A 65,671-nucleotide genomic window follows, 5' to 3' on the forward strand; every position below is an offset into this window, starting at 1 on the left:
AACTTCCTGAAAATCACAGCTTTCAGATCAGCTATCTCCAATAAATTACCACTTGCTACAGACTCACAGCTGCTACTAGACAGACAGTGGCACTATTGCAAGGCCCTGCTAATTATCCTGGCAACCCCAGGAAAGATTTTTGTCTGGTTAGTAATCATCCTGTTATTTCTACTGGCAGTAAATTAACTACCAAAGATGCTGGTAACGAGTACTAGCTTCATACTTCTTGCTTTTGGAAAGCAAGCTGAGAATCTGTTTTTGCCTCTTATTTGTGCTTCCAAGACCACACAATGTGAAAAAGAGAAGAAAGGAGATTTCCACGGCAATTAGGATGGAAAGAGGCTTGTACCACACACAGGAAGTGTAGGCTCTTTAATTAGCAGACAGACACATCTGTTTCTTTGACAGTCAGTTCTGACAAGCACTGCTTGCACAAAACAACCAAATACATCTCAACCTTTCTTGCTGGTGGCAAGGATTAGGGCATCAGGCTGTGGAAACTGCAAGGGTATAGCTGCTTTCCAAGCAGAACAAATTCTGGCAGACATCCATATCCAACCACATCCATGTGCACGTCGCAATTACTCATCTGTGTTTCAGCTGCATCCCGCTATGTTCTCTAGGCCTTGGCTGACTAGTTGAGGTTGAGCTCAGGCGCCAGGTCCTGCTGCAGTGAGCAGGTGTGGGAGAGCAGTGTGAGAGAGAGGACATGTGCCTGTGAACAAGCCCCAGGAGCCATGGCAGTGAAGGTCTGCTGCCCTGTCAAGAAAGGGATATGCAGCTATTCATCAGGAAAACTCGGACTGAGGAGACAAGGAAACAGAAGTGAGAGTGAATTTACTTCCGTGAATTTACTGTAGATTCACGGTGATCATCCAGATCATCAATGACAATGTTCAACAGGTCTAGATCCTGTACTGACCCCTGTGGTACTCTGCTCATTACTGGTATCCAACTAGACTTTGTGCCTCTGACCACTGCCCTTCAGGCCCAGCCATTCAGCCAGTTTTCAAATCCATTCCACTGTCTGCTCATCAATCCCAAACTTCAACAGGTTTTCTATGAGGATGCTATGGGGGCAGTGTCAATCACACCTCACAGAGATCACTGAAGTTCTCCAAAGCTGTTGAATGAGCCCCTTCTTGGGAACAAACAGTCTGTTTTGCATAGCAGACTCAGTTTTGAAGGGAAAAAGCAGAAATGCACTATCTATCTGTCCAGGGCAGTTCATTGTCTCGGGACTTCTCTAAAAGAATTCATGACCTTTGCAAATAACTTTGCGAATTCCTGACCGCATGCCAGTTTCACAGATGCAGGATGATGATTAGGCTTGCAAAGACTGCAGCCTCTGCAGTCTCCAAGTGTATGTCTCTATATTTGACTCTCTGGCATCCAGCTGCCAACATGCATCCCAGCAGGAGAATGAGGCACTCCAACTTGAAACTGCTTCTCAGTCAGGACAGTGAGGCCTGGCAAGTGTCCCTTCCCTTCCTGCAGATTGAGGCAGCCTGCTTCAGCGGCACAGTGATACCTATTTGGTGGTAGTACTTTACCTGATCCAATGCAATGGCAGATGTCAGCCTTCGTCAGATCTAAGACTTTACATAGAGAATTGTCAGGCATTGCACAGGTGGGAGTGAGTCAGGATCATGCTAAGAGCCAATGCTGTGAGAGCACAGTGGATCTTCCAAGAGCTCTTACCAGGATGCATTACATGCACCAGTCAGTATGGAAACTGCAGGTGGCTCTGCTCTAGACTGTGTGGGCCTAACATCACCTGTACCTCTTGGCCTGGGGACAAAATTGGACCTATTATGTATTCTCATGTTTCCTGTTCCCACAGACAGCATTTAAATAAGGAAGTGTATACAGATTAAGCTGATGAGTAGCACCTTAAAATAAATTAAAAACAAAAATGCAATTAGACTAAACAGAAGCTACATGATTAAAGTAACAGAGATGCAAGACAGGTATGAGTCAGGTCTTTTCATTGGTTACAAAAACATGGACTTTAAGTAGCACTAATAACAGCCGACTAATTCATGCCTAGATAAAACAACCCTACTAGATATGTTAATATAGATGAAAATTATACAGATTAAGATATTTTACATTATTAACATAATTAATGCATTCTGTCCTGTATCCAAATTGCTTTCCTCTGACCTTTAGCTCACTGTAAATAGTGAAATCTGCAGCTACCTGGAACCCTCTCAAATTTAGGTAAGATTTTCTGCCCCAAATGTTTAATTCCCTATTGGTTATCTTGGAAAGAGTCCTTTTAGCATTCAAGAACTTATGTTTTCTTGTTTTAATTTTATTTTTATTCCATAGTCACCTGATCACTGCCAGCATACTCCTAATTTCAGTGCAATACATGAATTTGTCACATCACTTCTGTATTGCATTCATCTTTACTTACTCACTGTGAGACAATCAAATGTACAAGCATCTGGATTTATGTGGATGTAACCAGAAATGATGACAGGGTAGAATTTTTTCATAGTCTCTCAGCACTTTTTAAATCTCAGTCAGAGACATTCTTTGTTTTCTTTGGAATCTGGGCCAGCAGTGGGAATGGTGTATATAGTATTCAATACAGTATAGTACTCTGAGATCAGTGTGAGGTGTACTGCCATGTACCAGAACTTGGTTACTTTTTAGTTCTGCACTGACATCTTCCCCTGAACAAAAAGGAAAAGGACTGACAGCTCTAGAAAAGCAACAGTGTTAGAAGAGCCAGAACAGCACAAACCTTCCTTAAACTACACAATTATTTCATGCGTTAATTACAGTAGTTAATGTGACTGATGACATACCTGGAAAAGTGGCATTATAATAGTATTTAGCACTTATATGAGAATTATATATCCTTAAGCATTTAACAGCTCTAGGTCAGCAATTCAACTGCTGCAGCTATGGAAGCAGTGAGATGCTATGACAGACATATGGACAGACTGGCATAGGTGGCGTTTTCAGTTGTGTTAAACTGGAAAACCTTAGAGTGTCATTATTTTTCCAGCTGTATCATAAAATGCATTACCTCTTTATGCCAACCCTGCTTATAAAATTAAAGGTTTGTTTAGGCAGGATTTCTTAAGCCTTGTTGAACATCTCTGTGCAGCTCTCTGAGGGGAGCATATTGCAGTAATTTGCACTGGGAACCTGGTTGACATGGCTCATGGCTTGCTCAGCCACCTGCAAGTGAATTACCAGTGCTGGAAGGTACCTTCATTGGTAGGTGTCTAAGAAGCAGACAAACTCTAGATCTCGTGAGCATCACCAAATACAGTAATTCTAATTGGAGGGGTATTAACCCCAGTATTAAGGCTGAATTCTGAAGACAACACATAATGATGGCACACAGCACAAGGAACACTGTCTTCATTGACACTCCTCTTTCCTAAGAGGCTGAGGAGAATTAAAGAAGATCGTGGTTGAAAACTTCACACTGTTGCGCTGGGCCAGGTATAGAGCAGGACTGAGACCTGGCCAATGCTGGGCCAAAAACAAAGCCTATGTACAACAGAGATCATACAACAGGGCAGTACAAGCAGCCGACCTGTGGTATAAAAGTTTAGTACGTGTTTCGCAGGCAATGCAAGAGGAACAAACCCCACTTATGCACTGAAGAATGATGGGATGCGTGCTTTAATTTCTCTAACACAGGGGCAGCGCCTCAGCACAGTCGCAGGATTTCTCCCTCGGCTCCGGCCCGGTGCCGGGCAGCGGCAGCTCCGAGGCTGAAGGAGGGAGAGAGCTGCAAGGCGGAGTGGGGAGGGCGGGATGGGCCCCAGCAGGGCGGCAGGAGAGGGGTAGGGTAGCCCCGAAGAACGGCTCTCGGTCGCGATAGCCGACAGGAAAGCCCCCGAGAGCCCCTCTCGGTGAGACTGGGGGGCGGGGATCACGCCAGATGTCAGCCCGGAGCTCCCTCCGCAGCCCGATTCAGCCCGTCCCCCCTCGGGCGCTCCTTCCCCCCTTACCTCATTGCTACATTCCCCAGCGAGTGAGCTCAGCTGTTCGCACAGCCTCTCTCCTTTTATGGTCAAACAACTTTGCCTGGGCGAGGCTTTTCCGAGAGTTGGTCGGAAGCGTCGGGACTCAGCAGCTCCCCCCTTCATTTCTATTGCCTCTCCCGGCGGGCACGCCGAGGCAGCCCCAGGCCCCGGCCCAGCAGCCCCGCCGGCTTTCGGCGGTGGTTCCCCCTTCTCTCTCCCCCCCGAGGTGAGTCTGTCGGCGCGGTGAGGGGCTTCGGTCGGGGGAACGCGGTCCTCTTGGCGCTGTCGGGTTGCTATTGCACTGTGGAAACGCCTCCCGGACTGGGGGGCTCCTTTAGGTGGCGGTTTGTCTGTTTGCCCGTTTGGGTAGGGATGCCCTCCGTTCTGAGGGTGCGAATGGAGTTGGTTTTCCCCGCTGTTGGTGCAATGGAGTCGGCTGGAGCTCCTGAACGGGAGAGGGAGGAGGGGGTGTTGCCGGCCCTCGGTCGGGACAAGCTCTCTTTTGTGTACTCGTGGATGAGAGAGACACCTAGGGAGGCTTGTTCCAGATGTGCTCAAGAGAAGAATCTGAGACTCTTTGTGCGTGCGATTTGTTTAATAGATGAGCTTCTGTCTCTCTGGGAGCGCCTTGAGAAAGTGACGGCGCAACTGCTTGCAAATTCGTGGAGTTTCTGAACGTTTTAAATATGTTTGCATAGCTTTTTGGAGTTCTTTTCCCTCTGCACAGGGAGGAGGAGGCGAGGCCAGCTTATGTGGAACGAGCTCCGAGCTCCCCTTCCCCCATCCTGCTTTTCTGCAGGGCTTTGCAGAGCTGGTAGGACTTTGCTCTGTGAAAATGTGTAGTTTGGGGGCAGGTGGGGAGAACATTCTGGAATCAGCCTGTATGAGAGGGTGAAAAGAAGCGTGACTCCCTCATCTTGTTTTGCTTTATGGTCTGTGTTGGGTTTCTTTTTTGCTCTGGTTCTCGCTCTGCTCCCTCCCCCCTTCAGCTGGAAGGAAGTTGGCAAATAGGGGAAATACAGATGCAGTGTCTTGGCTCCTGCAAGTTGTGTTGAGGCCAAAGAACTGAGAGCCATCTGCATGCCTAACAGGTGGCAGACCTGTCACAGAACCTCTGGGACGTTACCTTTGCAGATGAGGGAGGTGCTGCTTGGTCCTACAGTTCCTTACTCCCCACAAGTGTGTGAGGCAACTGAGTGCTCTCACTGCATCCTTTGGGGGATGCCTTTCTTCACAGGTCCACCTGAGTCATCTAACTGCTGTTATCAGCAGGCAGAAAACCTCTCACCTCAGGGACACATCAGGAGTTGAGATTAGATCTGCTGACCTGACACTCCCTCTTCCAATTGTGTTTACAAACAGTGCCACAGGGACTCGTGTTCCTGATAGGGTTCAGATGGTACTGACAGCAGTGAGGACACGGCAAGGCCAGCCTTCCTCAGCCCGTCTGGTCTGTATGGGGGTGGACAGATAAACAGAAGTGCGGATGAGCAGGGGCAGCTGCTGGATGTAGACAGCGCTAAGCAGAAAGGGCCTTAAATGTGACGTTACATACTGGGAAATGGGCTGCTTTGGGTTCAGGGAGATAGCAGCTGCTGGTAGTGATGCCAGCACATTTGATGAAGCGGAGGATGTCTCAGTGCTGGCTGACCTCAGTATGAACGGTGATCAGAAATTACTCTTCAACTGTGGTGCTTGTAAAAGCCTATTCTGGTAGGGCTGTAGCAGGAGATTCATTGCACTGTAACAGTGAAGCACAAGACAGTCTCAGTGCCTCCATCAGCAAAAGTCTGTAACAAAAATGCCTGGAGGTCTCTGTAGAAGCTGTAGAGTTGATCAGTCCCTTCTGACATGCTGGCTCCCAGCAGTGTGAGGGACCAGCGACAGACCTTGCTGACTGTTTCTGCCTTGGCCTTTTCCCATGCAGGACCATATGGGGCATGCTCTGCTCAGCTCTTTGTCTGCTGCTCACTGTTTTTGGAGGAACCCAGAGCTGTTTGTCAAAGCGCACGCAACGTGTCAGCCCTGCGCAAAGGGAAATAAAGACTTACTGTTTGTCTATGTTATCGTGTGTTTGTAAGCTGTTACCAGGTCCATCTTACCAGGTGGGTCTGAAACACGTCAGCATGTAGAAGTGAGCACAGGGCTCTCAGCAGCAGCCATGGGTGAATTAGTGGTGGATGAAGGTTGGTGACACCAAGGCTGTCCTAGCAGCTATCACAGCCAGCTGTCTGCATGCAGAGTGGAGGGGCACTGCTCTGAAATGCTAGCAATAGAGCCCTGGGCTATTGGTGCTAGCTGTTGGGATGGGGTGTTAGGACTGCAGGCATGCCGGGGTTACAACAAAGCATCTGGCTTTGAGATTTCTAGCACAGATGAAATTTCTGACCTGAATTCCAGGGCTGAAGGAATGCTGGATATGTGGCCCTCGGGCTCCTGAAACAGCTGGCTTGGCGAGGCTAGTCTATGCTTATTCAGATTTGGCGACAGAAAGGAGGGAGGGCGGAGAGGCTCTCAGGGCTGCACGTAGCAGTGCTCACCCTGCTCTCAGAACAAAGCTGAGTTATTTGGCCATCCCGCAGGCAGGATGGCCAAATAAGCTGAGCTCTGGTCTCAAGCCTGAGGGATCTACCTTGAAGATGCTGAGTCGCACGGCCGCAGAAATGCTGCCCGGAGCCCTTGGAACTGCTTCCTGGTGGAGGCGGAGCAGGCGGCTGGCTCAGCCAGTGAGGGTCAGGGGATGCTCCTTCATCGGCAGCTACAGGAAGAGGGAGAAAGCAGAGGGCCCTGCCAGGGAATGTGACACCAAGAACCCCTCACCTGACCTGGTGTTTCTGCCTCTGCCTGCACACGAGGGTCTGGAGGTAAAGTGGGTGGGATGAGAGATGCAGGGGTGTGCTGGGGAATAAGGGGGTGTTACTGGGGGTGTCACAGGCTGAGGACAAGAAGAAGCAGATGACGTTAGCGGGTAAGTGGGGCAGAGTGAATGCAGATTGCAGTCGTGGAAGAGGGAGTGTGAGGGTTTGCTATGCTGGGTGAAGATGCTTGCACTGGTCATCAGCTCCTTCCTGCATAGTGTGTGGAGGGGTTTTGAGCAGCAGGGAGCTTAGTTTTCTCTGTGGCAGCGCATGGATGATAAGAAACCCCTTTGTGGTTATCACTGTGCTGAGCTAAGGAAGTGTGCTGGCTTATTCAAGCTGCCTTTAGTAGCTGTTCCTCCTTCTTCCTGTGCTGATTCTTGAAGTGTTCTGTGCTCTGCTTTGGCCCCTCGGCCTCTGCCCAGACACAAGCTCCTGTATCTCCCCATTGTATGTTCCTTTCTATTAATTCCCACTCGGACCTAAGTCTGACATCATATCACTTTCCTCTCTCTTCTCTCCTGCCAGCAGCCAAAAAGATGGCTTCTCCAGGTACCCCAGGGACCCGTATGACAACCACAGTCAATATCAACATTTCCACGCCGTCCTTTTACAACCCACAGAAGAAGTTTGCACCTGTAGTTGCCCCTAAACCCAAGGTGAATCCTTTCAAGACTGGGGGTGCATCGGAGTCATCGCTGCCACAACCTCCTGGAGCTGGAGCCCAGCGTGCCCAGATAGGGAGAGTGGGAGAGATCCCCGTAGCTTTGACAGTAGAAGGTAGGTGAAGAGGGGTGTGACAGATGTGGTTATTGCTTCTCAATTCTCAGGGTGCGAGGTCTGTAACAGGGTTAAATATGAGAATCACTGCAAATAAAGCATACTGTTGCTGTAGATGCTTGCAAGTTTCTGAGTAAGATGAAAGGATTGTGAAGTGATCTCAAAATACGTGGCAGCTCAGTTGGGAAAGGAGTTAGGAAAGCAATCCTGCGTTGCACTTCGATTTTAGTAAAGCTGGAGGAACGCAGTGTTTTTTTCATGATATTCCCAGTGTGTATAATTGTGTAACTGCAGTAGTATTCTGGCCAGCACGCCTAAGAGCAAGTATGTTGCAGAAACATTCACTCTGGTGGTGATGCATCGTGCTATTCTCTTTCTAACCAATTCATCTTAACTCCAGTTGGCTGTCTTCAATTATAGAGACCCTTCTTGTGGACTGATCTTTTGCAACAAAGACTGCAATTTCGAAGGAAGTAGAAATAATTGCATGGAAAGAACAAAATAAAAGGAAGCTAACGAAAACAGGAAACGAGACTTGTATAACTGAGTTTTCTACTTTCTGCTGTTGGTTTGGGTTGAGTGTGTTTTCCTGTGTACACTGACTTCTTGTTTTAGTGTGTGGCTTTCTTTTTTTGTTCTTTCTTTCTCTGTTCTTGTTGGTTTTGGTGGTTGGTTGTTTTTCTTCTAAGGAGCAGAAGGTTCCTGTGTGAGGCTGGTGTGTCCTGTACTAACTCAGTGGGCAGCTGCTAATGGTAGGAAGGCTGATCTGCACTCAGAGGCAAATGACTAAACTATTCTTTCCATTTCATGAGTCACAATGGCCCCAGGGTGTCGGTGCCTCTGCCTTGTAGAATTGCACCACCTAACTGGTGACCTTTTGCTTACACGCTGTTGGCTGGAATCTTGAGTCTGTCATCCAAGGTCTTATCATAATTTATATGCTTTTCTGCTGAAGTTGTGCGGATTTGGAGCGTGTTTGTAGGTTGCATCAAACTGACAGAAAGATATTAACTTGACTACAAAAGCAAACAAATGGGTATTCAAAATTGCTTTTCAGAATGTAGTAAGTAGGGAATTGGGTGTTTATTGTTCCACTTGTCCACTTCTTTCCCTGTAAAGCTTCTTTTGAAGGAACAAGCTTGGTGGAGATTAGCAGAACTGTTTGGCTTAAGCTGCTACGTTACCAGCGGGTAAGGGCTGCTAGCAAAAGTTTATTAACAAGGCAGATGAATGACTGAAACACAGTTTTGACTCAGTCAAGAGAGGTGTGCATCTGATTTGATTCTTCCCTGATACATCTCTTTGATCATTCTCTTCCTTTCCTTTACTCTCCCCAGAGGAATGATAGTATGACATAGACCCATAGCAATTGATCTCTGTTTTAAGTGACAGGATGGCTAAATTGCTATCGCTGTTGTAACTTTACATTTAATATTGGTCATTCAGTAAAGCTCATGCAAACTTGATCCCAAAACATCATTTCAAAGAAAAAATACTGGCTTTATATTACCTTTTTTTTCCCTTTACTCCCAAAAAGCAGAACAAGAAGACTTGGAAGAGGCACTGCATACCAGTGCAGTTTATGCATTCCTTTGGCTAATAAGATTTCTGCTTTCATTTAGTTTTTTAAACATTTGCTATCGTCTCTTTTAGGGTTATAGATGAGAAATCCTAATAAAGCCTGTGGAAAACAGCTTAGACAACAGATTAGACAAGTTGATAATTGCTGTGGAAGTAATATGTGGAGCAGCAGGAGCAAGAAACTTGATCTTTAACCCTGCTGCTGGTTGGGTCTAACTGGAAAGAGAGAGGGGATGTTGAGTATATCTGGAAGAAAGGATGTAGGATTTATACCTGCTTGTCTTTATTGTTGTTTTGTGCTTGGATGATGGCATAAAGGGTGAAGGGAAAGAGTATCTTCTTTGACATGTGTTGTAAGAGATATCTTTTGTCTTTTCTGCATGCTAGGGTGTAGAGAAAGAGGAGGAGTAAGAAAAAGCATTAGGACATGTTTCTCAATTACTGGTGAATTCCTAGTGACTAATGCAGTAGCTTACATGATGGCAAATAGGATTGCCTTCACCTTGTCCAAACTATGGGGTTCACTTGTCCTTGATGGATACTGGGTACCACTTGCACTAATACCTTCAGGGTGCCTTGTGGTGTTTTTAACCACCAGGAGTATAAAATGATCGAGGCCTGCTTTTGTTTTCATTGTTCTCCATAGAATTGCCACTGCCACCTCCTCCCCCACCTGGAGAGGATCTAAGTTTTTCCTCAAACTGTGCTTTTCCTCCACCCCCGCCACCCTTTGAAGAGCCTTTTCCACCAGCCCCAGATGAAGCTTTTCCTTCTCCTCCTCCACCTCCTCCACCAATGTTTGATGAAGGACCTGCCCCACAGGTGAGTGATGTCAAGGGAAGTATAATATCTTGTGTTACTCTGAGCTGGGACAACTTATCTGTGCATTCTGGATTCAACAGCAGGAAGCTCAGATATCTGGGAAAGCAGTACCAGTTTGCACTGTCCTTTCCTATAAGATGCTGTAGAAGTTCAGTAAATATAAATGCAAAGTCCTGCATTAGAGTTGGGACCACCCCATGCACCAGCATAAGTTCTGATCAACTGGCTAGGAAGCAGCTCTGCAAATGAAGGACCTTGGGATTCTGGTGGACAGTGAGTTGAATGTGAGCCAGCAATGCACCCTTGTGGCAGTAAAGGTTAGCCACATACTGAGCTGTCTTAGTCTTTAGGACAGGGGAAACGACTATTCCTCTGACTTCAGTATTATCAAGGCTGCATCTTGGAGCAACCAACTGGCTTTTGCAGTTTGGTCATATGCTGTAGTAAACCTGGATGAATACTGAACAGTCCAGCAAAGCATTGCAGCAGCCACTGGGGGATGGAGCATGTGGTACAAGGGCTGTATTTGTGCAGCTGGCAGAAGAGGAGCAAGGTCAAGGGTGGGCATCTAAATGATGTTTGCAATACAGAAAGGAGGAGAGAAGACAGATGCATCTTACAGGGTACAGCAAGAGAACAAGAGACAGTGAACACAAGTTGCAGCAAGGTAAATTCCTGTTGGACAGAAGAAAAACCTGTTCATCTCCAAGAATGTCTCAGCATTGTAACAGATGCCCACAGAAGCTGGGGAATCTGCATGTTTGAGGATGTTCGTTAATCACCTGATCAAGGCCCTGAATGACCTGGTCTAGCTTGGGAGTTAGCCCTGCAGTGAGTAGGGTATTGGACTGCAGGACTCCAGCTGTCTTCTCTTACCTGAATCTTTCTGTTAGTCTTACTGGGCTGTTTGTTTTATCACTTCTGGTAGATTTTGGAGACTGTGTCCTGTTCATCTTCACCAGTTTTCTCCCTGCTCAGAACCAAGAGCAGATCCCAGGTGTAAAAATCTGCTGTTGTAGGGGGTGCGCCCACTTGTCTGGCTGCTCCTATAATATGCTCTGATCCCTCTTTCCTCATGGATGGTGGTGTAGGTGCGTGGCAAGATGAACAGCATTGATCTTGAGATTGACTCATTGTCCTTAATGTTGGAAGACATGGAGAAGAATGACCCCTTCAAATCCCGGGTGAGCTGTCTAGAATACCACAGATGGAAGGAGAGATGACTGGTTTGCTGAACTGAGGTAGAGAGAAGGATGCTACTGAAGATTAAAATGTCTGGATAAATCATAGCAAGAAACCTACCTGAAGAACCAGAAAGCATGGATTATGTATCTTTTCAAGTTTGTTAAATATGTAGTAATGGAGGGATTCTTATCATTGTGGGAATACTGATCTATTCTTGTAAACAGTATGTTTTTCTCTTGTACTTTGTTGATAACTGCCTGGTTCTCTGTTTCTTCCCTTTACAGATAACTCCAGGATCCACAGGTTCTCTGGAGAGACCACTGGCACCCAAAACTCATGTGGAAATCTCATCTGCACCCAGAGATCCTGTTCCTCCTTTTCCTTCCAAGTTCACTCCCAAGCCAAGTGGTAGCTTATCTTCCAAGGCCCCTGGATCGGATTCAACTCCTGCCCCAGCTCCATGGGCAGCTCCACAGCAGCGCAAGGAGCCCCTAGCATCAGTCCCTCCACCCCCCTCTCTCCCTTCTCAGCCTACTGCTAAATTCATACAACCCTCTGCTGCCAGCTCTCCCGGATCTAAACCAGGTGCCACTGTTCCCGTGGCTCCTTCAAACTCTACAAGATATCCTACCTCCCTTCAGACTCAGTTCACCGCCCCTTCACCCTCGGGTCCCTTGTCTCGACCTCAGCCCCCCAATTTCACCTATGCTCAGCAAAGGGAAAGACCTCAGGTGCAGGAGAAACCTGTTCCAACTGAACAACCTGCTGCTGTAAAAGACATGGTAAGGGTCAGAGTTGTGTCTCTGGGCAGGTATGGCATCAGTGGGGGGGTTGAGATGGAGGATGAGGAGGGAGGGTCTGTCTCTGGCTCAGGGAAGTAGTGGAAGTAGTTGCTCATTTGGCACCTTATGTTATTGAGAGGCAGAGCTTGGGACAGTGCTGGAGAGGGGCAGGACTTCATGTAGAGGTGGAAAAAAGCAAGCTCAGTGGATGGTACGTTGTTCCCTTGGGAGGGATAGAGAAGAGATGTAAAGTTGAGAGAAGGGAATTTATCAGGAACTGAGTGGGAATGAATTTATGTATGCATTCTTTGGGACTGACTGTTTTCTCCTCTGCAGCATAGACCCAGTGCAAATCCACCTAAGGGGAACTCTCCGCTAACCATGAAGGAGGTAGAAGAGCTGGAGATGTTGACCCAGAAACTAATGAAGGATATGGACCATCCACCTTCAGTAGAAGCTGCTACTTCTGGTATGTTCTCTTAGTGAACAGCAGCAGGACTGAGACTGTGGTGGGTTTTTAAACCTCCTAATCCCTTTCTACTGCTGTTGGTAGAGCTCTGTGGCTTCTGTCGGAAGCCCCTGTCACGGACCCAGCCAGCTGTGAGAGCTCTGGACTGCCTTTTCCATGTGGAGTGCTTCACCTGCTTCAAGTGTGAGAAGCAGCTGCAGGGGCAGCAGTTCTACAACGTGGATGAAAAGCCCTTCTGTGAGGACTGCTATGCCGTGAGTAACTGAGACAAAAAGCTGCAGCGGGCTGAGCTTGCTGTGTCTGTTCTCTTCTGCTTTTCATTTCACCTATCGAGTGTAGTCTCCTGGGGATGGAGGTTTGGATTAATATTGTCTTACCGGTTCCTTTTGTGTTTAGGGAACCCTGGAAAAGTGCAGTGTCTGCAAACAGACCATCACAGACCGGATGCTGAAGGCCACCGGTAACTCATACCATCCTCAGTGCTTCACCTGTGTGATGTGCCATACTCCTCTGGAGGGGGCCTCTTTCATAGTGGACCAGGCCAACCAGCCTCACTGTGTGGATGACTACCACAGGTATGGAGGGAGCATGTGCTCGTGGTATCCTAAAGCAGGCAGATTCCCTCACATCTGTTTAGTTTCGCTGCAAAATAGACATGGCTTTGCCACAGCAAAGTATAAAAACGAGTCGGCAATGCACTCTGTTAAAACAAAGGTCTTTTCCCCTCTATTATGTGACTTGTGCCTCTGCTTCCCGTACTTCTGTATGATGGTGAGAAACCTGCAGCGGTCACGATCGCTGCTGTATTTGTGTGTTGCAGGAAGTATGCTCCACGCTGCTCAGTGTGTAGTGAACCTATCATGCCAGAGCCTGGGAAAGATGAGACAGTGCGTGTGGTGGCACTGGAGAAGAACTTCCACATGAAATGTTACAAGTGTGAGGTAACCCTGGTGGCCCCGCTCTTCTCATTTACATCATCACTGAGCGTCTTTGAACTTCCCTTTGCTGACCAAACACACTAATGTTGTTTTCAATTACTTGTAAACATGTTGAGCAAGGTTTGGAATCATAGAATATCCCAAGTTGGAAGGGACCCACAAGGATTGCCAAACCCAACTCCTGGTTCCACCCAGGACCACCCAAATTTCAAACCTTATGACTGAGGGCATTGTTCAAATGCTTCCTGAATTGCAGCAGCTTGGTGCTATGACCTCTGCCCTGGGGAGTCTGTTTCAGTCCCTGACCACCTTCTTTGTGAAGAACAAGAAAAAGGTTTGATGTTCACAGATCACAGGTTGATGAGCAAGGACTTTGCGTACATGTAGCCACTATTAAAGCCCTAGTATGGCAGCTGTTTCTGCCAGGGGAACTTGCAGGGATAACAGAGGGGACTGTGCTCACCTGCTCAGAATGGTTTCCCCAATTACCACAGTCATAGAAAGAGCAGTGGACTGTGAGCCATTGTTCTGATCTGGTAGGACATTGCCTACATTGTTGTCTGTGTCATCCTGGCCATTGGCTGTCACTGAGCTATCCCTCTTCTTCTTATTCCATTTAGGACTGTGGGAGGCCCTTATCTATTGAGGCTGATGAAAATGGCTGCTTTCCACTGGATGGGCACGTACTATGTATGAAATGTCACACTGCTCGTGCTAAAACAGCGTGCTGAGGGGCTTGGAGCCAGCATACCCTCGAGACCCCCTGCGCTCAGTACTCTTTCCTTCCCCACCATTGGCCTACCCCTCTGCCTGACAAGGCAGACTGCTACCAGTGAAGATTCTGCCAGCACAGTTGGTTACCCACGTAGGATTCACCACTTGTAGACTTCACTATGCACACCCAATAAGAAAGGACCTCTTCTCCCACTGCCACTTCCTGGCCGTACTGTATATTCCAGGCTGAGGACTGTGACTGAGGTGAGTGCAAAATCTCAAGACAAGAAGAAGGACCAAATCTCCACCATCGCCTGGTGGAAGGAGCAAGAATGACCTGGTGGCAGCTGCTGGGAAAAGGCTGAGCGTTCTTCTGCTCCATGAAGCCAAGAAATGATTTCACATCATAAGGTGGAAGCCGCCTCCATCTCAGCACTGCTTCTGTCATAGGTTTTTCCCGTGCCACCTCATTATCAGGATGTCTTCCCCCAATGCCTTCATCACTTCTGGGTAAGAGTGTGGAAGCAGAATGTACTGGGAGCTTCTGTTCTAGTTGCTGGGAAGAGCTACCCTACCATAGCCTTTCTGCTTCTAATGGATTCTATTGGCTAACTGCCCTGTCAATTTATTTTTCTTCTTCCCTAGCCAGATTAAACTGGCAGTGTTTGGAATCCTGCTCAGCTCCTGAGTTTGGACAGTTTAACTTTTTTCTCTTCCTAAAATGAGTTGTTTCCCGGTGTGGTTTCTGGACAGTCAGGGTGGGCAAGAATAAGAAAACAGTCCAAAGAACGGCTGTTACAAGCATATCGTGAGGAGGTGCCTCAGTGAGAGGATATGAGAACTCAGCGCACTGAGGAGCTCTCAGTGTTCCAGCAAGAATTGTTTCACAGCTGTCAGTAGGAGCTACGATGTCACTGCAGTGTGCTGTCTGACTCTGTGTTATTGCACTGAGCCTCGCTCCCTAGACTAGAAACTCTTAAGACAGAGCAAACCTTTTGAATAACTACGCTGTCCGACCACTGTTTGCATCCAATAAAATGGTGAGGTTTTTTTTTCCATTAATACGTCTCTCCTGTGTTTCTTTAACAACCCATAAGAAGTGATGTCTTAGGCTGTAGGGAATATATCGTTGCTATTCCACTCAGCCTCCCAGAGATGTTCAGAGGCTAAAAATGGCCTTTCTTTCTTCACATACTGGTTTCCTTTTCAAGCTGTTTAGTTTCCTGCTTCCCCTCATTGAAAGCAATAGAATGCCACATTTCAGTACAGCAAGAGCTGCCTTACCTCTCAGACATACTGTATCTTAAATGCTGTAACCTAGACGTGGCCACGGCCTGTCCTGCGACCTCCCCACCCCATCATGGTGGTGGTGTAATCCCTACAAAATCTTGCTGGCCTTCATCTGGTATTGCTCCAGTAAATCCGTGTCCTTGTACCAAGTTGGACAAAACACTCTAGGTGTTTCATCGGAGAGGAGGAGGGAAAGGAAGATCAAGTGCACCCTCAGCAACTTTGCAGTTGACACACCCAAAGGGCAGGCTGCCATTCTGAGAGTCATAGACATGCTTGAGCATGGGGAAACTCCTTTCAATATGTGAAGGGGGTCTATAAGATGGAAGGGTACAGGCTCTTTAGCAGGATTTCTTGTGACGGGACAAGAGGAAATGGTTCCAAACTAAGAGATCTAGATTGAACGTAAGAAAGAAGTCTTGCCATAAGGTGAAGCACTGAAACCAGTTGTCCAGAGATGTGTTGGATGCCCTGCCCTTGGAGACATTCAAGGTCAGGCTGAACAGGACTCTGATCTAGCTATAAATGCCCCTGTTCATTGCAGGGGAGCTGGACTAAATGGCCTGTAGTGATTCCTTCCAACACAAAGGATTCTGATAAGAATAGGCCCCTTCCAGTTACTCATGATACATTTTCTAATGCAGTCTAGGTAGTGTTGGCCTCCTTTGCTGCCAGGGTGCATTACTGACTAACATGCAATTTGCTGATGGTGGGACATGCAAGTACTTTCACACTTTCTAGCCAGTCAGCCTCCAGCATGTAGTGGTGCAAGAGGCTACACTTCCCTTGTTACAGAGCTCTTCACTTCCCTCATTTCCCTTGATTGAAATTCATGAGACTCCTCCCTTCCCATTTTCCCATGTGCCAAGGTCCCTCCAAATGGCAGTACAACTACCTGCTGTAGCAACCACTCCTCCCGAGTTTCTATCTTCTGTAAGGTTACACTAAAGTTTATGTTTGCACGATGCATGCTTTTATCTTGTGTCAGCCTCATCAAAGCTTACCGTCTAGCTTGGGCATTGTCCGTGCAGCAACTTTATTATCTATGCTTCATGTTAAAAACACCTATTACTAAGACTGAACTTCCTGATATACTGAGACTCATAATACAAGTTTTTCTTGTTGGCTGTGACTTACTATAGTTGCAATAACTCAAGTGGCTGAGATACACGTATGTCATGGTTCCTTGTTTATGCTCTCCTGCTTCTCATCTTGAACAGAATGCCAGTCCTTAAGCTTGGCCGAAACAACACCAATTGGATGTAATCACCCTGCTGGGAATAATAACACATATTCTAGAGAAGAGGTCCCAACATTATTTGAGATAAGCCAAAGCACTCCAACACACAACCTGCTCTGCCTCAAGTTTATTTACAAAATACTATTTACAGTCTGTAGCACCTCTGTCTTGAGTTCTGATAAATAATAATACTTCCTTCACAGAGAAGGAATGACAGCCCACCTCTACATTTTTCTGTTACAAATACCTTATTTGATCCCTCTTTCAAAAAAGGGGCAGAGAAAAATTGGTACCTACAGGGTTTTGTGTGTATGGAACAAGTGAAGGTATTAAGCAGGTTGAAGAGAGGTAAATCACTCTGCTGAAGTACACGTGCAAGTAAGCAACATGCCAAGGTTACACGATCACACAAGTTACAGCAGGGTGCGCTGCTATTCCCAGCTTCAAAGGACCAAGTACACCATGACTTGGTGTTCAAAGCAAGAATAGCTTAACTTAAAAGTATAACCCTTGGCAGCAGCCTTGTGAAAGATTGAATAGTTTGTTCCTATTGTGAAGCAAGGAAGACAGAAGGCTGCTGAAATGAGAAGGGATGTACATCAGGGAGTGAATGTGCCCAACCTCTACATTTGCATCCTCATGAATGTTTTCTGAAGGTCCCACAGCATCTGAATCCTCATTTTCAATCCTAAAACATCATCCCAATCCCCACCCTGCAGTTGTATGTATCCTTATATTTCTGTGTGATTACCTGAGGGCTTGAAAGTCCATTATGTGGACTACAGGGATTATTCCATGCTGCACAGAACTAACAGTAGAAGACAGGATTGAAAATGGATTCTAAGACCAGTGTTCTGAAAAGTACTGCTGGCTGAAGCAAGGAGAAACAGAAATGAGAGCAGGTGGTGTTGCCTCGTAAGTCTTTTCAGTCCTGGTTTTTTGCTTTGCTTGTCCCAGTCACTCATTTGGAAGCAATTGCCATAGGAATGATTCCAAGTGATATCTGGTAAGACAGCATCTTGCAAGCTTGAGAGATCAACAACTGGTCACTCCTTAAAGCCTTGGATGCTACACAGAATCCTCTTCTGGTGGCCTGGAAGTGACACTCCCATCTGTTTCAAGTCCCTGAAGGAAATGGGAAGAGAAAGGAAAAAATCAATTGCTATTCTTCTGCCTTGCAGACTAGGATGTGTTTAATGGGCAGAAACAGTTATTAAGCATTAGTTCAGAAAGTTTCCTTTCCCCCAGTACCTCCTACTACCCCTTTTTCTCTAGAGGGAAGAAACATCCAGGCGTTACTTCCCTTTCCTGCCTATCCCTTCCCACCCAGTCAACTGGATTCTTCCACCTTGTGACAAGGCTTACGCTCCCATAAAAACAGGACTGCATCTATGTCCTCTTCTGATATGAGCCACATCTCAACCCTTTAGTAGATTCTGTCCCTGCACTGTACCTGTCCATTTGTTTTATGTAACTGCTCCAGTTATATTTGGTCATATGTTCCCATCTGGCCTTAGATCTTCTAAAGGGCCCAGAAGGACTTTGTTCTAGGATGGAACTGTGTCAAACTGACACAGGGAGAAAGTCACTAGCCTGTCTGGAGTTCAAGCAAGAAAATTCTCTACTTGAGTCCTATGAGGCTAGAGAAATGGTCAGGTTAGGGAATTATTTTACATCTCTTCTTGCTCTCGTGTCTGATAGGAATTCAGAGCAGCTCAAGCCCCCAGTAGGACTCAAGCACAGATAATTAGGGAAACAGCCTCACACTACCCTTACAGGGCAACAGGCTTGTCCACTTCCATCTAACCACACAGAGAAGGATGAAGAAGCCTTACAAGTAAATGTGATTTCCTGTTCAGATAGCAGAACAGATACAGCTATTTTCAAACTAGCCCGGTGTGTCCTGTGGAAACAGCCTGCACTTACTCAGCAGTGAGGTCCAGAATTGACTCCATGGTGTCAAGGCCAGCAGTGCGAAAGTTGGAGATATAACGCTTCATACGAATGGATTCCAGCCACTCGGGAATAGATCGATAAGGGATACCATCAGATCCACTGCAGCTGGGGAGCCGGAGCGTTACCCTAAAAGCAGATGAAACCCTCATTTAGCCAGGCAAATACCTTTAGTGGTCAGTACTATGAGACCTTTAGTGGTCAGTACCATGAGACAGTAGCTTGAGAGAGAAAACTACCAGGGCTAGGCCCATTGATCTGCTCTCCGCAGAGAGATCAGACTGCCCAGAGCCATGGCTAGGCCTTATGTCACCATGAGAGAAAGATTACTGCTGCCTTCTGCTCACAGAACATTCAATGTGTCTTTTGCCAGACCGCACTATTAACATCACCAGTCTCCCAGTTAATCCCTCCTCCTCCAATGCCAGTCTGTTTACCTGGGATCAAAGTCTGCAACAGACCGGAGGAGATGGGGGCTTGAGCTGAAGTGTTGCAGCTGTGCACGGATCTCCTGGAAATGAGGCCTCCTCATTCGATCGTGTGACCAACAGCTCTTCATTAACTCATAGAGGATGGATGGGCAGTCCACAGGTGGGGGGAGCCGGTACCCATCCTCTAAGCTTTTCATCACCTGCACAGAGAACAGGTGTAAAAGAAGGACCAGAAACCTCCAGGGGGCTGGGAGCAGACAGTTCACCATTATGCAGTGTGCAGCAAGGGAAGGAGTTGAAGCAGGTTATATATGTATAACATAGGGTTTGGGCAGCATAGCAGAGGATAACAACACATAATGGATGTCAAAATGTGAAGCGAGAAACACATTTGGTTTCAGTCTTTTATTAGCTTAGCTGCATTTGCCATTCAAGGCATGTGTTCGTTAGAAGTGAGAATGAAATGATTGTTACTGCCCAAGTCAAAGCTTGGCCACATTGATTTTTAGCAGGGAAGGAGAGAGTAGTTATGTGTTCAGAAGAATGGCAAGGCAGAGGAAGAACAAGTAGAGGCCTATATTTCTTAAATAATAACCCTAAATAATTCCTTAAATATAACCTTAAATCAGCACCGGAGCTCAATGTATATTACCTCTTGATTGGTCATATTCCCATATGGCTTGTCACCAAATGACAGCACCTCCCACATGACAATTCCAAAGCTCCAGACGTCACTGGCTGAGGTGAAAATCCGATGAGCAATGGCCTCTGGGGCTGTCCATCGGATCGGAATCTTACCACCCTGTAAAAGAGAAAAGATGTAACGTATCCAGCTTGTATCCAGTGCTTTCATGCAAGGAGCTCACAAACTACTTCTTAGACTGGGCCCTCTTCTCTTTAAGAGATGTGTAATCACCTCTGGGGAAATCTATCAAAAAGACAGAAACAATCTTGCAAAGTAAATGAGTTTAAGCCTTCTGTTCAGTTGAACTGAAAACCACAAAACCACTGCTGTTGGTTTAAGATACTAATGCCAGTAACATACATACTTTCAATGAAACGAGATATTAGAATCACTGGAGCTTTCTTTGGAAGGGACCTGTAGATCTCCCTACTCCAAACTCCTGCTCGCAGCAGGGCTGTCTGCAAAGCTAGATGCTATTGAGTACAAAAACATCTGACATCTCCTAAGACTGCAGCTCACTTACTCAGATCTTATCTCTCCAGAGTCTGTTTTTGCATTACCTTGGTTTCATATGTTCCCTCTGCATCATTCTCCAATATTCGGGAAAGACCAAAGTCAGACACCTTGCATTGAAGGCTGCGTGTTACCAGGATGTTGCGAGCAGCCAGATCCCGGTGCACATAGTTGTGTTCCGAAAGGTAGGTCATGCCAGAGGCTATTCCCTGCAGCATGTTCACAAGCTGCACAGGGCTAAATTTTTCTTCATTCTCCTACATGGAAGAAGTGAGAGAAGACTCTGGTCAAGTCATAGAATCGTAGAATGGCCCGGGTTGGAAGGGACCTCAAGGATCATCAAGCTCCAACTGCCTTGCCACAGGTAGGGCTGCCAGCATCTACATTAGATACTAGACCAGGCTGCCCAGGGCCTCATCCAAAGTAACATCACTCTGCTGATTTCTAGATATTGGCTTTATCAACTAGCAAAAGAGTATATTGGTAACAAGCAAAACATGGTGCTGTAGGCCAAGGGACTCCGCAGGTTCACACCAAGGCACTGGTAGTGGCCTCCAGAGTTATAACTAGGTACCTGCATTTTAACTGCCAAAAAAGCACTCTGGATACTGAGCAAATTGGATGAATTCAAGCTTCAGCTGCTGAGACTGGAAATATTAGTGAGTAAAAGTTATGTGGATGTCTAAGTCTTATTTCTCGTCTTCTCTTAGGGTCCTAAATCCAGGTCAAGTGCAAGTTTTAGCAGTACACAAGTCTATTACAGATTAAGGACTCTCACCCGGAGGAAGGTATCCAGCGCTCCATTCTCCATATACTCAGTGATGATCATCATTGGCCTTCCTTGAGGAAAACATTAAAGTGTCACCCTTTTCACAGTTCTCCTTTGCAATCTGTGTTTCAATGCTATCCACATTCTCCCAAAACAAGAGAACCATACCCAACCCCAACCACCATTCCTGTTCCACTGGCACAGTGGACGTCCCTCCCCTTAGAACTCCTCCAGTGATTCTGTATTTCTACTTGCATTACACACATAACCCTCCACATTCCCTTACGCTATTCCAACCTCATATCCACTCATCAACCCAAAAAGACCTTTACTAACACTACCTCTTGACTCTTCTGGAAATCCATAACTCTCCTCCCTTCCTCACTGTTTGCCATAGACTAACATAACAATGGCTATTTTCCCAACATAGCCTCCGTGACATAATCTCCTCTTGAGAATGTTCCTAGGAATATGCCACTTTCTACTGTAATTCCAGGAACATTTCCCATACTCTTACTTTTGGTGACAACTCCTTCCAGATGTACGATATTTGGGTGATTGAACTGCCCCATAATTGTTGCCTCACGCAGGAAGTTCCACCATTGTGAGTCTGAATATGTTGACTTGAGGGTTTTGATGGCAACCACAATACGTTCTTTCCCTGGGAGCCGCAGGGACCCACGATAGACCTCCCCAAACTCCCCTGAGGACAAACAGAAATAATAGGTCACACATGAGCTCAAGGGCAGCAGGTGAACAGCAGCATGAGAGAACTGAAAGATGAAGAGAACACCAACAAACTCACCTTCCCCAATCACATTCTCCATAGTGACACAAGAGACATCCAGTTCCTTAATGAACTCCAGAACCCCTCTACTGGGGTCATCATATGGCTGCAGGTCCACATAGGGCTTTAACCAGACCTTCTCTATTGTAAAGGGAAACAATAGAGCAAATTAACCAGTCAACAACTTGGTCAAGTTACATAGGACAAAGCTATAGAAAAAGAGATGAATCCACAGGATTCCAACAAGAGAAATTAACAGATACACCAAACATACACTGAGAATACTGCCATTAAAGAAGTAGACATATTGTATCAGGAAAAACATGCTCTTGTGATGTTTGAAACTCCAATTCTTATGATTCCTTCCAACCTATTCTGGGTCCCTCCTTAGTTCCAACTCACCTCGATCAAAGCCTGAAGTACTGTAAGCAGGCCGTGCTTGTCTGCGGTGAGTCTTCCTGAAACACAAGAAGTCATGAAACTCAAATGGTTAACAGATAGTAAAAAGAAAAGCAAACCTTCTAGGGACTCTGCCCTAGCTGGTCGGACATAGACCTCTGGGTAGTGCAGAGCTCTTTCTTGCAGCTAGCAAGAAAATGCAGTGTTTTGTGTACATTTAGAAATGCAGCTTTGTTTCCATACAGGTAGTTTTGTTCTATCCTTGATGAATTACAGATTAATTTCCATTTATTTTATATTTTCTGTATATTTTCAATATAACGACTGATCTAAAACACAATAGAAGCCTTGTAGACATCTAGAGAGGAAGCAGAACTTTGTATCTGGGTAGACGACCATTAAAGTATTGGTACATGGAAAATGGTTTGAAATGACTGCATATATCTATTCTCTGCTTAACTGACTGGCAGTAGTATAAACTATACTACCATAACAATATTTTTATTCATTTGGCATAACAGTAAGATAGTGCTGGATTTTTCAACCCCTCCAATCTTACTGATTACTGAGAATCAGTCCATCTTATTGCAACACGCTGATCTTCCTCTTTCAACTCTAACTAACTTGTCCAACTTCCTCTGAAAGATCAGTTTATCCCTTTTTAACTCTGTCTTAAGCTCCCATAGCACACACTAAGCCTTTTTCAACTCCAATAATCAACACTTACTTTCGTCGAAAGAACAGAATTCCCAGAAGCAGCCCAATAAATAGCAAAACTCCAAAGATAATAGATGTTATGACTCCACCAGACAGAGCTCCTGTGTCTGCAGAGACAAAGAGAATAGCCATATCATTTAAAAGACCAAGAATTACTTGTCAGGAACACAACAACCAGCTTCCACAAGCTACCACTTTTAGGTAAATTATGGTGATTTGTCTTCCAGGTAGCAGAGCGACCATATTTGAATCCTAAGTATTGTTCTTTCATTTAGAATCCATCGTGCTTTTATGATTTTTGTTATCAGTATTCCATATCACAACATCATGTAGTGCACTGGTAGTTAAAGAGTTAATGCTACAGTCCCATGGATTGTCAGTAGTTCCAGGTCCTTCCCTCAGAAGAGAACTACAGCTTCCAGAAGACTTTACTGTTCCGTTTCAGTTTTCTGCTCAGATGGAAAGATAAAACTGACTGGGAGTCATGAGACTGGCCCTTCTTTTTCCATTTGTGTCTGCAATGTGCTCTCCCTAGCTATCTCATCTTCAGCATTAGAATAAGGCCTTTGGTTTTTGGACACTTTCTCTCATCTATTTATTAGCTTCAATTCCAAATTGAAATATAGAAAAATATAGTGGTGAACTCCTCTGAGTTCCTCTTTCCATTAGCAATTTCCACACAAAAGGAGATGTGTGCTAATCATTTTGCTAATGCTTTCACTTAGAAACATTGCTATCCAGAAACAAAGTATCTTTCGGGAGAACTAAATGAACAGATAATAAGTAATTTACCAGTACAACGCACAAACTTGAGATCAATAGTTCTGAAAGGGAAAGTACAATTGAGTTTTATGTAACAGCAAGCACAAAAGATAACTGACTCCCTGTTCAGAACTTTTGTGTACAAAATAACAAGGCTTTGTCACCTGGACCTGAAGACAAGGAATGCAGGAACGTGATTTCTTTGCTTTACAGTTGGTAGAACACAAAAAGAGATTAGGGTACTACATGCATGTATTTTCTGATGGAGAAGTGATTTTCTCACTAACAACATACAATAATTGTATTTTACCTGGTGGAAGGGTGCGGAATTCCTGCTCCTGGGAGTAGGGCCCAGGCCCAAGGGGTGTGATGGACCTGACACGAAGCAGGTAGGTTGTGTCTGGCTGAAGGTCTGTCAGAGTGACATTTGGCTCTAGAAGGTGCTTCACTGTGTAACGTGCCTCCTCTCCCTGCAGAAATCAAACAAGGCCGAGTAACTAAAACATAGTATGAAACGGACATTTTCATCACTTTGGGTGAAAAAGGGAAGAAGAGATGAGGCAGATCTCACCTTCTCAAAGAACATGACCTCATACTCCACTGAGGTCCGGCTGCGCTGCCATGGGGCAAGCCAAGAAACAGACAGACTACTGTCATCTCTCTGTGTCAGGATAAACTGGGATACTGTCACTGGAGCTGCCGGGTGGAAAACAAAGAATATCAGGATGAAATGCAATCAATGCAAAGTAAGCCCTCTCTCCATCCAAGGCACTATCTTTCCTCCTCTGATCATACCATGTAACTAGAAATTACACTCATTACCATTGCCACACCTTTCTCTTCTACAGTGAAAAGAAAATGAGGTGTCCAGTTGTAATTCGTTTGCTGGAATAGCGTACTACCCCAACAGTAATGTCTCAGTCTCCATTCTTCCTGTCACACATGTAACAATATTCTGTGTGGACTACAACAGTGTATCACTGGAAAGGCTTTAACCTCCTCACCTGTTAAGTCCTTGGTGGATACATAGCTCTTGCTGTTCATGGCTGCTTTGATATGCACGAAATAGGACTGAGGGACTTTACATGACAGAGGTAAGAGGTAATTTATCATACCCTACCAACACACATAACAGACAGAAGGAGAAGATGGAGAATGCTTAAACATTCACAGAGATTCCTCTTCCTTTTTCTGGTGAGCAGGAAGAACTCTCTGGTTCTGCTAACCTGCATGTCCAACTGCAACCCAGACAGCTGGAGCAGTTCTCTGTGCAGCAGGTCCCATTCCTGAGACACCATTATGGGCTTCCACAGCAAAGGTGTAGTTGGTGTAAGCTTCTAGGCCATCCACATCCACAGCAGTTTTGGTGAGACCCGAAGCACTTGGGGAGAATACCACACCAGGCTCACATGGATCACACGACAGGTAATGACAGCGCTGACAGAAGACTGTGTAAGTTAAGTCCTTTCGCCCACCATGGTCACTGGGTGGCTGCCACCACAGACTGAGCTGTGTGCCAATAAGGGAGAAGCTGACATTGCGGGGAGCTGAGGGAGGACCTACAAGAAACAAGAAAGAAAGTATTTGATGCAGTTGATATTACCCACTCCATTCCCTCCTGTCTCTTAGTTCTTTCTCTCCAGCCACAACTCACGGGTGCAAGCAATGTTCTGGCCCTCTGATGGTGCCCGATAGAAGCCTGCATTGCAGGAACAAGACGTAGCCCCTAACTCATTGGACAAGCTGTTTGGGGGGCACTTCAGGCAGCGTTTAGTCTCCAGAGAGTGACGATAGAATCCTCGCTGGCAGGCTGTGAAGAGATAAGTTAACGTAAGTCCAACAGTACAGACCAACTTTTAACACAGATAGTGGCAGGACAAGATGGGGTACTTTTAAACTAAAATAGGGGAGATTTAGATTATACATTAGGAGGATGTTTTTTACTCAGAGGGTGGTGAGGCAATAGTCACACCAGAATATCACCTAGCAGGGCCCCAAGGAGTATCTAGATAATTAACAGTTTGCCTAAAAGCAGTGGCTAGGAAGCTAACATGGAATAGAGGAGAACGTGTACCATGGTTTTCCTGTTTCCAGTCCTACAAAAATATACAGCCAAATCATTCCCTACCTGTAACACCTGATACTGTCTTTGCTGTATTGAAGTATGTCTCTCTACCTTCCAGCCTCAGGAAATAACATAACCACCCATTACAGTTTCTATCATTTTAAGCTACCACCACTCAACTATGTGGTCAATGGGGGTCATCCTTCTCCTCAGCGTTGGTGAGGCCTCACCTGGAGTACTGTGTCCAGTTCTGGGCTCCCCAGTACAAGAGTGACACAGAGCTCCTGGAGTGAGTCCAGCAAAGGCCTATTAAAACAAGGGAGTGGAACATCTCTCATATGAGGAAAGGCTGAGGGGAAAGGGCCTGTTTGTCCTGGAGAAGGGAAGGCTTAATGTTAAGGTGACTGAATAGTGTAACAGATTTCCCATAAAGGTTGTGGAGTCTCCTTCTCTTGAGATATTCAAGATCTACCTGGACACAATACTGGGTATTACATTCCAAGGGATGCTGCTTGAGCAGAGAGGTTGGAAGGGACCTCTGGATATCACCTAGTCCAACCTCCCTGCTCAAGCAGTGAGGCAGCAGAGAGGAAACATCTGTGTGAAGGGAGAAACCTAGGAGGGGGCAGGGGGAAGGCAGCAGTCAGCCAGATCAGGTCACATCACCTTAGGCTACGTCTACGCTAAAAACCAAGCAGGGACAGGAGCTGCAGTGGTGGCACACCAAGACAGCAGTACACCTCCAGGTGTCTAGGCTCGGGCCCGGGCATGTCTGGAGGGTCAGGACAGCAGGGGGGCGGCTCCCCGCGGGCGGAACGAAGGCGGCCATTCAGTTTCGGGCAACTAAGCCAAAACAAGTCAACACAAGCCCAGGCCAGACCAGACCGGCGCCCCGGAAGCGGCAGGCACAGCATAGCCCCGCAGCCACCATCGAGGCCCCAGGGCCCAAAGGGGGAGCGGCCCTGGCGGTGCCCCCGGCTCAGCCCCCACGCCGTGCCCGAGGCACTCTTCGCCGCCCCCGGTGCTGCGGTGTCGGCTCCTGGCGCCTCGGCTTCCTCGCCACAGCTGCCGGGGCCCACGCAGCCGGAGCCGCCATGCCAGGAGCGGCCGGCAGGTGGCTGCACAGCGCCGGGGAGGTGCCCCAAGGCTCCGGGCCAGGGCCGGCGGAGAACCGGCGGCCCCACTCAGGGACGCGATGCCAGCCCCGCCTCGGAGGCGGTGCGAAGCCTACCCCGGAGCGCCCGGTTGGGTAGGGGTGGGTATGGCAGGCTCTGCCATGTGAATGGGTGAGTGGGCGCTGCCCCGAGGCTGCTGGCCGGCGGCCATGCTGCCGTTGCTGCCCGTGAGGTGTTTAGCTTGTGCGCTGCCACCTGCAGCTCCCTGTAGCGTGGCCTCTATGGGCTCACTTGGCTGTCTCTGCTTCAGCTCCTCCAGTTTGAGGGAGGCGAGGAGGATTTGAGCTGTAGAATCACTGAACCACAGAACATCCAGAGTAGGAAGGCACCCACGAGGATCACTGCATCCAACTTCTGGCTCCACACAGCAGCACCCTAAACTTAAACCCTATGTTCGAACATTATCCAAACACTTCATGAACTCCAACAGCTTGGGGTCGTGACCACTGCCCTGCACAGCCTGTTCACCCTCTAATGAAGAACCTATTTGTAATGCCCAACATGGCCCTCCCCTGATGTGGCTCTGTGCTGTTCCTTGGGGTCCTGTCACTAGAGACCATAGGTCAGCAGCTGCCTCTAGTTGGAAGTCAGCTCCACTCCAGTCTCTCTCATTCCTTGGCACTTGGCTACATGAGTCCTTTGGCATCCACTCCAGACCCAGCTCTAGGCAACAAGATGTGAAAAACAAGCTAGAGAAAGGGTGAGATTAGTGCTGCTCACTCAAGCAGCAGAGGAAAGCAGTGGTCTAACTCTTCTCTACCAGTATTCCTGTCCTGAAACTGCCAGCAAGCATCGGGTGGCCTTCAGGCACTATAATAATGCTGACAGGGAGTTCAGCATCAGTAACCCACTCACCCATCACCCTGCAGAGCCCATCAAGAAACCAGAATATAAGCCAGGGGCATGGCCATCCTCTTGGGTTCACAGCAAATGACTTAATTGAAGATGTTAAAGATGGAGGTCTAGGCTTACTGACAGCAAGGTATGTGATGCTGCGAGAGGCTGAGATGTAATGGTTTGGGCAGGCACAGATTTTCTGGTATGATAGGATGGCTGAGCTCTGTACAGCTGGAAATTCACCAAGAGGTTGAATGAACTAGTTCAAAACCTGGTCTTCTGGCTTTCTGTTGCCTCCTGTCCTGCACTAGAGATCAGATTCTCCTCCCTGTTATGAGGCAAGGATCATAGTGTAGTTTTTTGTTGTTTTTGTTTTTTTTTTACTCTCTTCTTGCTCAAGGCTACAATCAGAACTAGAATTCTCTGCCTGAAACTCTTCTTCCTCCATTCTGTCACCACGTTCTTGTTTGAAGGGGAAGTCCTTCATCTTTGGAGAACAAAAGTAGAAGCCTTTACCTCAGTCCTCATCCTGATGTGGATTGTTCCCAGTCCTTTGTACAGTGTCTTTATAAAGAGCGAGGAACCCAAGATGTCCCCCAGAAGGCAACCTACATTCACCACCTCTTCTGTTGCTCAAATAACACGCTGCTCTGGGGGCATGAAGTCACCTCCCCCTGTCCCTGCAAGGTTCTCCTCTCTTCACTTTTTTTCTCCTGTGAGATTTCCTGTTCCCTGCTGATCCTAAAAAAAGACACTGAAGTTGCAGCTGTACTTAGGCAGAGCGGGATAAAAGCACAGACATAAAATGAACCTGTGCTGTGATAGCAGCCAGGGCCTGTCCAGACATGACAGCTTCCCTGCCCCTTCCCAGGGGAGTGCTCTCAGGAGGGCGGGGAGAGCTCTGTAGTACCTAAGTGGAAAAACTGGCTGGGCTGTGTAAGAGAGGGGTTTGCTGGTGAAGGGCGAAGATGTTGTGTTTCAACCTTCGCTAGCTCTCCAAGCAAAAAGAGTGGCAAGAAGTGAGGATTCAAACGGGCACCAGATCTTTGCTGTGAAGCAAGGGCAGAATAGAGCATAAAGGTCACTTTGCTGAGCCGGGAAGCAACACATGGATTCCTTTTTCTGCCACAGTATGTACACTCTCCTGTGACATACACGTGTAGTAGCCACAAGAATCTGGATCCTGTCCCCTCAGTGACAAAAGAAGCCCTGCACTGCTTGCTCCAACAGTGCTGTCTCACTGTCGTTCCAGTACTATAGTGATTCCTATGTCTGCTAATTGCTCTTTCTCAGAAATGAACCAGGTACAGATGGTATTATGCAATGTGTTTTACACAGTGTCCCATGGCAGAAGAACCATCCCAGTCCAAGCAGAAGGGGGCATAAAGGAGAAATCTGCCCTGCTTTGGCTCTGAGCTTTCTAGTCATGGGTTGAGCACTGTTCCATGCATCTGATCCATCAGCCCTGAAAGAACAAGGATGCCATTTAAGGCTTGGGAACCAGTTGTGTAGTGAGTCAGTGTCAATCACACGGTTACAGCTCGCAGAAACTAGCTCTAAAGCTGAAGGCTCCTGGATGAATCCCAAGAGGGAGTGGAGAGGTGCGTGCAAGTCTTACACTTGACACATAAGGAGAAAAGCACAATTGGAAAAGAAGTTATATGGGGGAGAAAAGGCATAAGAAATGCAGGCACAGAGGGCAGGCAAGAGAGAGGTAGGACACACTAACTCCCCTACTCTCAATTTGTGCTTGCAGATACTCTGATCTCCAGCTCCCTGGAATCTCTCCCATGGCCTACAGCCACTGTCTGTCTGCATACTCACCTACGCAGCTCCCATCGACTTCCTCAAACCCCACAGCACAAAGGCATCGGCCCATTGGTACCAGCCACTCCCCATCTGTGCTGCAGTGCATCCTCGGGGGAGAGCCCGTTTCTTCAGCTGCATATTCCACGCAGACACCAGGCACTTCTGTGAGCCCCTCCAAACCTGCTAGTGTCTCTGGAAAACGGGCAAGGCCCCGCACTGTCTCTGGGCAAGTCTTGTAATACACTCGGACGGACACCATTGCTACACAAGCTCCAGAGTTCTGGAAAGCTAAGTAGAAACCCCGACGAGACAGCTTCCCAATGGGGCACACTTCTGTGTTCAGCTGCATGGCACCAGATTCGATGTCTCTGTTTGTGAAACTTCGATCTGCTGCCACAGTGTTGAGCTAAGCAAAAGAGAAAAAGACAACAGCTTAACATCCAAGCAGGCAGCAGCTCAGAGATATCTATGCCTGTCAAATGTATTTTACTCTAAGGACTTTTGCACACAGAATGGCTCAGTGCACTGCATGCCTTCTTTGCTCTTGGAAGAAGTGCTAATGACTGGTTGCCATGATCTCCTGCTTCCATACTTTTCACCATTTCCTTTCAACTCATTTGCAGTAATTTGCTGTCTTACAGAGTTCACTGTATTCTGGATCTGTGATCTTGGATGTCTGTAGGAACTACCCCAAGAAGAAATTAACAAATCAGGAGCAAATCTCTTCTGTGGTAATTTTTGTTTGCAAATCAATATACAGTAAAATCACAGCAGCACTTAGGGATGTCTTTTTGAAGTTGACCAGCAAATTACAGCTACCTGTTTCCAGACTCCACTTGATGCAGATCAGAGCTTCTAGTGCAAGGTGCTTGCCATGCAGTATTCAGTACTTTTAAGCACTGAAAATACTTGGGTGAAAAAACACTTTCACACTTTTACATTCCACTTCCTCACCAACAAAACAATGAGACTTGGAGAGAAGTGCTTTCTGTGGGCAGACGGGAAAGGCCTCCATGACATGTGATACAGGAAAGCTGGACTACAAGTGGGGTGGTCTTTTTTCTTGGAGACCTTGATAAACAGTCCTCTCCACTGCAGAACACCACCTGCTCCAATGGGTCAATTGGAGATGATGGTCAATTTAGAATCTGCAGAGCAGCTGCTTCTGGTGGTGGGATCATAAAGTAGATCTAGGATTTGTGGAGTTATCTCACAGATATGTGCAGTAGGCCCCAGCCAGAGGGGAAGTGCACTGGGGAGAGGAGGAGGGGAATCAGCTACCCTAGTCCTGCTCTTCCTGTTGTAGCTTTTACAGTTCTTTGTTTTCATAACATGTCATTTAATCTGCAGAGGAAAGAGCAGTCAAATAATCTAGGTCTGTGGTTTCTTTTAGGATAGAAAATAGTTATAGAAGTTCCTCTACCAGTAAAGCTGATATCCCCTTTCCTGTAATTCAAATATTTCTATGACAAGATAGCAGCACATCAGGAGAAACAGCAGGTAAAATATAGTAGTGCTAAATACTTTCACACAAGGGAGAATTTCATTATAACAAGCCAACAGCTCCAAATATAGAAAAAAAAAAAAAAAGAAAAAAGAAAAAAAAAAAAAGACCCTATATCCGATAACAATCAGAACAAATGATCAGAAGCACAGAGTTTTGATTTGGGTTCTATTCTTCACCTGGTTTATTCTCGATAATTCAAATTCTGAGTCAAATTCTTTTGGTCTCTGTTTTTCTGTTGCTACAAACTGATGTAACAGTGGGTCACTGTTATAATCCTTTAGAATTCTCACCTAATTTGTGTCCAGTTCAATAAGTATTTAAGAAGAACTGGAGGTCTGATCTCATTTGAAAACTATTGCCACTTCTGGCAGAGGCTGCTCTGAGTATCAGAGAGGGCACTTAAGGCAAAGCTTATTCTAAGGATAACACTTATTCTTTTCCCTTCCCCAGATGCTGGTTCTCCTGGCTTCCCTAACCAGCAAGACACGCCCAATTTAAGCTGAAAGAGATGACACAGTCTTTCACCCGAGCACTACAGACCTTGATGAACATTGGGCGGCGGAACTGGATCCCAACATCCTGCTCAGACTCCATGTAGTAGAGGTTGAAGGTCTCTTTGCAGGTCACCACTTCACCTTTGAAGCTCTTGCAGTCTCTCACTGTAAACTTCAGCTCCACGTAAATGCGAGATGCTGCCTCACCCCTATAAATCCAGTTGGTGCGAAGCCAGTGATCAGTGTCACCCTCAGAGAGCACGCTGCAGTCTTGGTACATATAGACTGGGGTACCATTTATCATCTGCTGCACTTCACTCCACTGCTCCCAAGGTAGAAGAAAACACACATTAGACAGATGTGAGAAACAAGTTTCACTTACTTCAAATATGACAAAATCCAGCCTACAAAGTCTGTTCTCAGGTAGTATAGAGCTCATATCCTGACTAGCTGAGAGGTCTCTTACACTAAGCAGAAGTGGCATCTGGTGGACAGCACCATACCTGCCTAACTTTACAAAGGAAGCATAGAGGATATGCTAATGAGGACTGAATTCATTCCAAACTGAAAGGAGCCACAGTGAATAAGTCCTTGCACAACCTCTTCATCATACCTTTATTCCAATGTCTGTTTCTCATACGCTGTCTCATCTCAGATTTAGAAACTACTCCCATGTATGGTCCACTTCTCCCTGCCAGTTTATATGCAGAGTATACAGTAAGATATGCACAATACTTTGGGTAAGAGAAGAGACAGCCTGACACAGTAGGAATGTCAATTGCAGAAGGACTGTGTTCATTAATTTGGAGTTCATGCTTCTTTGGTTGTGATGTTTTGCAAACTTTAATTTAACTATTAAAACTCAGTTGGTTTTCCAGACTTCATACTAGATTCTGCTTCTTCCCCAGCCAAATAATGGCTAGGAGGAGGATGTGTGCCCAGCTGAATATATGACCTCACTGATATTATTTGCATGAATCCAATAGGGTTTGCTGAGTGTTTTAGCATGAGCTTTCACTGACTTTTTTGAGCTTCTATTTTTGTTTCCTCACCATAGGTCAGATATAAAATGCAAAGATTATTCTATGGTGAGTCACACATGAGAATTGAAAACTTGGGAAGGAAGGTTTTGTCCACTGGGAAAATGACTTAGATCCTTTTTTCCCCCATGTTAATACAGTCTTTTTCATTATGCTTTAAATATTTAATCAAATTAAATTGAAACAAGTGCCCGCATAAGTACTGGCACAAGTTTAAGCATCTTGGTTTTAAATACACCTCAGGTTAAGATGCAATTTAAGCAAGGCTTCAGACTCTATATTACACTAGACTTGCAAAGTCTTATGAGTTGAGCATGATATTCCCACATTCCTCTTCTCTAGCCCCACCACCTTCTGTGCTCACAGCACAGGCCTGCAGCCTCTCCCAGTGTCTGACCCCACAGATCAAATACAGCTTTATAGGTTATTCTGATGCCTAGTGGAGGACTAGAGATTGAGTCACAGAGTGCTGAAGTAAATTCTGCTTTTATGCCAGGACTTAGAGCACACTTCCTATACAGCCCCACTCGGAAAAATACCAGTGCTTTCTCCAAGCCAGCAAGCACTGCTGATAGCACAGTCTCATATCACTCTGTTCTCTGCCATTTACCTAAGTGCATACCAGCAGTTTCCTCCCAGGAAGTTATGCAGATGGTATCTATGTGTCCCTTCTTGCTTCCTTTTTTGCCGTGTAATTAATCTACAGTGTTACCCCACCCTCTTAGTCTGACTCAGCTGGCATATACATGCACCACATGGGATTTATACTTACTGGAGGTCAAGGGACTGTGCATAGCAGGAAAGGGAAATAGACTGATCAGTCTCAGTTAATCAACTTGATGTGATGATCGCCCCATGCAGTATTTCACTGATAAACTTCTGAACTAAATTGATAAGATATCCCCAAGTATTATTGATTGAAATAAAAGAGAAGTTAGAAAGGGGAGTAATAACAAAGTAGCTTTCATAAGAAAGTGCCAAGGCTAGAAATGGCTTTTGTAAGTATTTTTTTCAGGGCATCTGCTTCCACCAAACTGACAGGAAATCTATAATTGCATTTGAAGGCCAAGAGTTCCAAAAGTTGCCACTAACAGTTTGCCACAAAGCAGTGCACTAACTTGGTAAGTCTGGGTATGGTTCTTCTAGACTCTACTGCTGATGGGTAAAGGAAGTAAAAAGAGGATATCTTTTATGCTAACAATACAGAACCATTGTTAAATATGTTTCTGACTTCATTACTCAGGGAAGCTTTTAAATTCAAAGTAGTGGAAGAAAAGCATTAAATACAACACTTAATGAAAGGGCGATGAATCCAGAAGTCGCTAAGCAACTGTCTCACATCCTCAAAGAATCTGCTGCAAAATCAAAATGTATGCCTCGGATTTTTAATGTAATATTCTTAATGAATGTGTGCGGTGAAGTCTGGTTCAATCAATATGAATTACTTGTCTCTCCAGCTTTTTGGCCCTTGACACTGATTTAACCTCCTTTAATAATGTAACTTTCTACCAGTTTCATTCCAGACACTGTATCCTTTCTCCAGGCGTTCAAGAGAAGCCTGCATTTAGTAGCTTGCCTTTCTAAAATGTCTAAGGATGAAGCTACTGGATTTGAGGACTAAGGGGTGCTCTGTGCTTCTGAGGAACTCATATCCTAACCCAAGCACTTAGCTCCAGCTCCAGAGATCTGTTCTTGACAGCCTTTGTATAATATAGAGTAAAATAATTCTAGCACAGGAGTTAGTATTAAACAAACAAAACCCTAAAGATCATTCAGCTTAAGTACTATCTCAATAATCTCAGAGGGCTGCAAATTTAGCAAACAAAAAGGCAACTTTCCTCCCATCGCTGGGTTGGACTCAATATTAAAGAAAGCAGGGAGGGAGAAGAGCTGTCTTTACAAGCTGGCTCATAACTGCATGAATGACAAACTCGGAGTGCACCAATAGATGTTTGTAGTAAACAGTCTGCCCTGTGAATAAAGATCCAAAGATAAGATAAGATAGATGCCTTTAAATATCTGCCTTGATTGACTGTGAATTGAAGTCTAAGGATGGCTTACTTCATTTTTCCTACCGGTAAGCCTTCTCTAGATCAGACCTGTGTCCAGAAGTCAATATAAGACAACCTGCAATTCCCCCATCCATGCGCTATTATATATAGGGTCTGCCATAGGGTGTAAAGTGGAAACGAACTGGGACAGTTTGTATGTCTTCTTGAAGCTACTGTCACAGGCTCTGCAGGCATCAGTAAAATGGACTTTTCTGATTTCAGTATTTTTTGTGAAAAAAAATGACAACAAATAAAAATGCCACCCTTGTTATAACAAGCTAAGCCAGCACTGACAGAGGAAACTGATTGTGAGAATATTACAAATCATCAGGCTCAGACTGGAGTACAAGAGCTTGTAGTTCACCACACTAAATCTGTCTCTGTCTCTATCTTGCCAAGTACTTGTCTCCTTTCAGATAAGAGCCTGCCTGCTGTGACCTACATTTTACTTGCCTTCAGGTTAGCTCAGCACAGTAGCTTCCAATCTGTGTCCTGCACACCTCTGGGGAAGGGCACAGGGATACTTTTAAGAGACTTTAAAATGGTAGCAACAAAGCAAGCATCTTGCTGGTAAGCTGAAAGTTACTAAACTAAGATGCATGTCTCCACTGGAAAGGCTAGGAGTTCATATGCTGAAAACCACTAACTTGTTTAACTTGGGGTTAGAGTTGCCCTAAGATCAAAAGACTGACTTAGTACAGCCAGCTCCGGTGTACCTGTACTTAGAAAACTGCATCTCTTTCCCATTTAATTTGCAACAGAACTCAGAGTGCTATTTTAATCCGTGAAATCTTTTCCTGAAGAAAAATCCCAGGGCCCTGAAAGAGCAACCTTTCTTAGCATTGCTGATGTCTCAAGCCTAAAACCACCTAGAAAGAACACAGACAGATGAATGACTTCTCAGTCTTCCCACTTGGAGAAAAGGGAGAGGAACAGCAGAACCTTTTGCTTACAGAGCCTCTTTGACTTTTGTATAGCATTTGCATGCCACTACGGTTAGGCAAAGCTAAACCTGACCATGAAAAATGGCAGCACAATACTGGGATCTTGAAAATAGCCCAGATTTAAGTTGATGTGACCCTTCGCTGAAAGTTTCTCCGCACTCTTGCAAACTTACTTTCTGCTGTGGAGGGCAGTTTAGATGATGATGATGAAAGACGCATGTTGATTAGTCACCTAGACTTTTAACTTCATGAGTGCTGTAACTTCACATCTGAGAACAGCAGAGGCTGCTTTTATTTCTTTGAACTTCCGTCAATGGTCAGACAAGTTTGATTTCATCACACTGTCATGGAGCCATCCATACAAGAGAGGAGTGCTGGTTGCTTGTCTGCATATCTTTCTGGGTGGGATGGTATATTTTTTTTCCCACAATGATCCATTGATTATTTTCAGGGAGGAGCAACAGTGTTGTGCAATTGTTTTTCCTCTAGGGCAGTAGTGCATAGGTCTCTATCCCACCCATCTCCTTTACAGTTTAACATGTATTCGTGCCCTTATGGGAAGGTAAGGTGCTAATTTGAGCCACAGAACTCCACTGCATTGGTTATATAACCTGTTTATCAAATCCAGGTTCTGCTGTCTGCACATTCTCTGGACTGTCTGGCCATAATAAGGTCTTGCATGAAAACAGTCTTGGTCACAACAGACGCTACCAGGTCAGGGAGAGTGACAGTCTAGTCCATCACTTCACATAGGCATGTTAGAACGTTTATTCCTTATGCATCTGCTTTGGTAACACCCATTAACAATATCAGTAGTTACAGAAAAGGAACAGAAAAACAGATGATGCCTCTAAGCAGTAGTTCATGTCTAAAATCCTATTAAGAATAAAGCAAGCGTTACTCTCATGTTACTTGCACACTACATTCTACACAACCCAGGATCTAAATAGAAGGAATTCTCCTTTTTTTCAAGGTAAAGAGCTTGGTATCGTGCGATTTGTGGTTTTGTATGGTACACTGACAACATTTACAGGGGATCTGAAAAATGAACCTGATGGCAATGAGCAATGAATGCTCTATTTCTATAGGTTCCTTTTAAAGATGAGCATCAGATCAGACTGAATCTCACACCGGGACAGGGTAATCGTGCCTTCTTTCTGCTATCATCGAACATACCTGAAGAAAAGAAGTTGCAGGAAGCAGCAGCATGAATGTCACAGTGGGTAGCTGGCAGGCTCTAGGCCAAGCACAGGGAAGGCAAGAATAGGTCTTAAAAGCAACAGAAATAACCTTCCAAGAAACCAGAGGAAATTACCAAATCTTTCGGCTATTTGGCCTTTGAGTTAGAAAGAATCACACTTCAAAGCACGAATCAAACCAACAAGCACGCAGCATGCAGAAAAAAAGGATACAAAGCCTTTCCTTTCTAACTTGTTTGCAGGCAGACTCAGCAGTATTCTAGTTGATACTGTAATAAAATTTGTTTTGTATTTCAACTTTTAATAGCCTGTTAGTCTTCTCGGAGAAGCTTGCTATAGGCAGCCTCATCTGAAAGCTCCAGTTGACTCCTGATGCTTTTGTGTTGATGTGAGGACGTTCAGTGAACCTTGTCTGCTCCCGTCTATCAGCTATAAAAAGATGAGCCAGCTTCTTGAAACTGCTAGGCAACAGTGTTGTCGTCATTGCAGTGCCTCAGCAGGCATAGCAATGAATGTAATGGTTGCGCAGCATCTTCACTATAGCTTGGAATGTTCTTTCTGCCTTTCAAGTCATAACATTGAATTCACTAGCTGAGGTTGCTTCTTGGGTGTACAGTAGTAACTTCAGCCTCAACTATTTTATTGGTAGTTCATGCAGTCTGAGCTATTGTACAACTATTAATTTACAATTAACTTCTTCTCATCTCATTTTTCTTACTCCCCAGCCCACTTTGTTGAATATAGTAAAGTATACCTGGATACACACAGTTTTTTTTCCTTCTCTCCCAAATACACATACAGTAACATCAGCAGGTATCCCCACAGCTCTACATATTGACAGCAGTAGGGCATGTCAGAATATCACAGAATCACAAGATTGGAAAGGACCTATAAGATCATCTAGCCCAACTGTCTTCCCTCCAAATATGATGCTGAAGCCAGAGCTATTCCCATTTCCAGTTAGTTTTTTACTTTTTTAGGCATTCATCCTTTATTTCAATATAGAAACAATTTACTGGAGTTGTTGAAAACCCATGCCTGATACTAAAGCTGAGAGTAGGCCGGGGAATATAATGATGCCTTATTTCAGGGTCAGAGGCAACAATAGCTCTTTGATTTAGATCCTAGAGGATGCATATTATCAATGGCTGTGGAAAGAGATGCACGCAATAGCATTTCTGATGGTTATTTTTCATACCATCTTCAGATGCTACAGACTTGCTGAGACTTGTCCCAAGTAAGACTTATCTGAATGAGATACTGGTGATTAAGTGAACTATTCAGGTTTAGTGAAATAGAAGTGCTGTGCTGAAATCACTTGCATGTTGAGGGCTATGCAGACCACAACATTACTTTGTTCATGGCCAGGCCTATCTGTCTGAGCAGAAATGGTGGAAACAGAAAGCAGCCATCAGATAGTATCAACAACTGGGATCTACCTTGCCTTGCTAGAACCTGGAGGCCTGTAAACAACGTGGTCAGTGACATAAAATTTGCTGACAAGTCACAAGTACTTGATCTAGTCTATTAGCTGAGTTGAGCTGAAAATAGGACTGGATTGTTTAAATACTGATCCTCCAGACATAGAAATGGGAACAGAAATATTGGAGAAAAGGAAAATTTCAAGACTGGCACACAGGATAGGCATGGAATAAGCAACTAAACACAAATATTGGCCTGCCGACTATATTTTATCACAGGCCTGCATAAACCAACAGAGTGAATCACAGGAATAGATATGACAGAGCTGAATATATTAAAATCAAGTAGAACTGGGAGAGCCTTATTTTGCCTGGGCTAAAAATACCAATTCCAAATGCTAACAAACGGAACACTCATGGAAAATAAAGAAATATTTTTGGTGTGAAAGGACCTCTGGGTCTACAATCTATTCTGCACACAGCAAGGCTAAATTCAGAACCAGACTGAGTTGCTCAAAATCTTGTCTATTGAAAGCAAACCGGAAGAGGATAATGCAACTCCCCATCACCATCTGCTCAAAAGTGATGTAATTATACTTGAAAGCAAAACAAAGATAAATTATTTTTATATTGTTATTTTACAACCTGACAGGAAGCAACACTACTGTGCCTTGCCATTTTATTTATTCATCAAAGCATTTCAGAAGCACTTTTCCAATAGTTCTGATGATTTTTAAAACCAGTGCAAGGAGCCAGACTGCCTGTGCAGCATGGAATGACATTAAAGAATCATAAAATGGTTTGGGTTGGAAGTAACCTTAAAGATCATCTAGTTCCAACCCCCCTGCTATAGGTAGGGGCACCTCCCACTAGACCATGTTGCTCAAAGCCCCTTCCAGCCTGGCCCTGAATGCCTCTGATGGGGGGGAGGGAACATCCACAACCTTGCTGGGCAACCTGTTCCAGTGTCTCACCACCCTCACAGTAAAGAGTTTCTTCCTAATATCTAGTCTGAATCTGCCCTCTCCCTATTTATAGCCATTTCCCGTCATCCTGTTGCAACCTGCCCTTCTAAAATATCCCTCCCCAGCTTTCCTGTAGGCCCCTTTCAGGTACTGGAAGGCTACGATAAGGTCTCCCCAGAGCCTCCTCTTCTCTATGCTGAAGACACCCAGCTGTCTCATCCTGTCCTCATAAGGGAAGCGTTCCAGCCCTCTGATCATCTTTGTGGCCCTCCTCTGGACCTGCTCCAACAGCTCCATGTCCTTGTGTTGAGGGTCCAAGAACTGGACACAGTACTCCAGGTGGGGACTCATGAGAGCAGTGTAGAGGGGCAGAAGCACCTCCCTTGACCTGCTGGTCACACTTGATGCAACCCATCATGGTTGTCCCTCTGGGCTGCAAGCACATATCACTGGCACATGCCGAGTCTTTCATCAACAGACACTCCAAATCCTTCTCCGCAGGGCTGCTCTCAAGCCTTTCTACACCCAACCTGTATCTGTGCTTGATGGCAGAGCAAATATGTTCTTGGCTCCTGACACATTCAAAGTGAAAATCATTAGTTCTGTACAACGTTAGAAGACAGGTTTATCTTAAAATGAAAAATAACACTCTGTAAGCACCTATTACTAAGCAAGTTTCTATAGATGCTTCAGTTTTATGTCACCACTAAACTTAGGTAAGATTTCACTGCCAGATAGTATAGTCTAAATATCCATAATAGTGACCTGTGCTGCTTTACAGTGACCAGCTTTACAGCTTGGTGGACATGGGCTGCACGTGTATTAACAAAAGCATTGTCTACATTATGTACAGACCCTGCATTACCATGAAACCAGCACACATGGCAAGCTATTTCATGCATTATCACTGGCTAAAGAAGAGCAGAAAACAAGGGTGTAATTCTACCTCCACAAAGTTATCCAACCTCCTCTGCGCTATGCCTTAGAGACTTTATCCATATAAAGCACGAATATTCCTCACAGCAAATTCCTTCTGTGTGCGATAAGTGTATTGACACAAATCCAGCTCACAGATGGGAGATCTCTGGCACCCAAGATTAGGTACAAGGAGCATTGTTACATGAAATATTGCTCTTCCCTGTAAGCAATACAGCTCAGATGCTTCCAGCCTGTTAATACCGAAGCTAATCAGACTACTCCATTTTAACCTTAACTCTTTTGTGTCAAAAATTGTTCTGAATTAATCTCAGTTCTCTTTCAAACACATTTCCTTCTGCATTTTGAAAGATCAGTTTCTGAAACTTGTTCAAGGTTTAATCCCAAGAGAATCACCCATTGTTCCATTTTTTGCTAGTGGCAATTTGTCAGCCCCTCCACCTAACAGTTAGCAGGAAATGACAGACAAAATTCTACAACAGAGTTGCTCATCAGAAGTCAGCAAATCTATTTTTCATTATCTATTAGTTTATCAGTCATCGGTATCTTGATCTATTAGGTTAGCATGCTCTCAGACCATGCTCTCCAGCATCTTCTAAAATTCCCAGCTGCAACTACCAGGTGTTCTGTGACAAAGCTTTTATATTAATTATATATATTATATTATAATAAGAAGAAAAATATCTGTAAAAATAAAACAAATGCAGTTATGCCTGTATAGGAAAACCTCGTTATCTGACTCTAGTTCACATAGCAAGACTACCAGGAGTAGGTGGAGGCTGAGATGTATTTCAACCAGCCAAAGCTGGTTGAAAGCTATGAAAATGAGCTAGGAACAGGCTGAGCCCAGATCTATTTTATAAGCGGCAAGGGTAAAGACTCTTTCACCATAGGAGAGCTTGTGAATTGCCAGAAAGATAAGAGTATGAATGAGGAGTTTTAACTACACATTAACATCCTTCCTTTCAACTGCTGCAACACAGTTCTTGAATCCACTCCTTTGTGCTGGTTTGCACTGCTCCCACAGCCATTCTCCATCACTGAAGTCTTGACGCTAGAAGGATCATTCGAGTACTTGGACAAATATAACTGGGGGCACAGTACTGCCACCTCTCAAAGGATTGCACTGCATTATTGCACATGAAGCCTTGGCTCCTGGAATCATCCCACAAAGAAATTCAGTAGTCTATTCACTTTTAGCCCTCAAAGAAATTTGAAAATATGATCAGAGGTTCAGGAGAGGAAGGAGCTGCAGATGCCTGATCCTAGAGAATAGGATACATTTTCAGTTTGAATGATGTTCTTCCATTTTGTAACATTCCCAGCAGTTCTCCATCCTTGAATATACATACTCACCCCTACTTCTGGAGGGTCTGGAAGCCAGCCCAGCTCACCCTGTGCAGTGCTTGTGTCTAGCAGATTCACTGAAAACCAAAGAAGGGAAAAAAAATCAGTGGCCTAACTCATATGTCCCATGGAATGGCTTCGTCCTAGTTTTGTCAAAGATGGCAAAGCCTGCATTTTCTCTGTCACCTCACAGTTCCACATTCCTTGTGATCTTTTATCTTCAGAAAGCATGGCTAGAGGGAGAATGGGAAAATATAAAACAGTGCCGCTAGTCAGGAGTTAAAAGTGCTTCTTCATATATGAGACCCCCTCCTCTTCCGCCTTCCTCTCAATTAACACCCACAGGCATCTGCAAACATCTGAAAATCGCAATGCCACGCTAAACCCTGACAGCATTTACTGCTTTTTAAAGCTGTCTCAGGATGGGAACAGGAGGCCGAAGCCTATTGAAATGGGAAGACAGTATTAACAGCTACCCACATCCCTCTTGGAATAGGAAGGCAGCAGGCAAAATGCATGAAAAGACAAGCAATCAAATAAATTACCAGCACAAAAGATCAATCGGTGTCAGCAACAAGTGCCATCCAGTGCAAGAAACACCGTGGGAAAGACAGGTAGTGTGAAATGGTAAAAGGGATTTTCCACTGTCAGTCTCCAAAAGCCATGAGATTTCAGCTTCTCAGTCTGCCTGGCTCTATACCTCTGTAGAGCTGTTCACTGTCTGATGCTGGCCTAGAAATCGTTTTACTGTCTGCTCCTCAGAAATGTTCCAGCCACGACAGCGAGATAATAGCAGCTTCAGGGCACAGCATTGCCACCTCTCAAAGGGCTGCACCGCACGATTTCACATTAAGTCTTGGCTCCTGGAGTCGTTCGACAAAGAAATTCGGTAGTCTATTCATTTTTAGCCCTCAAAGAAATGTGAAAATACGATCAGAGTTTGCCCCTAAGTCTTGATCTAGAGAGAAATTAAAAATGTATCACTTCTTAGGCAAACAATGGAGAGGAGATGAAATAAGTCACACTGCTGGATGCACAGCTTCCAGGCTGCCTTTGGATCTGCTGGCACTGACAGAACAGACAACTGATGTCAATGCAACTATCACAGCCCTGGCTTGTTAACACAAGGAAAAAAATCTGGATTAACCTTTTGGATTCCTGTGAGTGTATTCAGAGGGGTCGTTTCTAAACAGCTCAGAAAAGAATTTGAGGGTGAGAAGTAGGAGAGGGGAAACATTTAAATTGCATTTAAATACCCAGATTTCCTCCCCCTTGTCTGACTGCTTTACAAATACTGCCTGCCAACTACGACTAACAGAGTGTAAAGTGCAGATCAGCAGGAGTCCTGTGGAATGAGGAAGCAGGCTGCGGGCCCAGAGTCAGAGATAAGAGGGATTGCACTGCTGTTCTCACCTCTGAAACACCCTTTTGGGATTGGGAGAAGGGAAAAGCAGGAATCCAGGTTTTGCAAGTTTGCTGCATTCACGGGATGGTCATATGGCAAAACCATCCAAGCCACAGACACAGACTCCCTGTCCAGAAGAGACACTTCCCTTCTGCTTTCAGTCTCTCTATTTCAGATATTATTCTTGTGTTGTTGGCAACAACAACAAAAAATAAAACTTAGAGGGTGTGCTAGCTTGTCCTTCCAGAACCGTCACCCAGATAATATCTATCCCACACACTTCAGGCCTGAAGCAGTGATGTGGAAGCAAGAGGGGCTGTGCAGCAAGTTCTAGCAGAGCGCCAAGGAAAAGGCACTCAGAAGAAGCCAGGACAAGAACCTTCATGGCCTGTAAGCTGTGCCTCATCACTGGCACTGGTGTGGGCAAAGCCCACTCTCAAGAAATAACACCTCTCAAAGTGAAACCCACAGCAGGGATTCTCCAACAAAAGGATGAATGAGTCAGTAGGACTGCAAAAGCTCAGGGAATGAAAGTGCTTTGGGGCTACCGGCTCTTAGGTCCACAGCCTTTGACCTAGGAATCTCACCGTGGTTCTCCAGCCACGTGGGAAATCTACTTAAAAGAAGCAAGATTTCAGAAAGGAGAGGATGCCAGGGAATTGCCTGTTCCTTATCAGACAAGTAAAGGGAGAGTAGGTCACAGATGCAGACAAAATAAGATGTCTGAGATAGCTTAGAAGTTGGCAGAGAGGTCTGTGTGTAAGTGACAACTAGTGGTCACACAGGTATGGAAAATAGAGCCTGTGTGGCAGTACCTCACATTACTTCTCACCTGGGTTCACTTTCTCCATCATGCCTACTAGTCGCTTCCATTTAGCCGAATCCTTAATACAAATACGCATGTCAAGAACAGTTTAAATGAGCATTCCACACAGAGTCTGAGGTGAGCCCATGGCTGAACTGCCAGCTATGACTAAGTCCTCCCGATCAAGGGCCTGGAGCAGCAAATGAGGGGGCTAGCCTTGGGATGAAAAGCCCTGACAACTCTCACCATACAAAAGAGAGACTCAAAAAGATGTCTCTAGCAGAAATAAAGTGTGAGAGGTAGGAAACTGAACTGAGCTTTACTCTTCCTCATCCTTCTGTTACAATTCCCATTTCCCAGATGTTTCATAACTACCATGCAATGGCCAAGATGGAAGAAAAAAAGATTACTGTACCTAATAAAAGGGGCTAAGTGGACCAGAAAAGGGAAGCAGGAGAGTCTAGAAAGAAGAGGTGAAAGAAGAAATTGTGAAGCTGAGCTCTACCTTCCTACATGGAGGTAGGTTAAAGAGACTGCCTCATCTCCCACGCCTCCCAGAAATGACTGTTCTCTTGCTCACAAGGGTTAACTCTCCAGTGAGCTTCCTTAGGAAACTGCGGGGGTGTTTTCGAAGGGGTGAGGGGTACAACTTCATGAGTTTATGTTTAAGCTTGTTATCTGCAATACATGTGTTTAATGCAAACAGAGGAAGAATTCTCTTGAATCACTAGATATGTTGAGGCAGTTGTGCTTCATTTAGAGGGGGTAGAGAGGGAGGGGGGAGCAGCATACCTGAGCTCAGCTCATGGAGCCACTAAGAGACAGCGGGGCTTGCATTTGGATTTCAACCCTCACGCCCCATCTGCTTTCCAAGGCACCAGTTTCCTGCAACCCAGGAAAGCTATACTGACCCCGGGGCCCCATACAAGCAGACCAGGCCATTGCCCACCCTTCAAAGTGGTCCCTCTCTTGTGCTTGCTGTCCAAGCCCAGCAGACCCCACACTTACCTTCTTTCCCAAGCACCTCAGGAGGAAGGAGCGAGCCAAAGAGAAGGATCCCAAGGGAGAGCTCGATCCTGCCCATCCTCAGCTCCATGCTGGTTGGAGAGGGGGCCTCGATCCCAGCCCCTGACTGCTCTCCTGGCTCAGGCCTCCAAGCCTCGGCTCCTGCTCACAGCGCATGAATCTCTCCCGCAGCCTCCTGACTGGAGCGCGCACATTGCACAACCTCCCTGCCTGGCCCACAGTTATGATGAAAGATCAAGGCAAGTGGGTGGAGAAGCCTTACTGCCTTTACCTGTTTGAAAGGGGCTGGTCACAGACTTCCCATCTGGCAGGCAAATAAACCCACCTTAAAGGCAGCCACCTTTTTCCTGGGAGCCTCCCTCCACCTTTGCTCCAGTCCTGAGAGAGGCTCCCGATTGCCACCTCCTGGGCAGCCCTCGCTACCGCCCTCGCACCTGAGCGGGCCTTTTGCACGGCAGAACTCAGTATTTTCATCATAAACTCATCCATCCATTTCTGTCTGTGATAATGTCGCTAAAACCAGTCTACAGTGTTCTTGCTATCATCCTTGCGGTAGATATTTAGGAAATCCATGTGTATAGTAGCAGCAGTGGCTGATAGGTCTCCCCGAGTTGTGATGTGACAGCCATACAACACCATCTGGAAAAATCGCTGCCTTCATGCTTGTAAACTCCCCAGCATGGATGATGATGCCTGATTTTTCAATACAAAAACAAGGCTGAGAAAGCAGCTGAGCTGGGAGGACTCTCGCTATGTATGAGACCTCATGTGATTTTTAGTTTCCTACCTGAGGGACATAAATATGAAATAACTTCCTTTTGTGGTATCTCTTCTACCATTTTGATGTTCTTTCATCTCTAGGACGTTACTCCCACTCATCTACAGCTATTACACCCCTCCCTATAAAATATAAATGGTTATATTTCTGCCATTGCTGTAAGGCTGCATTCTTCCTGCTCTCTTCTTCCTTCTCCTTAAAGAAGATTGAAGAAAGAACTTTGTCAGGTTGCCTAGAGAAACTGGAGGACCTTGGAGATGTTCCAGGCTTAGCAGTGCTCAGCCTTAAACAATCCAAAATAGCTCTGGAATCAGGCCTGCTGTGAGCTGATACTGGTACTACAGACTTCCTGAGGTCCCTTGCTCCTAAATCTTTCTCTGATGAGTCTGTGATTCTATAACCATGTCTTTTAGAAAATCAAGATCTGTCTCAGGAGTTTCAAACACAGGTGAGAGAAATCTGTGATCCTTTCAGGGAAAACAGGCATAGTGCTAAGCTTTAAATTTAATGCAATGCACAAATTTATTCCAATTAAATGCTAACTAAAGTGTTTTTTCTCATCCTACAGTGCTAAGTCTCAAATTTTCATGCCCACCCCTTCCCCACTTCACCACAAAAATGTTTCCCTGTCTACAACCCATACCTTAAGTTTGCATGGACAGAATATATTGATTTCAGATTTCATTTGTAAAGTATTATGCCTTCTCCAGTTTGTGATGTAGCAGTGAGGCAGGTGGACCTATAACTTCTCCTTTGTGGTGGGACAGAATAGGTGAGGCCCATGTAGATATGAAGTAGGAAAGAACCATTTGCAGCTGGAAGATAAGGCTCTAGGGCTGCTCAGGAGCTCGTATCGTTTATATGGGGGGAAAAAATAAATCAGTTTTATGGCTTTACATTCATTTCTTTTGGGCTACCAAGGTTTGCATCTGTAAACCACTAAAGTGCCAAAGTTCTGGTGTGAGGAGCACGGGGATACTCTATGTCTCTTTAGACAGCACATAATCAAGGACATTTGATCTAAGCTGCTGGGAATACGCAGCGATAGATTTACAAGGAACAAGCAGAGAAGGTACCCTAGAACTATTTTCTTTCACCTTTTTTTCCATGTTTCCTTGTTTCATCTGATGTCACAGCAAGATCTGGATCTGCAGCAAATCTGTAATCAAGGGAAAATTCAAAAGGTAGGAAAACACAAGTTCCTGGAAATGTGTTGGTATCTGTAAAAGCTCTGCTGCATAGCTTTGCTGTGCGTCCTCTGCACTAAACTGCAGGTCCAAAGGGAAAAAAGAAGGAATCTACCCGGAGGCTGTACCCATTAAAGCTGAAGGACTGCATGTGAATTTTCCACTAAGTGTTGCATTGACAGGATGCTTTTACTTATTCATCTGAAGGTTGAATCTTCTTTGCAGACTGCTGGAGGAAGCTGATTCCCTGACTGACTCGTGAAAACAAACAAACAAACAAACAAGCAAACAAAAACTTAATTCCAGGAAAGCTTTTATCTTTACATCTCCACAACCTTTTCACAGTTATGCTTTCTCACTGAGCACCACATTTCTGGTGCTTCAGATTGAAGCTCATCCTCTGTTTCTACGCCTCCTGAGTATTTTGGAATGGCAGAGCGTATTTTTTTCCTTCTGTTTCCCCGTATCTTGTTTCATGTATCACTGAGATTTGGTATCTACCTGGAAAATACTAATACACAACACACCTGGGCTTTCCTCCTACAGAAATGAGAACTTGTGGTGAGGGAAGAGAGGGGGAATGGTATGCGCCAGGTCTTGTCTTGATTTGCTGTTGGGACAATAAAAAGGCACTACCAAGACAGAGCTGGGACGTGCTTCTTTTGAAACACAGTTCAGACAGAACTCTTTGATACGTTTCTAATGAATTTTTTACTGTTTGCTACTCCTCACATTTTGGAAAGAGCTGTAAATTTCACCACATCCCTCCAGATCATGAACAAAACTGAACCTAGAAATAATCTCGAGTTCCTCAGTTTATATTATTTCCCAAGCTAACGAAGCATCCTTACATCTTTCAGCCTTTAGCATTGGTATTTTTGAAACTGTACATTTTGAACCAGCTGTCAGTAAGAGGCATAGAGCTCCGTGGTGTCCCAGACTCATTTTGCAACAAGCCATACTTTAGTACAAGGGAGAAACTTGCCCTGGAGAAATATTTGGTAGAAGGAACCAGACCCTTGTTCTGTGACATCTGATTCATCCCTTTTAGCCACTATCTGCATCTTTTAAACAGGGCACTTTTAAACAGATATTTTACATTCCTATGATGGAACACAAGAAACCTTTCTTGACCACAAAGTGAGCCTAACTTAGGAATCTGTGCACTTGACTGCAGAAGGAGTCACAGTAGTCATCTTTCTCCCCTGAGAAGAAAGACAAAGGCAGGGGAATGAATGAAGCTGGCAGAGGTAGTGCCTAGATCTGGGTTTTGATAGCAATAGTGTGCAGGTTGGGTTTTGATTTTTATTGCTCAGGGGTCACTCCCTCACCCTTCATCACATATCAGGAGATGAACACCATTGGAGATGTATAGGATTTGAGGGAACAGGATCCTGAGCAACCTGATACAGATTTGGTGTTAACCTTTCTGTGAGTAGGTGTTTGAGATGGAGACCTCCAGGAATAATTTTCCACTTCAATCTTTTGTGATTCTCCGGTCACTATTAGATGAACAATCGTATGTTCCTGTCACCAGGAATGTAGAAAACTCCTTACCTGGGTTCCAGATGAAATGGGAGGGGAGCTGTACATGGGTTCTTCGCCTTACAGAGAAAGCTTCCCAATGGGAAGGACTGAACCCAGACTAAAAGCTCAGTCAGCATCCCATCATAAATGTTCAGTTACTTGTTCATCAACAACATACTTACAGGTGTTTCCATATTGATGCCCTATCTGAAGACTGAATTAGTACAGTAGTGTATTTCCATTCTTATCTATTACTACTGTTATTTTATTTCATTTTTTCCTCCACCAGAAATCATCTTTAAAAACGGCTACCTCCACATCCCAGTTCTGCTCCCTCTGGTGGTCGAATGGATGCGGAGCCCTGGAAATCCCGTCTGCCTGAAGGTGCTGCAAAAGGACATGAGAGGAACCCACTCCACCCATCGGGACTACGTGTAGCCTAAGAGTGATATAAGCAGTTTTGTCCGGTGATGGATTGGGGGCGAGGGGGAGAAGCATGTTTTTCACTGGTTTCACTACACTGAAAAGACCTGTCATCATCACTGGTAATGGCAGGTAGCATACAGGATATATCTCCAAAGTGTTTTCTGAGTAGAGGTACCTCTTTGGTATGCACCACTGAAGATACTGGACCTTGAGTGCCTTGAACGTTTCTCGACATCTTTGCCATCATCTTCCAAATCCTTTTCATTCTTGAGCACAAGGACAACACTAATGAGATTTTGCAAGCTGTGCAGGCTGAGTGCCCACAGGCTGAGTTCTGCTGCCAAACAACTGATGAGATCTGTGTTCTCATCTAGCACCTTGCTCAGGGCAGCGTTGACAAAAGTAACTGCAAAGATGAATATTGTTTTTTATGGCCATGTATACCGTGGTGTGGGCATAGGATGAACTCAGAACTGCAGGGATAGGAGTCTAATATGGCTGCTATTTCAGTCATGGCATCCCTCTCAGGAGCATCATCCCTATCTGTACAGTAAGGTCAGGTCTGCTGAAGTACCCCTGACAAATAACTATCCACGAGGAACAACTCTTGCTAATCTCTAACAATTAGAAGCAGACAATACTTAGATCTCTTCTTATCCCAACCTTGCAACAGCCATAAAGATGTGAGAGCCTCTACCAAAGTTCTATTTAAACCACATTGTCTTTCTGCTCCTTATTTTTCTTGCCATGTATATGAGCATGTCAGTACCTTCTGAAAGGCAGGGTAGAAATCTCTGCTTTAATTAACCTAAGAAAGGACCTCTGGAGATCTCTAGCCCAGCCCACTGCTCTCAGCAGGATTAGCTTCAAAGCCTGCTTTGACTTAAGAGAATTTGGATTTTAGACATCAGTTTTGTCCCATGCTTCTTACAGTTATTTACCATCTTTAAATCCCTTAATAGTATTTGATGCAAAGTACTTCTCTAACATACTTCTAAAGTGTTTATCCATTAGTAAGTAATGTGTTTTTATTGGGACTCTTCTCATTTCTGGAAGACCTGGCCGATGATTTAAAATGTCCACTACAACACTGATCATTCAAAACGGTGTTGCTAATTTTTTCCTCACAGCTGTAGCTGGATATTCAAAGACATGAGAGCCAATATTCTATGTTAATATATTAGCCTGACCCGACTGCCAACTTGAGGATAGCTTTTAATGTGAGTTTTAAATTTCACTTTTCTCTTTTGTCAGAGGAGCCTAAGTCAAGTTATTCAGTTACAGGGCCAGCTTTCTTTGCTGGTCAAATCCACTTACCATAATATTTAATGATTGTAGCCCAGAGAAAGCAAATATCAATCTGCTCTCCCAGTCTTCTAGGGCAGAGATCAGAGTGTAGGCGGCTGCTCAATTACCCTTGAATTAGACAGAGAAGTAAAAGCAAGTCCTTTTTTTTCTCTCAATAATTTCATATGTAAGATCTGAGTCACAATGTCTGTTTGGTGCTCTGAAGTGCCACAGGGTAGTAAAGTATTAAATAAAATATTGAAGTTGCTTTTCTTATCACTGTTCTTGAACAAAACTAGTATTTTCACATTTGTCTAAATCGTCCTGTCCTGCTTACATGTACACTGGATATTATGAAAAGTTTCTTCCCTGAAAGAATGGTCGGGTGCCGGAACAGGCTGCCCAAGGAGGTGGTGGCATCACTGTCCCTGGGGCTGTTCAAGTAATGTTTAGATGTTATACTAATGGGTGTGGTTTATTGGGAAACTCAATAGTTTCTACTACCTACTACCAATGTAGTAGGTGGGTGGTTGGACTAGGTGATCTTGGAGGTCTTTTCCAACCTTGATGGTTCTGTGATTCTAAACACAGACAGTAACATTGCTGTGCACGTTTCAGGTTCTTATATCTGCTGCATTGCAGCATATGCTAGAATTCTCACTGGTTTTGGCACAGAAACAACAGTAGCTGCAGCGGCAGTATTGTTAGATTTATGTAAGATTTATGCCGATAGATTTTAACAGTCCTCAGGCATCCTTATTTACATGATGCAGTCTTTCCTGATAAAAGTTACATGATAAGACCTGCATCTGAGTCTTTGTGTTACCATGGGAACAGTCTAAACCTGAAGCGTCTCCCTATAAAGGGAAATGTTTTTCCCGTAAGACACTCATAGGAAAGTCAAACTCCTGTCAAATCAGTGGCACTTTCATTTTCATTACCTAGAATAATTCAAAGTAAGATGAGATTATACTAATGATCTTTTTGCTTGTGATGGAATGTTAGAAGTGCAACCTTCTGCTGAATTTGGAGCAAAACATGGCTTCATTTCCATTTCTTTTATAGCACAGTATTTCTTTCTGTAACCTCCTAATATTGTCCTTCGTGATTTTTGTGCTGGAAAACTTACCAGACTAAAAATATTTATTGAGTTCCCAGTTTCCAGTATCTACTTGCATCTTCATAGGAAAGTAAAGAAAACAAGTCAGCAGCGTTACATAATTCTGCGCTGATCTTCTGAGCATGCTGAGATAGATAACTGGGTATGTAAGTATGGGTATATATGTGGTCACAGAAGTGATACCATAAACTGATGAGAATTCTTTTTACTCACAAATTGGTACAGCTTTTCCCTTTAAGCAGTGTTACGTTAAAGGCTTTTGTTGTTGTTGTTCCTTTTCCTTCTTCCTTTTTTCTTTGGAGGCTGAGATGTCATTTTGTCAAGAATACATCAGTGCATGTTGTGTTCTGCCTGGATATTTACTGCAGTGAAGTCTATAGATAATCTTGGCCTAGCCCAGTTACAGGGCTGCATTTCCAACAAGAACATTTGGCCTCCTAAAATTTAGTTCACACATGTAACAGCCCTGGTAATACCCCAGTTCAGCTGAGTTATTCTCTTTCTCCTCAACATTTTCCTTAGGACTCCTCTGATTTCCTTGTTCCTCAAGCTATAAATAAGGGGGTATAGTAATGGAGTAATATTGGTGTAGACTAGAGAAACCATCTTGTCTCGAGCTGGTGAGTAACTGGACTTAGGACGAATGTACATGAAGGAGGCACACCCGTAGTGTAGCAAGGTGATGGCCAAGTGTGAAAAGCAGGTGGAAAAGGCCTTGCCTCTTCTGAAGGAGGAAGTGATACGTAGCAAAACAGCAGCAATACACACATAAGAGGTCAGGATCAGGAGGAAGGGAAGTAGCAGAAGGAGCACGCAGGCAGCCAGCAGGGGAAGCTCGGCGGTGTAGCTGTGTATGCAGGCCAGGTGCAGCACTGCAGGGACATCACAGAAGAAGTGGTTGATGTGATGTGACTGACAAAAAGGTAAGTGGAAAACAGACACCGTCAACCCTAGGGCAACAGCAAAGCCTCCCAGACAGCATGCTATGGACAGCCTAAGACAGAGCCCCTCGCTCATCACCACTGTGTAGTGAAGGGGCTGGCAGATGGCAATGTAGCGGTCATAGGACATGGCTGCCAGGAGAAAGCATTCAGTTCCACCGAGTCCCACAAAAAGGTACATCTGGGCTGCACAGCCTATGAAGGAAATGGTGATGCCTTTCATTACCGTCAGGCCGAGGAGTGCTTTAGGGACAATGACTAAGGTGTAGCAAAGCTCAATGAGAGAGAGCTGACAGAGGAAGAAAAGCATGGGAGAACGAGTATGCTCCATAAACACAGATATGAAGATCATCATATTCCCTGCCAGTGTGACCAAATGGATGATGAGAAAGATAAGGAAGAGGAGAACTCGCAGACAGAACAGCTCAGAGAAGCCAAGAAGGAGGAACTCTATGGTTGCATCAGTGCTTTCATTGTCCCTCTCCATGCAGCCTTCACATGGCATCTACAGGGAGAAAAACAGAGGGAGATAGTTGAATCTGACCTGATGCCTGGTTTCCAGTTCCACATATGAAATTATGTTGCAAGTGTGCAGAGCCAGCGTAGTAAAGCTCACTGTGAGATCTTATGGGAAGGGAGGTGATTTTTGTGTAAAACATAAATTCACAGACTTTCATACTCATTTTCTCATAATTACCAGTATATTTTTGTCCGAATTATCTGCCCAAGATTCTTTGTTTTGTGATTGATGATGAGGAATATCAACCATTGAATCTTGATCACTTCTTTTGATTTGTTCTTATGTTGATGACTAAATGTATTTTTTGAACATGTCTTAGGTATCTAAGAGTTGACACTGAATAGTCTCTTAATTCTGTCCTGCCTTTGAAAATCATCATTTGCCTCTCCATTCTGATCTGAATACTGCAAGAAACTATGTGTAGATGTGCTAGGATGACCTGCTAATCTAAGTGCCATCAACACCCAGGTGCCTTACTTACAGACATTCTGCTACTGCTCCTTCTGGTGCTTCCACCCCCAAGCAAATAGATTTGTTCTCTATTTGCACCAGTATCACATCTCTCTATATTCATGCCAGGGATGTACAAAGACAATCAGGCAGTAAGCTGGAGTTTCTGCTCTACATCTGACCCCAATTAATGGGAATTTCAGGTCCTCACTGACTGACTCCTTCTTTCTCCATCACAGAGTTGCCTCACAGTTTGTACCGAAACAAGATTTCAAACAGAAGATGTCAGTGACTCAACATGAAGATTCCAAAACTGGAGTTAACATTTTGGCTGCTTTTATCTTTATGCCCACCTCAGACTCGTGGTATCACAGTTACATAATCCAATTTCCAAATTCAAAAACAGAAGGCATCTGTGGCAACATACTTTGTGTAATATTCTTTCTAAGGAAAATACAATGTTATTATCCTGGGCTAGGAGAAAATGAGTCTACACATGACAGAAGAAGAATAGAAAATTCTTGTTATGTAGAGTGTTACAAAACCTGTTGAAACTGTAAAGCTCTAGTAAACGTAAGGGCAGAGAGAACAGTATAATAATATATTACATATCATCCTAGTGGATGAACAGTGATCATTGCTCACTTGTGCATCATGTAAAGCAACATTTATTACAAGGAATAAGTCAAATTCTTCCTATGATTTACTGTAAGTTGGGATAAAAATAGAGATTCCTTAAAGAGTTTTGCTCACATAAAATAATTTTAAGAAACCCACCACATCAATTTTTAAGTAAGAAAAAGGTTGAAAATTACATAAAATGTTCTCATGGGAAAATAAAAGAATAATACACATAATAATACATAATGCATAATACACACACACACACAGTAGCTATTCAAAACAGTCCAGCTATAAATGTTTCTCGATGCTATATGCAAATAGTAGGTCTTGACAGGGAACATGATCTCAGGACTGTACACTCAGACAGTGCAGACCAACTGGGGTTCCGTCACTCCAGGTACTAAGAACATTCTAATAAACACAAGACTGAAGAGTGGAGAGGAAACAAGTTTCCCTTCCTTTCATTTGGAAACACTTCAGTGGCAACATACCTTCTGTGGGTTAGAAGATAAGGAAATACAGACTTCTTCCTCTTGATGATGTGCCCAGTTCTGTCTGGGCTGAGATTTTATTTCTCCCTGTCTGGGTACCCTCTGGCTTTGAGTGTTCCCTAGAGACAGTGTTTTCTTTCAGCACTTCAGAATCGTGACTTCTTATCTTCCACAGGGCTGACTTCCTTATATATAGTATAACGTAGTTGTCTTTCCTCTTCACTACTGTCTCTGCCCTCCTGCATGAATAACAGGCAGTTCCATTCCTCCAAACAAATATAAAGGCTTTAAACCAATCTGTGGAACTATGTGCAGAATTTTCACCAGTTTAGACAATCCATCCTTTCTTACTGAGTCGGATGAAATCACTGCTTAGCAGTGGGTTGGACTGAGATTACTCATAATCAGTTTATATTTATTGTCCTTGTTACACTAAATCCTGGCCATTTATGCTGAAATCATAAGGTCTGTGTAGGTTCATGTAAGCAGAAAGGAGAGAATATGTTAAGATTTTTGAATGCTAAAGAGGATCTTCATTAACATAGCTTTGCAGAAGCATGTAATTATAGTACCTTAAGATTTTTACCAGGACATGAGCTAGAACTCTTATTGAAACATGTTCTAGTACAGTGCAGGGACTGACCAGTGGGAGCTTTGCAAGATGAACATGAACTAAGAATGCACCTGCGTTAACAACACAATGACCCACAGTGAAATTATGTGATTCTTCTCCTTCATCTGGCACAAAAACAGTATCTGGAATAGTGTTCATCAGTGTCCTCCATACAAGGGTGATAAAAACAAAATCAAGAGAAGCACTCTACAACTTCCTGAAGGGAAGCTGTGATCAGCAGTGGGTTGGCCTCTTCTCCCAGGCAACAAACAAGACACGAGGAAATGGCCACAAGTTGCACCAGGGGAGATTTATATTAGATAAAGGAAAACTGTTTATTTCAGAGAGTGGTCAGGCACTGGAATGGCTGCCCAGGGAGGTGGTGGAGTTGCCATCCCTGGCAGTCTTCAAGAACTGTCTGAATGAGAAGCTATGAGATGTGATTTAGTAGCTCAGAGGGTAGTAATGGTGATAGGAGAATGGTTGGGCTGGATGATCTTGTAGGTCCTTTCCAACCTTGTGATTCTATTATTCTATGATTCTAAGCATGTGATATCCAAACAAAGGCTGAGGGAGTAAGATTTGTTTAGCTTGGTGAAATGAAGGCAAAAAGAGGATATAGCTGAAGACTTCAGGTAGTTGTTGGGAAAAAAAACAGAACCAGAATGCTCTCAGATGGGCACAGTGAAATAGCCACAACATTTGCACAAAGGGCTGTAAAGGAAACACATGCTTCTCTTCACAAGGCTGATCATTGGAACAGTTGCCTTGTGAGTCTGACTGGGAGATCTTCATGCTTGGGGATGTTCACAAGTTGCCTGGACCAGGCTGTGGAGCAACCTAATCTGCCTCTGGAGCTGGCTGTGCTGGGAGTAGAGAGAAGACTGGACCTCCAGAAGTCTCTTTTCATCTAACTTTTTGAATCTATGACTTTTTCTCACCTTCATCAGGCCTCTGAGAACAGAACTCTAGCAACTAGAAGGTGATATTTTATAACCCTATCAGACAAATAAGTGGGAGTAAACCTTTAAAGAGAATGATTTGTTTCTGTCAAACACTTTTCAGAGCAAATTGTTCTCTCTACCAAGTTCCAAAAGAATTTCAGAATATCAGCTCATTGATTTATATGTATTTTCTCTCTGTGATATCAAATAAAATGTAGGGATTTGCATGGCGTTTCTTTATTCTTTTCTCTAACCCAAACCACATGAGAAGCTCTGCTACCTTAGCAACAACAACGTAAAAACAATTACAAGGAACTATTTTGACAAGTCTGTTGCAGCTTTCCCATATGATGGGAAAAGATGGACTTTTTCTTCTGCTAGACTGGAAATGAACCTAAGTGAGTCAGCGTGTACCCAGGAACCAATACCATGCAGTCAGCAGTAACATGCACTATTTTTTTTCCAGTTAGTGCCCAGCCTTACACTGAAATAAGTAAGGCAAGTTATTGTTTCAGTTTGTGTGTGTGTAGATAAGCTGTCCCTTATTAATATGCAACTTACCCCTCCCCATCATGTTTCAACACACACCTACACGTTGCCTCCCAAACATGGTTCACTGACTGAGCAGGGGAGCATTAGCTGGAGCAAGGCGTGTATCTCAGTGCCAGAATACACAGCAGCAGTACAAAGGACTAGCAGGAGTGGAAGAGAATATGCATGTCAAAGTGGCTCCGCACTTCCTCCTTTTCAAGGTTCCCAGCAGTTTCATTGCATCAGCTTAGCCAAATTTATAATAGATTAATAAAGCGGCATTAGCGTTTGCATGCTTTGAATATGGAGCATGTTAGAGGAATGCACTTCTTCCTTAGTGTCATTTGGCCTTGCCCTCCTCCCCCACTCTCTCTGTAACAGTGTTTGTGATTTTTTTTCATTATATGCCTTTAAGGCTTTTGGGACTTGCCTGCCATAGCCCAGATTTGTATTAGGAGTTTCTTGGAATCCAGGTATGGTTAATGAATCACATTGCATCTGTTTCTATCAACAGTTGCAACATCAGAGGATGTTCCCCTTCATCTTCAGGAAAAAAGAAAAGGAAGAAAAAAAGCAATACTGAACTTGCCTATCGACTTCTGCAAATCATCACCAGCCTTCTCTGAAGAGGATGAGAACAATAATGAAATTTCCAGGGGACCATCACTGGGAAACTAAGCATAATATGGAGCAACGTGGCCAAAAATGGAAATGGCTAAGCCAGATACCGGGAGGTCTGGAGTAGAGGAACTGACAAGCCTTGTGGCAGCAGAGGAAATGGTTCTTCCAGCTCAGCCAGCTGCATGCCTCTGACATGGCAGATAGATGGGCCATTTGTCAGCAGGCCAAAAGTAATACCTGAGCAACAGGAGGTAAAGTGTCAGTGCTAAAAGAGGATAGAGAGCACAAGAAAGATTGTAGTGGGGCTACTTTTTGAAAAGTAAAGGATACATGTGCAAACAAGGGTGAATTTTCCTCCCCATTGGGCACAGGCATTTTCCTCCTGATAGCCATCTCTAGCATCAAGAGCAGCTTCCCAAGACCCTGGCCTGCAGTAGGAGAACCTGACTGAGACTTGGACTTCTGAACGATGCCATGCAAACAATCTTGACACAGTTTTAATATAAGAAATAACCAAGGTGTCTGACATCACAAACCACCTAGGAGATCTTTGCACACAAAACATTCCATCATTGATCCTCTATGGAGATTATACTGTTGTAGAAAGCAAAGACTTAGACTTCAGAAGCTTGTTCAATATTCCAGAGCTTTGTGAGAGAAAAACAAGGGGTGTGAAGGAGGAGGAGGAGCTGGGCAGCTGACTTCTCCCCTCGGTTTGTTTAGGGTGGGGCATCTCCTTCACTTCATTCTACTTATTCATACTCCAGCCCAGCAACAGCACCGTCCTACACCTCTGCTAAGAAACTGGTTGAATATATCATTTAACGCTATCTCCAACATGCAATCTTTTTGTAGTTGGAAAAACATGAAGTCACAAAAAAACTGCTGTAAAACTGGAGAAAGAAAATGCAAACGTAAAAAGAAAGAGAGGATGAAAATACTTAAACTGAAAACAGCAAGTGAAAATGTTTGAAAATAGCAAGCAGACTGAAAATTAACCTTTCCAGGCCCTGGAAGATATTAAGTTAAGCTCTTGGTGGTTAAGATGAAAAAGAAAGTGAAGGAACTAAAGAAGGGTGACATCCTGAAGACAGATCTAAGGGCTTTTTATCTGATTGAGAACTAGTTTCATGATTATTCTGGGATTTCAGTTTTCCGGGTCATCTATTTGTCTTTGTGAAGGCATCTCTACAAATGCCATCAGCCTTTCTCAACCCTTCAGGGGAAGCCATTACCCTTCATTAATTCTGAAAAACTTGACCTGCCTGTTAGATGTCCTATTCAACTTTGCCTCTCACCGTGTGACAGGTACCCACATAAGGTCTCACACTGTAACCACTCTACCACACCTAAAAAGTCAGTCCGGTCCTCAACAAGATGATTGCATGAGACTAAACTGACAGGACTCGGTGACACAGAATGGCATGGCCTCATATTGCTATAGGGCAAGAGAACAAGAATGAAATAGATGCATATTAGTAACCAAAGCCAGACCAGAGTAAAAAAAATATGCTAGTACGCTCAAAAGGACCTAAGAAATATTGGGTAGGGGATGAAAAAGGGGGAGCTGGACCAATGGGACATTAGGAAGTGCAAAAGCACTCCCCAGTCATTTGAAAGGGGTACATACATCACATCACCTCCATCTCAACTCTTGAAGTCTTTCCCAGTTGTTCAAAACAAGCTGTTGACCTTTCAGAGAGTATATCTTGCAAGTACAACTCGTACCACTGCTGGAAGTTAGTTTCAGATTAATTTGGACAACTTTGTGGGTGTCTCTGCAGATTTAATTAAATTGTTGTTGTAGCTGTTTTGAGAGCCTGATGATAACCTGTAGCCTGAGGGGCTCATCTGGAAGGGAAAGAAGTATCTGCATCTCCCACAGTCTTTGAAGAAGCTCAACAGTGCCCAGCTGCTCTTGGGACATGGATCACAGCACTCTGGGACCTCACAGAAATTCACTGATGTTGACTTCGGAAAGTCTTGTATTTGTTGTCTCTTCTTGTTCCCAGTGCAATGATAAATGAGGGGCTGTTCCACCTGTGCTTTTCCTTAGGGTGGCAGTGGCTGAGACACTCCATCTGGGGACATCATTTGTTTTTCCTTAATTTGGTCTGAAGCAACTGCAGCTCCTGGAAGGGATGGCAGAAAAACTCGTTCTTCTATAAAGTTTTCCACAGATGATACCATCCCAGTCTGATTTTGCACACACTCCATCCTCAGTGTACCCAGGCTATTGCCATTTCCTCCTCCTCCTTCAGTCTCATATCTGGCCATCTAGCTTAATGTTTACATCTTTATCTCTAAAACGATCATTTTCAAGGTAGCAAGGAATATAAATATGAGACAAATGTTATCCCAAAACATCAACAGAAACATAGAATTATCAAGGTTGGAAAAGACCTAGAAGATCATCTAATCCAACCATTACCAATACTTCCTGGCTAAATCATATTCATCAACACAACATCCAAATGTTTCTTGAACACTCCCATGGTCATTGATTCCTCCACCCCCCTGGGCAGTGCATTGCAATGCCTGACTACCCTTTCTGAGAAGTAATACTTCCTAGTGTCCAGCCTGAGTCTCCCCTGGCGCAGCTTAAAACCATTCCCTCTAGTTTACACAAGAGAAAAGGCCAACCCCCAGCTCACTACGACCTCCCTTCAGGAGGTTATAGAGAGCAATGAGGACTCCATGAGTTCATTCTCCAATGAATTCATTCCAGCACTGTAGGATGAGGTTATTGCAAGCTGTATTTCAAGTAAACTGGCTAGAAAAGGTGAAAGATAAAAGCAATCTGTTACTAATGGTGAACAAAACCTACGTTTCAGAAACCACGCATGGCTAGCAGATTGTTGGACTGGATAGCAAGGGAGCAAATGCTCAGACAAACAGCCATCCAGCTCTTAACTTCAGCATTCCTTAGCATCAGTTTGTCATTTCACACAATATATGCTTTATACTTTATCTACTTCTATTATTACCTTCCTGTGTTCATGACATTACTCTATACTTAAGTGCAAAAAATACAATGTCTCAGTGAGAGTTCAGCTAACTGTCAATACAAACTCAAGCCATGCAACACTAGGATTCCTTGCTGGGAAACTTATTTAGAGATGTGCCATGTATTTAGCTTTTTCACTTTGTTCTATGGGTGACCAAAGACCTCATCTGAAAGGAGACACAAAGCAGCGTAACAAAAACATGAGCTGTGCAGAGGAAGAAAAGGGCAGCATTAGTCATGCGCTGAGCAGGCAATCTAGATCAGGCGGCTTCACAACTCATTTCATTCCATTTACTACTGGGATTCCACCACCACAAATAATTGGCAAGCGAGATGACACTGAACCTTCACTGTAAACACATGACAAACAAGATCAAGACCTTGTCACCTTCAGGAGGCCCTGTGAAAACCTGGCAATAACAGCTGACATGCTCAGCAAGGCTCTCTGGAAACTCCTGTGGGACCTTGTATTATAGTGCTAGCAAACATCCTTAGGCTGTCAATGTCCTGAACATCTTCCTGGGCAGGGAAACTGCGGGCAAATGCACATTTTGTAAGAGACCTAGCTCATATTTACATATTTGCTTACTAGTGCAGCAGAACTAGGCCTTGGATGGGAGAAATAAAGCCTATTGTTACTGGTGTCCCTAATGTTTCTGAGGCCATGTTTTCATGCATCTCTTTCATTCAGTCCTGTACTTATTCAAACACTGAGAAGAACTTTCTACATACTCAGTAACATTTCTTATTAGCAAAATCTGCTTTTCCCTAATTAGGAAACATATCCTGAGGATCTTATGACAGCTTGAGCAACAAACCAAGCGAACTACTCAGATATTCTTCCAGGCTAATGAATGGGAAATAGAATGAAAGTGAAAATAATTAAAAATAAAAATATTATAATAATAATAATAATAATAATAATAATAATAATAATAATAATAATAATAATAATAATAAAACAGTAACAAATGAACTCCTAGTTTTCCTTACAGCTCCAGCTTCTCACACAGAGGGTATCTCAATGTGCTTTCCTTCCAGCTGCTGCTGTTGAATGGGACCTGTTTTATCACCAGTTCTTTACATTCTTGTCACATCCACTCATCAGCCGATAGCTTTATCCAAGAATATAGTGAAATTCAGATCACATCATTTTTGCTTAAGAACAATCTTTGACATCTTGTTAACACAATGACAGTACAATAGACAGATCTGTAAAAAAAAAATCTGCTCAATTATTGCAGAGTTTTGCTCAAGTAGAGCAAATGTTAATCAAGAGTCAAATTCCCCTTCTCCTTTTGGTGGTAGAGAAGCACAGTCAAAACTCTCTTGACACTGGCAAGATCCTGATGCCAGGGCTGAGAGCTACAGAATCGTAGGATAATTTTAGGTTGGAAAAGATCTCTAAGATCATCATATTCAACCGTTTTCCCTGCACTGCCAAGTCTAGCACTAAACCATGTTGCTAAGCACCACATCTACATGGCTTCTGAACAAGGAAGCAGCAACATGTTCTTTGGTAGGGCTCATATCATCAGCAGGGCCTCTGACAGGGCTCAGGGCAGCAGCAGGGAAGGGCTCCTGTTCAGTAACAGTCATTTTACACCAGCAATGAACTACAGCCTTCAGGACACATTCGTAAAGATCTACACCTGCAGAGGTGACCCATTCTCCAGCAAGCACCAATAAGTGTCAGTGGGTGCGATCTTTTCTGCATGGAGGAATTCAGTGACACACCTTTGCTTCATACACACTTCCATGCCAGACACCATTTTGTCAAATGTAAATCAAGCAAAAAGATGAAGGAAAAAAAGAAAGTAAAAGTAAAAAAATAAAAGAAAAGAATAGTCTATTTAGTACTCTACTCCAGCTAGATAGGTAATTATAACTGACGGATTCTTTCGGGCCTTTCTCCAAACAACTTGGATGCATGTATTATCAGACTCACTCATGTTCTTTGAGCCGTCTCTTTGGTATTGGTTTTCCTTGGAATGTTGTCACCATGCTGGAGCTGCACCAGGTTGAATCTCATCTTCCCTGGCACCTAGAAGCTGGAATGTTCCTGCTGAAGGGTAGGTCTTCCACAGACCATCCAAGGGTGAGTCCAAGTTCACAGAGAGAGCTGGTAACTCCTTAGACCCATGCTCAGTCCTTTCAAACCCCTCTGAATCTGATGCTCATGATGAGCTGTTGTTCAGTTCATGCTCCAGCTGGTGTCTAGCACAACATCATTTTTCAGATTATGCAGCACTTACATTCTTATTTCACCCTTTACCTCTGTTTGTGTGAGTCTGTGATGTCACTGGTTATTTATGGGGATGAGGACACCACTGACCTCAGCCTGTCATGACAGGACTTTGGCCAACCTACACAGTACAGTGACACAAGATGTGAAATACCAAGTAATTCTACCCTTTGAGTGGTATGCAGAGATAGCTCTCTGATGGGCTGTGCCATTCGGAATCCTGTCCGTGCTTCACAGTGCCTGTCAAGAACTGACAGTCCTTTAGGTGCATTCTATAAAAACTCAAACTGTACGATGTCTCTTTAATCTGTGAATTTCGGGCTTGCATCTCAGGAATTAAACAATCTCTTTTGTGAAACTATTTTCAGTGCTGCTTCTCTAGAAAACTGAGGTGAACATCCTTTAATGAACACAGAGAGCAGTTTGATCAAGTGTGATGTGTCCTCTGTTGATTGCATAGTTTGAGTCATATTGGAATTCTCTTTTGCAGAAGACAGCATCCTATAAAATCTGTTGTAGTTTCTTCTCTAGCATGAGCATTCAGGATTCAGCCCAGTGTCTTTTTACCAACCTCTGTCTAGTTATGACTTTTCAAAAGACTCAGGTGTCTTCTATTCTGCTCTGAGAACAAGCACCTGTTCTTGCATCTGTTGAATTACCAAATGGAATTAATCACATAGTTAATTACAGAATTGTATTTAGACATGTTTTGAGATATGTTGTTTTGTTCTGTTTGACTGTTTTTGGTCGTTTTGTTTCTTTTTTTAGTTAGTTAGTTTGTTCTAATGAACTTGCAGACTCTGAGGGGAGATAGATAAACTACAGGGACAGATTAAGTCCAAATCAGAATAAACAATATCATTAGTCTCATTCATGTCAACTTCAGTATAAGTAAATCCAGATCAGGATGGAGCTGATCAACTTAGTTGTGTTTAGTAATGCTGTGACTTGAATAGGAGAGAGGAACAAAGGATGGCTCACAGCCAGACTTTCATCTGTTTAAGAAACTGGTGGGTTGGATGCCCTGGGAAATTGCCCTCAGAGATAAAGAAGCAGAAAAGACCTGGGAGATATTTAAAGACTTTTTTTGGGAGCACAAGAGTTCTCAGTTACAACATGCAAGAAATCAGGCAAGGGAGGTAGGAGACCATCATGGTTGGATCAGAACCTCTTAATCAAAATAAAACAAGAATAGATAGTGCGTAGACGTTGGAGGCAGGGACATAACATCCTGGGAAGATTATAGGGATATGGCCCAGAAGTTTAGGGATCAGATCAGGAATGTGAAGTATAACAGAAAGGGTTTCTACAGATACATCAGACAGCAAAGGAAGATAAAAGAAACTGCACTATCCTTGAGAAGCAAGACAGGGCACCTGGCTACAGCTGACTTAGGAAAGGTTGGGGTACTCGCCTTTTGTCCTGTCTTCACAGTCATTTGCTTTTACCATACCTCCTGAGTAACAGAATGTCAAGGGAGTGGGGGACCTGAGATCTGCTGACTGCGGATGATCAGTTTCAAGAGTATTTGAAGAATCTGAAGGTATAAACATCCTCGAGACCTGAGGGAAATGGCATATAAAGTTGCTAAAAAAATATCCATGTTATTTGAAAAGACAGAGCATTCTGGCAAAGTCCCCAGTGACTGGACAAGGGAAAACATTTATTAAAATGGTAAAAAAAAAAAAGACCCACAGGGTACTACAGATGAGTCTCACCTCTGTATGTGGGAAGATCCCAGAGCAGATCCTTCTGGAAAGCATGCTAAAGTATATGGAAAACATAAGGCATAAGGCATATGTCCTCCACAGTGATGTAGGACAGCCAATATAGCTCCACAAAGGGTGATTCATGCCTAAATTGGTGGCCTTCTACAACAGAGTTACAGCATTGGTGGACAAGGGAAGACCAACTGATGACATCCACCTTGGTTTGTTTTAAGCTTTTGTCACTGTCCCACACAACATCCTTTTCTCTAACTTGAAGAAACATGGATTGGATGGATGGACTGTTAAGGGAATCAGAAACTGGCTGGTCTAACTCTATGTCTAGGTGGAGACTAGTGATGAGTGGTGATTCTCCCTGTCTACTCTGCCCTCATGAGAACCCACTTGGAACACTGCATTCAGTTTTGGGGACCCCAGCAAAAGCAAGACATGGATTTGTTAGAGCAGGTCCAGAGGAGGGCCACAAAGAGGATCAGAAGGATGGAGAACCTCCCCTCTGAAGACAGGCTGAGAGAGCTGGAGTAGCTCAGCCTAAAGAGAGGGCTCCAGAAAGATGTTCCAGAACCAAAAGGAGACTACAAGAAGGATGGGGAATGATTCATTACTATAGTGTGGAGTGATTAGACAAAGGATAACAGTTTTAAATTGAAAGAGGGTAGAATTAGATTAGATAATTACAAATTCTTTACTCAGGATATGGTGAGGCACTAGAACAGGTTTATCCAAAGAAGCTGTGGATGTGGAATGGAAGGGACCTCAAAGTTCATCTATTTATAACCTCTCTTCTGCAGGCAGGGTTGTTAACCACTAAATCAGGTACTAGATCAGGCTGCTCAGGGTTTCTGTCTACCTGGCCTTGAACACCCCCAGGGATGGGCACCCACAACTTCCCTGGACAACCTATTCCATCATCTCATCACCCTCTCAGTGAAAATTTTCCCCCTGATATCTAAACTAAATTTCCTGCCTTTTAGTTTAAAACCATGTCCCCTTGTCGTATCACTATATACCTGTCTGAAAAGTTTATTTCCCTCCCGCTTATTAGCTCCCTTTAAGCACTGGAAGGCAGCAATGAGGTTTCCCCTAAGCCTTCTCTTCCCAGGCTGAGCAAGCCAAACTGCATCAGCCTGTCTACGTGGTGGAGGTACTCTAGCCCTTTGATAATCTTCATGGTCCTCCTCTGGACCCATTCCAGTTCCAAAGGCAATCTTGGACCTGCTCTTCTCTTAAAGTGTAAAGCATTCAAGGCCAGGTTGGATGGGGCTTTGAGCAAGCTGGTTTAGCAGAAGGTGTTTCTGATCATGGCAGGGGAATTGAAGCTGGACCATCTTTAAGGTACCTCCCAAGTCAAACCATTTTAAGATTGTCTGATTCTATGATCTTTATTTCTATCAAGGTTGTTGAGGAAAAATACAGGATGGGGAATATTAGGAATTCATACGGTCTTGGATTATAAATATTGAGACCTGTCCACCATGTTGCACTGCCATATAGGAGCACATTCAACACCACCATTGAAGCCATCATCCCAAATTTGATATGCTCACTGCCCTTCAGGGCTCCCTTGGGTAAGTAATAAGAGTGTCTCAGTCACTGCCTTGGGAGGGAAATCTTGAACATGTCTGGCCTGTAAAGCCTGCAAAGCACCCTGCAGATAACCTAAACTCAGAGATGTGTTAAAAAGAATGCATATTTCACAGGTAGAACCAACCACAAAACAAGTTCAGGCTGGTTTAGGTAACAACCAAATATGAAAACTAGGCTCAAGGTCAGATCTTGTCTGCCAGTGAGCCAGATGACAAATAAATACACTTGCTTGTCTTATTTTGTAATAGCGCAGGATGCTAATAATTGGCTACCTAAATATAGAATTTACCTAAAGCAGCGTTCCTCTGTCACTGAGGTGGTTTTAATGCCGAGGTTCCACCTGCAG

At 44.3% G+C, this 65,671-nt stretch overlaps 3 protein-coding genes across 13 annotated transcripts; 1 reads left to right on the forward strand and 2 right to left on the reverse strand.

Annotated features, from left to right (window-relative positions):
• Window positions 1–4,065: 4,065 nt before the first annotated feature.
• ZYX (zyxin) lies at window positions 4,066–15,189 on the forward strand. Of its 11 annotated transcripts, none has more exons than XM_032447103.2 (10): window positions 4,066–4,224; window positions 7,385–7,636; window positions 9,864–10,039; window positions 11,131–11,223; window positions 11,509–12,006; window positions 12,343–12,475; window positions 12,560–12,729; window positions 12,872–13,050; window positions 13,296–13,416; window positions 14,034–15,189. In XM_032447103.2, exons 2-10 carry the CDS (start codon window positions 7,396–7,398, stop codon window positions 14,142–14,144), a joined length of 1,722 nt encoding a protein of 573 aa, XP_032302994.2. In that variant the 5' UTR covers window positions 4,066–4,224; window positions 7,385–7,395; the 3' UTR covers window positions 14,145–15,189. The 11 variants fall into 11 exon arrangements, with proteins under 11 accessions (XP_032302994.2, XP_015727908.2, XP_015727933.2 ...); XM_015872422.3 differs by having other exon boundaries at window positions 7,388–7,636; XM_015872438.3 differs by lacking the exon at window positions 4,066–4,224 and adding an exon at window positions 5,985–6,103.
• Window positions 15,190–16,769: 1,580 nt separating this feature from the next.
• On the reverse strand, window positions 16,770–45,102 carry EPHA1 (EPH receptor A1). Its single transcript, XM_015872409.3, has 18 exons — window positions 44,682–45,102; window positions 41,473–41,540; window positions 31,607–31,882; window positions 29,575–29,965; window positions 25,328–25,483; window positions 24,900–25,232; window positions 24,245–24,369; window positions 23,984–24,143; window positions 22,922–23,018; window positions 22,198–22,253; window positions 21,814–21,936; window positions 21,526–21,711; window positions 21,018–21,079; window positions 20,287–20,496; window positions 19,694–19,843; window positions 19,048–19,241; window positions 18,584–18,739; window positions 16,770–17,782 (listed from the first exon to the last, which is right to left on the reverse strand). The coding sequence occupies exons 1-18, from the start codon at window positions 44,767–44,769 to the stop codon at window positions 17,704–17,706; spliced, it is 2,910 nt and encodes a 969-aa protein (XP_015727895.2). The 5' UTR covers window positions 44,770–45,102; the 3' UTR covers window positions 16,770–17,703.
• Window positions 45,103–51,301: 6,199 nt separating this feature from the next.
• Window positions 51,302–55,762, reverse strand: LOC107318468 (olfactory receptor 10AC1-like). The gene has a single exon (XM_085536791.1). It carries the CDS (start codon window positions 52,468–52,470, stop codon window positions 51,469–51,471), a length of 1,002 nt encoding a protein of 333 aa, XP_085392917.1. The 5' UTR covers window positions 52,471–55,762; the 3' UTR covers window positions 51,302–51,468.
• Window positions 55,763–65,671: the final 9,909 nt, after the last annotated feature.

Source organism: Coturnix japonica, chromosome 1, assembly GCF_054131305.1.
Source record: "Coturnix japonica strain WE chromosome 1, WE-NBRP24, whole genome shotgun sequence".
NCBI classification, from domain to species: Eukaryota; Metazoa; Chordata; class Aves; order Galliformes; family Phasianidae; genus Coturnix; species Coturnix japonica.

What these genes read in the sequence shown, in the direction of transcription:
- ZYX (XM_032447103.2), top strand. Translation starts at nt 7,396, where the DNA reads ATGGCTTCTCCAGGTACCCCAGGGACCCGTATGACAACCACAGTCAAT. An exon ending in CGTAGCTTTGACAGTAGAAG is followed by an intron (nt 7,637 to 9,863) that starts GTAGGTGAAGAG and finishes TGTTCTCCATAG; the next exon opens with AATTGCCACTGCCACCTCCT. An exon ending in TCTGTGAGGACTGCTATGCC is followed by an intron (nt 12,730 to 12,871) that starts GTGAGTAACTGA and finishes TTTTGTGTTTAG; the next exon opens with GGAACCCTGGAAAAGTGCAG.
- EPHA1 (XM_015872409.3), bottom strand. Translation starts at nt 44,769, where the DNA reads ATGGAGCTGAGGATGGGCAGGATCGAGCTCTCCCTTGGGATCCTTCTC. An exon ending in TACTTCAGGCTTTGATCGAG is followed by an intron (nt 21,937 to 22,197) that starts GTGAGTTGGAAC and finishes CCTTTACAATAG; the next exon opens with AGAAGGTCTGGTTAAAGCCC. An exon ending in GGAATATGACCAATCAAGAG is followed by an intron (nt 19,242 to 19,693) that starts GTAATATACATT and finishes TTCTCTGTGCAG; the next exon opens with GTGATGAAAAGCTTAGAGGA.
- LOC107318468 (XM_085536791.1), bottom strand. Translation starts at nt 52,470, where the DNA reads ATGCCATGTGAAGGCTGCATGGAGAGGGACAATGAAAGCACTGATGCA.